The sequence below is a fragment of the Pristis pectinata genome, chromosome 5, assembly GCF_009764475.1.
Source record: "Pristis pectinata isolate sPriPec2 chromosome 5, sPriPec2.1.pri, whole genome shotgun sequence".
Classification (NCBI taxonomy): Eukaryota; Metazoa; Chordata; class Chondrichthyes; order Rhinopristiformes; family Pristidae; genus Pristis; species Pristis pectinata.
In genome coordinates, this window is record NC_067409.1 from 1,281,340 (window position 1) to 1,352,906 (window position 71,567).

The 71,567-nt window shown below is 50.4% G+C and overlaps 1 protein-coding gene across 2 annotated transcripts; it reads left to right on the forward strand.

Moving 5' to 3' along the window:
* Positions 1 to 7,672: 7,672 nt before the first annotated feature.
* fam83hb (family with sequence similarity 83 member Hb) lies at positions 7,673 to 58,824 on the forward strand. 2 transcript variants are annotated; one of them, XM_052016462.1, is made up of 5 exons: positions 7,673 to 7,830; positions 30,383 to 30,854; positions 35,399 to 35,563; positions 47,251 to 47,375; positions 51,409 to 58,824. In XM_052016462.1, exons 2-5 carry the CDS (start codon positions 30,408 to 30,410, stop codon positions 54,191 to 54,193), a joined length of 3,522 nt encoding a protein of 1,173 aa, XP_051872422.1. In that variant the 5' UTR covers positions 7,673 to 7,830; positions 30,383 to 30,407; the 3' UTR covers positions 54,194 to 58,824. The 2 variants fall into 2 exon arrangements, with proteins under 2 accessions (XP_051872422.1, XP_051872423.1); XM_052016463.1 differs by lacking the exon at positions 7,673 to 7,830 and adding an exon at positions 24,254 to 24,331.
* The last annotated feature ends 12,743 nt before the right edge of the window (positions 58,825 to 71,567 follow it).

The following is a 71,567-nucleotide window of genomic DNA, read 5'->3' on the forward strand; positions in this document are numbered from 1 at the left end:
CTTGGAAAGGAAAAGGCAAGGCTTAGAGGGATATTGGACTAAGGTGGGGATATGGGATTAGTGTAGATAGGTCCCATGGTCCACATGGATGAGGTGGTCCAAAGTGGCCAACTTCTGTACAATGTAATGATTCTATGAGGATTCTAGGAACGTGGGAGGTATGATTAGAAAGTTTGCAGATGAAACAAAAATTGGTGGTGTCATTGATAGTGAAACAGAGAGTCTGAGGTGACAGAACGATACTGATCAGTTGGTAATTTAGACAGAGCAATGGAAGATGGCAAATGTGAGATGATGCATTTTGTGAGGTTGAAAAAGGGTAGGACATGAATTGTGGACCTGAGTATTGGGGAACAGAGGGACGCTCGTGCGTATAAAAATCCGTGGATCACTGAAGATGGCAGTGCAGGTAGATAGGGTGGTGAAGAGGGCATATGGGATGTTTGCCTACATTCACTGGGTCACAATATAAGGGCAGGGAGGTTATGGTGAAACTTTATGAAACATTTGTTAGATCACACATAGAGTACTGTGTGCAGTTCTGGTCACCACACTGCAGGAAGGATGTGATTGCACTGGAGAGGGTGCAGAGGAGATTCGCCAGGATGTTTCCAGGGATGGAATGCAAGGCTGCATCCTCAGCCCTCTACTCTACTCCCTATACACTCATGACTGTGTGGCCAGATTCTGCTCTAACTCCATCTACAAGTTTGCAGATGATACCACCGTTGTAGGCCGTATCTCAAACAGCGATGAGTCGGAGTACAGGAAGGAGATAGAGAGCTTAGTGGTATGGTGTCATGACAACAACCTTTCCCTCAATGTCAACAAAACAAAAGAGCTGGTCATTGACTTCAGGAAAGGGGGCGGTGTACATACACCTGTCTACATCAATGGTGCTGAGGTCGAGAGGGTTGACAGCTTCAAGTTCCTGGGAGTGAACATCACCAACAACCTGTCCTGGACAAACCACGTGGATGCCATGGCCAAGAAAGCTCACCAACGCCTCTACTTCCTCAGGAGGCTAAAGAAATTTGGTTTATCCCCTTTGACTCTCACCAACTTTTACCAATGCACCATAGAAAGCATCCTATCTGGATGTATCACGGCTTGGTACAGCAACTGCTCTGCCTAGGACCGCAAGAATCTTCAGAGAGTTGTGGACACAGCCCAACGCATTACGGACACCAGCCTCCCCTCCTTGGACTCTGTCTTTACCTCTCGTTGTCTTGGTGAAGCAGCCAGCATAATCAAAGACCCCACCCACCCGGGACATTCTCTCTTCTCTCCTCTTCCATCGGGGTAGAAGATACAGGAGCCTGAGGGCACGTACCACCAGACTGAAGGACAGCTTCTACCCCACTGTGATAAGACTATTAAATGGTTCCCTTATACAATGAGATGGACCATGATCTACCTTGCTGTGACCTTGCACCTTATTGCACTGCACTTTCTCTGTAGCTGTGACACTTTACTCTGTACTGTTATTGTTTTTACCTGTACTACATCAATGCACTCTGTACTAACTCAATGTAACTGCACTGTGTAATGAATTGACCTGTACGATTGGTTTGTAAGACAAGCTTTCCACTGTACCTCGGTACAAGTGACAATAATAAACCAATACCAATACCAAGACTGCAGAGGATGGGCTTGTTTTCCTTGGAGTGGAGGAAGCTGAGGGGGATCTAATAGAGGTATTCAAAATTATGAGGGGCATAGACCATAGTGAGAAACATTACTCAGTAACAGAGATGTTTAAAACCAGAGGGCATAGTTTCAGGTGAGGGGTAAGAGGGGATCTCTTACCACAGAGGGCTGTGGATGCCAAGTCATTGGGTGTATTTCAGGCAGAGATTGATAGGTTCTTGATTGGTAAGGAGTTTAAGGGTTCAGGGGAAGGGAGAGAGAGGGAAAGAGGAAGAGGGAGGGAGGAAGAGACGGAGAAAGGGAGGAAGGGAGAGAGGTGAATGGAGAGAGAGGAATAGTGAAAAATCAGACATATAGCACAGAAACAGGCCCTTCAGCCCATAATGTCCATGCTGACCATCAAGTACCCATCTGTACTAACTTCATTTCCCAGCACTTGATTCATAGCCTTCTCTGCCTTGGTTAAATGTTGTAAGAATCCCTGCCTCCAGCACCCTTTCATAATACCATCTTCTCTTCCTGGTTGAATTAAGGCTAGAAATTTAACTGTGTGTTGCCAAAACAAAGCTGCAATTTTGCAAATTGTTTCATCACAAAGTACTTTGGCAGATGTTCCTGGATGTCTTAGAGCAAACCATCAGTTTCCTGGTGCTGTTTCCCTGGCATCGAATTCACCCTGGTAACGCCAACAGTACTCAAAATACAGTACTTGTCCTTGGCAAGATCAACACCCAGATAGGTTGCTGGGTGTAAATCCTGGGATCCCCACTCACTATAACCCTGGGAGAACTGTAGTGGTCTAAGGTGGCTCACCACAACCTTATAGAGGGCAGTTAACGAAGGGGGGGGGGGGGTAAACGCTACCCTTGAATAATTGGTATTGGTATTGGTTTATTATTGTCACGTACTGAGGTACAGGGCAAAACTTGTCTTGCATCCCGATCATACAGGTCAATTCATTACACAGTGCAGTTACATTGAGTCAGTACAGAGTGCATTGATGTAGTACAGGTAAAAACAATAACAGTACAGAATAAAGTGTCACAGCTACAGAGAAAGTGCAGTGCAATAAAGTGCAAGGTCACAACAAGGTCGATCGTGAAGTCATCGTCCATCTCATTGTATAAGGGAACCATTCAATAGTCTTATCACAGTGGGGTAGAAGCTGTCCTTAAGTCTGGTGCCCTCAGGCTCCTGTATCTTCTACCCGATTGCAACAAACATGCAAATGAAAAGTGTTGAAATAATGAAGGAAACTCAACTCATCTTTGAAGTACTGCTGGAAATCTGGAATAAAAGCAGAGAGTGCTGGAAACAATCAGGCAGCGTCTGTGGAGAGAGAGAGAGACAGAGTCAATGTTTCAGATGCAGACAATTCGCCGGCAGCAGTTGTCCGCCACCCTGCACCCCTCCCTGTGTCCCAGTGTCCTGTCCCTGTTTGTAATCCGTGTTCTCTCCCTGTGTCCTGGTGTAATCCCTGCCCTGTCTGTATCAGGAGATCTCTCCACCCCCCTCGCACTCTGTATGTTTACACAATACACGTCCCTTTTATCGGTGGTGTTAGGCTCCGCCTCCGTTGCTATGGGGCTGCAGAAATACTTGATAAGGATTAGCCCTGAGGCTTTGGGACATTTAAACACCCTCCTGTCCCGCAGCAGGCAGTCAGCCTGATTCCCCTTGAGCACAGGAACCAACTTGTACCCACTGTCCCTCCCAGGGTCACCCTCCCCCCTGATGAAAAACACGATGATGCTGGAGGCACTCAACAGGCCAGGCAGCATCCGTGGAGAAAAGCAGCGGTCAACGTTTCGGGTCAGGACCCTTCTTCAGGACTGAAGATAGGAAAAGGGGAAGCCCAATATATAGGAGGGAAAAGCAGAGCAGTGATAGGTGGACAAAAGAGGGGAGGCGGGGTGGGCACAAGGTGGTGATAGGTAGATGCAGGTAAGAGATAGTGATGGGCAGGTGTGGGGGAGGAGGGAAGAGCAGATCCACCGGGGGATGGGTCAAAGGTAAGGAGAGAGAGGGAAAAAAGGGGTATAAAAAAGAGAGAGCAGGGGAGCACCACCACTGCAGCTTCCCCTCCTAGACACACACCATCCTGTCTTAGAAATACATTGCCCATATCCTGGAATCTGAGAGGAATGGGTCATCCCATGTGAGGATTGGTGTCTGCTTTTACCCAAATACTCTAGGGGTGTCACCAGCGTTGATTGACCATCCCTAACTGCCCCTGGGGTGTGAGCCACCTTCTTGGACCACTGCAGTCCTCCTGGTGAAGGTGCCCCCACAGGGCTGGTGGGGGAGGGAGTTCCAGGAATTAGACCCAGTGATGATGACGGGACAGTGAGAGATTTCCAGGTGAATGGGTCGCTGATGGTTGGCACGGACATGATGGGCCGAAGGGCCTGTTTGTGTGCTGCCTGAGTCTGACAATTCCAAATCTGGAGGGGAACCTGCAGGTGGTGGTGCTCCCATGCACCATCTTCCCTTGTCCTTGGTGGGAGAGGTTAGTCTGGGTGGGCGATGGCACAGAAAGATTGGTGAGGTTCCACCTTGTATCTTCGCACTGCCCCATAGTGGGACAGGGTGTGGAGTGAGCAGGCTGGTGTCGAGATGCCTTAGTGTTACTGGAACTGCATTCATTCAGGCAAACAGAGTGTTCCACGTGCTGCTGATTTGTGCCTTGTCGAGGGTGCAAAGGCCACACTGCCGAACCTGGCCTCTGAACTGCTCTGCTCAGCATCCGGGCCAGAATCTCCACTTCTCATTGGACACCATTGGGGGGGGGGGGGGGGGGGGATGGAATGGTGGGGATGGCAGGAGGGGAGAGAGAGAGAGAGATCATGCATTTCAGTAAGGGGGATCTTCAGGCAGATAATTATCAAAATACAGAAAGACTGCGGATGAAAGTGCACAAATAGTCATAAGGTATGGGATCCATGGAAAATTGCCTGTGTGGATTCAAAATTGGCTTGCCAGAGGGTGGTTGTAGAAGGGAAGTATTCGACCTGGAGGTCATTGACTAGTGGTGTTCTGCATCTATTCTAGGACCCCTGCTCTTTGTGATTTTTATGAATGATTTAGATGAGGAAGTGGAAGGATGGGTTGGTAAGTTTGCTGATGACATGAAGGTTGGTGGTAGAGTAGAGAGTGAAGAAGGTTGTCGTAGGTTGCAACGGGATTTAGACAGGATGTAGAGCTGAGCTGAGAAGTGGCAGATGGAGTTCAAACCAGATAAGTGCGAAGTGATACACTTTGGAAGAACGAAGGCAGAGTAAAAGGTTAATGGCAGGATTCTTAGCAGTGTGGAGGAACAGAGATCTTGGTGTCCATGTCCAGAGATCCCTCAAAGTTGCCTCAGAAGTGGATCACAAGATAAGGGAGCAGAAGCAGGCCATTCGGCCCATCGAGTCTGCTCCAAGGAAAAGGAAAAAAAGAAACGAGAAATGGGGAATGGGGGGGGAACAAAACAAAAAAAAGAAAAAAAAACAAAAAAAACCTATTCTAATCCCAATTTCCGGCCTTATCCCCATATCCCTTGATACCCTGACTATTTAGATATCTATCTATCTCCTCCTTGAACGCCCCCACTGATCTGGCCTCCACTGCTGTACGTGGCAAGGAGTTCCACAAATTCACCACCCTCTGGCTAAAGAAATTTCTCCTCATCTCTGTTTTGAAACTGTACCCTCTAATTCTAAGATTGTGCCCTCTGGTCCTGGACTCACCCACCAAGGGAAACAGCCTAGCCACATCTACTCTGTCCTTTCCTATCAACATTTTAAATGTCACTATGAGGTCCCCTCTCGTTCTTCTGTACTCCAGTGAGCAGTTAAGGCAGCATATGGTGTATTGGCTTTCATTAGTCGGGGGATTGAGTTCAAGAGCCACAAGGTAATGTTGCAGCTCTGTAAGACTCTGGTTAGACCACACTTGGAATATTGTGTTCAGTTCTGGACACCACATTATAGGAAAGATGTGGAAGCTTTGGAGAGGATGCAGAGGAGATTTACAAGGATGCTACCTGGGCTGGAGAGCATGTCTTGTGAGGAGAGGCTGAGCGAGTTAGGGCTTTTCTCTTTGGAGTGACGGAGGATGAGAGGAGACTTGATAGAGGTGTACAAGGTTATGAGAAGCACAGAGTGGACAGCCAGCATCTTTTCTCCAGGGTAGCAATGGCCAATACTAGAGGTCACCCATTTAAGGTGCGTGGAGGAAAGTTCAGGGGAGATATCAGTAGGTTATTTTTTACACAGAGAGTGGTGGGTGCCTGGAACTGACTGTAGGGGGTGTGGGGGAGTGGGGGGGGGGGAGCCGACACGATAGGGTCATTTAAGAGACTATTAGATAGGTGCATGGATGAAAGAAAAATAGAGGGTTATAGGAGGTGAAGTAGAGAGGGGGATAGATTGAATGGGGATACAGTTTATATAGGTCAGCACAACATTGTGGGCCGAAGGGCCTGTAATGTGCTGTACTGTTCTATGTTCTATGTTTAATAGTCTTATAACAGCAGGATAGAAGCTGTCCTTGAGCCTAGTGGTACATGTTTTCGGGCTTTTGTATCTTCTGCCCGATGGGAGGGGGGAAGAAGAGAGAATGTCCAGAGTGGTGGATGCATGGAACAAGGTGCCAGAGGAAGTCGTAGAGCTGGGTACAATTATAATGTTTAAAAGACATTTGGACAGGTACTTAGGTAGGAAAGGTTTAGAGGGATATGGGACAAATGCAGGCAAATGGGACTGGCTCATGAAGGCACCTTGGTCAGCATGGATGAATTGGGCCAAAGGGCCTGTTTCCCTGCGGTATAACTCTATGGTTCTGTGACCTCTACCACTGGGAAAAGTTTCTTACCATCCACCCCACCTATTCCTTTCATAATTTCATACACCTCAGCCTTCTCCGCTGAGGGAGAACAGACCCAGCCTCTCCAGTCTCTCCTCGTGACTGAAATGCTTTGTCTCAGGCAACACCCTGGGGAATCTCCTCTGCACCCTCTCCAGTGCAGTTACGTCCTTTCTGTAGTGTGGTGACCAGAACTGCACACAGTGCTCCAGCTGTGGTCTGAAAAATGTTTTATAAAGTTGTACCAAGTCCCGCCTGCTTTTATACGCTCTGCCTTGGCTGATGAAAGCAGCTTTGCAAGTTCAAGTTTCAGTTTATTGTTAGAGACATATACACCCAGGTTATAAATGCCATGGAATTTAGCTTTTCGTAGCATCAGCACAGTACATTACAGACATGAGAATACACGTTAACCATTCACCCTCTCCACCTCGCAGTGCCCGCACCACCCCCTCCACTGCCCGCATTCCTCGCCCTCTGTGCTTCACCAGGTGGCACCAGAATACCCTCGGCCTTCATCCTGACACGGACATTCCTGTCCCCATCTTGTTTACCCCCTTTCCCAATCTTTGACCGGAGCGGTCAGTTGTTTCTCTCTCCACAGACACTGCCTGAAGTGTGAACCATCCATGGCACAGCATGAGGCCATTCAGCTCATCCACTGGTTGGTGGACCCACCCCCACCCGGGTTTGGGCGCCCGCCAACAGCCCACCGCCCAGACTGAGGTGAACGTGAAGCCTCCCACAGTCAAACAACCGCGGTCACTGAGTGCGTGTCGGGAGCCGCAGGCGGACGGCGGTACGAGGCTGGGACCGAGCCAGTGACGGCTGCCACTGGAATGCGGCCTCAGGTGAGGGCCGGGGGCGGAGCGGGGCCGTGCGTGTCCGAGAGCCCGGGACTGCCTCCCGGCCCGGGACACACCCGCCGGCGCTCGGGATCCCGCACCTGGGCGCCCCGCCGTGGATCAAAGTGCGCGGAAAGTTTCCTGAAGTTGCCCCTGGGACCCCGGGAGGGGGAGTGGGTGCCCGGGGAGGCCGGGATGGGACCCCGGGAGCGGGTGCCGGGGGAGGTCGGGATGGGACCCCGGGAGCGGGTGCCAGCGGAGGCCGGGCCAGGGGCGGGGCCGAGCGGCGCCCACAGGGAGTCTGTTGCCACACCCTCCCCAGGCGCGGCTCTCGCCGGATGTGTGGCCGCTTCCCGGCTCCGGTGCGCACTTCTCCCCGCAGCGTGGCCCCAGCCACTCCGGCTGTCCCAGGGGACGGAGGAGGGGCAGCACCGCGCCCGATCGGCCGAGCGGCCCGCGACCAGAGGCCGGACTCCCGAGGATCCAGGTGAGTGCGCGCCGCGCCGGGCCGGGCGGCGGGGGGAGGCGGAGGCGCTGCCCAGGACGGCCCCACAGTGGAAGCGCCCCGTGTGTCACAGGTACAGGTGAGCGCCGGCGGTCCCGGGGCCGGTGGGTGGCGGTCGGTGGGCGTCCCGGGACGGGATATTGCCGCCCGCCCGCCGCCTCGGGACTCGCTCTCTCATGAGCACGGAAATAGGCCCTTCGGCCCAACCCGTCCATGCCGGCCAAGGTGCCTAGCTGAGCCAGTCCCATTTGCCCGTGTTTGGGCCATATCCCTCGAAACCTTTCCCATCCACAGACCTGTCCAAACGTCCATTGAATGTTGTAATTGTACTCGCCAGTTACACTGGCAGTTCATTCCACATACCCACCACCCTCTTGTCTCTCAGTCCTCTCTAAATTAGCATTGGTTTATTGTTGTCACTTGTACCCAGGTACAATGAAGAACTTGTCTTGCATACCATTTGTACAGATCAATTCATTACACAGTGCAATTGAGGTTGTACAGGGTAAAAACAATAACAGAATACAAAGTGTCAGCTGCAGAGCAAGTGCATTGCAGGTAGACGATGAGGTGCAACGTCACAACAAGGTAGATTGTGAGGTCTAGAGTCCATCTCATTGTATAAGGGAACTGTTCAATAGTCTTATAACAGTGGGATAGAAGCTATCCTTGAGCCTAGTGGTATGTGCCCTCAGGCTCCTGTATCTTCTGCCTGATGGGAGGGGGGAGAAGAGAAAATGACTGGGTGGGTGGGGTCTTTGATTATGCTGGCTGCTACACCAAGGCAGCGAGAGGTATAGACAGAGACCATGGAGGGGAGGCTGGTGTCTGTGATGTGCTGAGCTGTGTCCACAACTCTTTGCAGTTTCTCACGGTCCCAGGCAGAGCAGTTGCTGTACCAAGCCGTGATGCATCCAGACAGGATGCTTTCTATGGTGCATCGATAAAAGGTAGTGAGTGTCAGAGGACATGTTGAATTTCTTTAGCCTCCTTAGGAAGTAGAGGCACCGGTGAGCTTTCTTGGCCGTGGCATCTACGTGGTTGGACCAGCACAGGCTGTTGGTGATGTTCACTCCTGGGAACTTGAAGCTCTCAACCCTCTCGACCTCAGCACCATTGATATAGATGGGTGCATGATCAATACTCCCCTTCCTGAAGTCAATGACCAGTTCTTTTGTTTTGCTGACATTGAGGGAAAGGTTGTTGTCATGACACCATGTCACTAAGCTCTCTACCTCCTTCCTCTACTCTGACTCATCGTTATTTGAGATATGGCCCACTACGGTGGTATCATCTGCAAACTTGTAGATGGAGTTAGAGCAGAATCTGGCCACACAGTCGTGAGTGTATAGAGAGTAGAGGGCTGAGGATGCAGCCCTGTGGGACACCAGTGTTGAGAATAATCGTGCTGGAGGTATTGCTGCCTATCCTCACTGATTTGTGGTCTGTTGGTCAGAAAGTGGTGTTGAATCCCAAGTCTTGGAGTTTGGTGATGAGTTTGCTTGGAATTATAGTATTGAAGGCAGAGCTGTAGTCAATAAACAATAGTCTAACGTAGGTGTCTTTACTGTCCAGATGCTCCAAAGACCAGTGTAGGGCCAGGGAAATGGCATCCACGGTAGACCTGTTTCAGCAGTAGGTAAATTACAGTGGGTTGAGATTGTCTGGGAGGCTGGAGTTGATGCGTGCCATGACCAGCCTCTCGAAGCACTTCATGATGGTGATGTCAGAGCCACTGGTCGGTAGTCATTGAGGCATGTTACCTTGTTTTTCTTAGGTATCGGGGTGATAGTGGTCTTCTTAAAACAGGTGGGAACCTCAGATTGAAGCAGGGAGAGGTTAAGTATTTCTGCAAATACCCCCACCAGCTGATCAGCACAATATCTGAGCACACGACTAGGGACACTATCTGGGCCAGATGCTTTCCTCGAGTTCACGCTCCAGAAGACTGATCTTACGTCCTCGATGGTGATCACGGGTTCAGTTGTATTGGAGGCTATAAGGGTGGGTGGAGACAATATGCTCCCCTTCTGTTCAAAACGCGCGTAGAATGCGTTAAGCTCATCAGGAAGGGCAGTGCTGTTGTTGACTGTGCTGTCCGACTTTGTTTTGTGGCCTGTTACAGCATGTAAGCCCTGCCACAATTGACGGCGGGTCTGGGACTCTGTTTTGAACCAGTATTGTCTCTTGGCATCTCTGATGGTTTTACCGAGGTCGTATCTCGATTTCTTGTAAAGGTCAGGGTCACCTGATTGGAATGCAGCAGTCCTTGACTTCAGTAGGGAGTGGACCTCCTGGTTCATCCATGGTTTCTGGTTTGGGAACACCCGTATTGTCCTCTTTGGTACATAGAGGACAAGTCTTTTCCCTTTCACCTTAAGCCAATGCCCTGTACTTTTGGACTCCCCTACCCTGGGGAAAAAAAGGACTGCAGTTATAATGGAACAGTACAGCACAGGAACAGGCCCTTCAGCCCACAGTGTCTGTGCCAACCGTGTGCCAAGTTAAACTAATCCCATCTGTCTGCACATGATCCGTATCCCTCCACTCCCTGCATACTCATGTGCCTGTCTAAATGCCCCTTATATACCCTACTGTGCCTGCTTCTACTACCTCCCCTGGCAGCAAATTCCAGACACCTACCAGTCTCTTTAATAAAAACCATAGCCAGCATATTTCCTTTAAATTTTCCCCCTCTCACTTCAACGCTATGTTCTCTAGTATCTGACATTTTCATCCTGGAAAAATGACTGACTATCTACCCTATCTATGCCCCTCATAATTTTATAACCCTCTATTATGTCACCTCTCCGACATACCAGGGAAACAGTTGCAGCCTATCCAGTCTTTCCTTGTAACTCAAGTCCACCAGTTCAGGTAACATGCCCGTGAATCTTTTCTGCGCCCTCTCTCGCTTAATCACGTGTTTCCAAGAGTGTTGTGACCAGAAATGCACACAATAATCCAAATGCAGCCGAACTAAAAATTTGTACAACGGTAACATAATGTCCCAACGCCTACACTCAATGCTTCGGCTGATGGAGGCAAGTTTATCATAGGTCTCTCCGTTCCAAAACCTTCCCTAGGACCCTGTCATTTACTGTGACCAACAACAGTAGACCCAGCACCAATCCTTGCAGCACACCACTGGTCACAGGCCTCCATTATGAAACATAACCCTACACTACTGCCCTCTGATTCCTGCCACCAAGCCAATTTTGTATGCACTTGGCTGGTTTGCCCTGGACTGCATGTGATCGAACCTCAATTCCAGTTCTTGGAGAGATCCCATCAGTCTCATCCCCATTCTCATTATTTCCCAGTAACCTGTACTCTTCCCACATTCCTGCAAACTCCCCCCACATTTCTACCCCTCACCCACACACGAGGGGCAATTTACAGTTACTAATGAACCTACTGACCTGCACACGTTATGGATGTGGGGGGAACCATGCGGTTAGAGGGAGAACGTACAAACTCCACATGGACAGTGTCCGAGGTCAGAATGGAACTGGGATGGCAGGAGCTGTGAGGCAGCAGCACTGCTGTGCTGTCCTGTACCTGATGTGTGTAAGGACTGTGGTTGTGGTGATGATGCTGAGATGGTCAGAGGGTAGGTTGGTGGTCCTGGGTTGCAGGAGGATATCAGTGGACAGGTATGTCTCCATTAGACGTCTGCTCCTTGATCCCAACCAGAGGGTCTACTACAGAAGCAGCCTCCGTGAAGACTGGTGTGATGTGAGGCTGTGTCACTGCCCCAACACTTCTCACCATCTCCCCCTCTTCACCTCCAACAAACCTCCCTGGGAGTGGAGATGATCTCAGCACTGGTGGGAAACTGCTCAACCTGTGGCAGTGACACTCTAGAACCAAGGGTGCCCAAACCTCAGTAACTAAGCTGCAGTAATCGCGCTTGTGTTTGCACACACTTGGGTTGAGCTCCAGGCCATCGCCGATGCTCCCATTGAAACGTAGGAGAGGATGGGTCTTGCACTCACTATCCACAACATTAAGGCCCACTCCCAACCTGCCCATGCATCCCATTTGCCCACGAATAATAAAGGTTCATGGCGAGCCACACCACCCCCCCCCCCCCCCCCCCCCCCCCAGAAGACATGGCCACCCCATACGTCGGGGGCGTCCTGTTGGTGAAGGTGGGCATCGACGAGGAAATTCACCACTTTCTTCAATGCACCAGCACAGCCTTTGGTTGATTGAGGAAAACATGCTTGAAGATGAGGACCTCAGACCCAGACTGGGCAGCAGTGACCCCTGCCCTCCAGTTCGCCTCTGAGACCAGGACAGCAGGTACCTCACGGTACTGGAGAGATCCCACCAGCACCGTCCAGAAGGATGAGGGGGGATCTCATTGAAACCTACTGGATACTGAAAGGCCTGGATAGAGTGGACGTGGGGAGGACGTTTCCAGCAGTGAGAGAGTCTGGGATCCGAGGACACAGCCTCAGAATAAATGGATGTCCCTTTAGAACTGAGATGAGGAGGAATTTCTTCAGCCAGAGGGTGGTGAATCTGTGGAATTCATTGCCACAGGCGGCTGTGGAGGCCAAGTCATTGGATGTATTTAAGGCAGAGATTGACAGGTTGTTGATCAGTTAAGGGTTATGGGAAGAAGGCAGGAGAATGGGGTTGAATGGACAGACTCAATGGGCTGAATGGCCTGATTCTGCTCCTATATCTTATGGTTTCCACAAAATCCTCCAGATTAACCCGAAGGACAAGCAAACCAACATCAGCATTCTCTCCCAGGCCGACATCCATGGCATCGAGGCCTCACTTACACTTAGGAAGCTCCTTTGGGCAGGACGTGGCACTCCCTCACCCAACGCCAGACTCCCGAAACAAACACAGTGTTCCGAGCCCTGTCACAGGAAGAGATTCCCAGGTGGACAGGGGGAAAGATTCCAGGATGTGCTCAAAGCTTCCATGAAGAAATGCACCATCCCCACTGACTCCTGGGAATCTCTGGCCCATGACTGCTCAAAGTGGAGAAGGAGCATTCAGGATGGGATTAAGAAGCTCGTCCATTCATTGGGAGGTCACAGAGGCCCGGTGTATGCGGGGGAAGGAGCACACCACCCCAACAGGGGAGGCTGGAGGGGAACATGGAAGGATGGCATGGACAGGTTGGGCCAAATGGCCTGCAGTTGTGTTATGGGAAATCACCCGGGTACTCCCTCTGAAGCGACATAGACATGGATTACCGTGTTCATTGTTATTGGGTCCAGATCCATTCCCACTGTGGGAGCACCTTCACCAGAAGGACTGCAGCAGGTTAAGGAGTCGGCTCATCCCCACCTTCTCAAGGGGCAATAAATACCTACAAATGCATGACTCAGGAGCAGGAGTTGGCCACTCAGCTCCCCGATCCTGCTCTGTCATTTCGTAGCATTGTGACTGACATTGTAAATTCATCTCTGCATTCCCAACTTCCACAGTGACCTTTCACTCCTTCATGTAGAACATACAACAGTACAACACAGCAACAGGCCCTTCCGCCCATGATGTGTGCAGAACGAATTAATCTAATGACGGCTAATCCCTTCTGCCTACCCAGTCCATGTCCCTCTGTTCTCTGCACATTCATGTGCCTATCTAAGAGCCTCTTGAATGCGTCTATCATATCTGCCTCCAACCCCACCCCTGGCGGCACATTCCAGGCACCCACCACTGTGTAAAAAAAACTTGCCCCACACATCTCCTTTGAACTTTAACTTTCTCACCTTAGTAAGAACTTATCTACATCTGCCTTTAAAAAAAATTCAAGGGCTCTGCTTCCTCCTGGCCTTTGAGGAGGAAACTTCCGAAGACTTAAATGGGCGACCCTCGGGTGTAGATTCTTTCACGTGGAAACATCCTCTCCACGTCCACCCTGTCAGGGCCCTTCTGGATCTTGTACACTTACATCAAGTTCCCTCCCACTCTCTAAATTCCGGCGGATAATTCGGCAATGGATAATAAATACCAACTGCGGTGTTGAGATAAAATCAGAAAATGCTGCAGGCGCTCAACTGGTCAGACAGCATCTGTACAGGGAGAAACAGTCAAGGTTTTGTGTCAAACATCCTCATTCAGAAATGGGAAAGAGAGAAAGCAAGTTAGTTTTCAGTAGCAGAGAGCGCGGGGGAGGATGGAAAGGGAGGGGGGAATGTCTCTGTCGGGTGAGGCCAGGGTTGTGTGAGGATCAGCTGTTGGTGAAGTCATTTGGTTCATGGGTTAATGAGGGGAAATCGGTGAGAACACAAAGGAATGTCAAAGTTGTAAAATGCAGGGCTGTGGAAAATGCCTGGCAGGTCAGGCTGCACTGATTCATAGATTTATAGTCATACAGCACGGAAACAGGCCCTTTGGCCCACTTGTTCGTGCCAACCAAGTGCCTATCTAGGCTAGTCCCATATGCCCACGTTTGGCCCACATCGCTCTAAACCTTTCCTGTCTCAGTGTCTTTTAAACTCAGTACCCAACTCTACAGCTTCCTCCAGCAGTTTGTTCCATATACCCCATGTGTGGAAAAACCTGCCCCTCAGGTCCCCTTTAAATCTTTCTCCTCTCATCTTAAACCTGTGCCCTCTAGTTTTAGACTCCTCTACCCTAGGGAAAAGACTGACTGTCCACCTTATCAATGCCCTCATGGTTTTATAAACCTCTGTAAGGTCACCCCTCTGCCTCCTTCGCTCCAGCCCGTCCATTCTCTCCTTGTAATCAAGCCCCCCAGTCCCAGCAAAGAGGAAGACTCTGCCTAAATGGTGATGGATGACTTACCACAGAGCTTGCCAGTTCTGTTACAGACCACAAGTTATTTAAAAGTTGGAGAATTTGATATTAGTTCTGCAGGCTGCAACGTGTCCAGATGAAATATGAGGTGTTGTTCTTCAAGCTTATGTTGGGTCTTGTTGTAACAGTGCAGGATGTGCCAGACAGGAAGGTCAGAGTGGGATGGAGAGTTAAAGTGGCAGGTATCAGAAACAGATTTATTATCACTGACCTGTAAGTCATGAAATGTATTGTTTTGCAGCAGCGGTGCAGTGCAAAGACATAAAAATTACTGTAAATTTCAAACATAAATAGTGCAAGAAAAGAAGGAATAATGAGCTTGGGTTCATGGACAGTTCAGAAATCCGATGGCGGAGGGGAAGAAGCTGTTCCTGAATCTTTGAGTGTGAACCTTCAGGTTCCTGTACCTCCTCCCTGATGGTAGTAACGAGGAGAGGGCATGGCCCGGGTGGTGAAGGTCCTTAATGATGGATGCTGCCTTCTTGAGGCACCACCCCTTGAGGATGTCCTCGATGGCGGGGAGGGTTGTGCCTGTGATGGAGCTGGCTGAGTCTACAACCCTCTGCAGCCTCTTGCGACCCTGTGCATTGGAGGCTCTGTACCAGGCGGTGATGCAACCAGTCAGAATAATCTCCACTGTACATCTATAGAAATTTGCAAGGGTCTTTGGTGACAGGCCAAATCTCCTCAAACTCCTAACGACGTAGAGCCGCTGGCAATTGCATCAATGTGTTGGGCCCAGGATACATCCTCTGGGTTTGGCTTCTTCTACATAGAGGAGACCATGTTGTGAACACCAAACACAGTATGGTCGTTTGGACGAAGTGCAAGTGAATCACTGCTTCACCTGGAAGGACTGTGTTGGTCCCTAGATGGTGGGAAGGGAAGAGATGAAAGGACAGGTTTTGCACCTGGTGTGGTGTGTTAGGTAAATGTCTGAACAGCACAAAAGTTTAGTCAATTGGTTTATTACTGTCGCATGTTCCAAGGCACAGTTAAAAACCTTTGTTTTCCATGCCATCCGCACAGATCATTTCATCGCACGAGTACATCGAGGTAGTACAAGGGAAAAGCAATAACAGATTGCAGAATAACGTGTTACAGTTACAGAGAAAGGCAGCAGAGAGGCCAAGATCAAGCACAAATAGGGCTCAGAGCAAAGTGATCGTGCAAGTATTTTTGGAGGAACGTGCTAGGAAGATGCAGTGAAAATAAGGAGAAATGTGTCCAAGAGAGGGAAGGAGAAATGTGTGGCTGTTGAAGCCCCAGCTCCTGATGTCTTGGTGAGCTCACACCAGGAGCAGGGAGCAGTGTGGGTCTTCCCTGTGCCACAGAGCCTCCTGCCCCGACAGCCCCGAAGCACGGACTAATGATCAAAGATAGAGTTTAAACCCATCACGGCCCTCATGGAATTTGTTAATTATCTGGAATTCGACGAAGCAGTAAGAACTCTTGGTGATGGAGACCAGGTTAAAACAGAAAATGAACTTGTGAGCGATGATGTGTGGTGAAGCCCAACTGGTCACTGATGTGGGGGGGTGGGATGGAGAAAGAGGTGAGGGGTGTCACTGGGGCAGATCGGGGTGAGGGGTGTCACTGGGGCAGATCGGGGTGAGGGGGTGCCAGTGAGGCAGATCAGGGAGGATGAGGGAGTGTCACTAGGGCAGATCGGGTAGGGAGGAGGGTGAAGGGGTGTCACTGGGGCAGATTGGGGATGAGGAGGTGAGGGGGTGTCACTGGGATGGATCGGGGAACGGGTGAGGGGTGAGGTGGAGGATGAGGGGCAGGGTGGAGGGTGAGGGGTGGATCAGGGGTGGGGAGGAGGGCGGGGGTGGATCGGGGTGGCGAGGAGGGCGGGGGGTGGATCAGGGGTGGGGAGGAGGGCGGGGGGTGGATCGGGGTGGGGAGGAGGGCGGGGGGTGGATCGGGGTGGGGAGGAGGACGAAGGGTGTCACTGGGGCAGTCCAACACGCAGGATAGGGCACAGGTCAGCAGGTAGTGCTGCTGCCTCACAGTCCTGACCTCTGATGCTGTCTGCCATGGAGTGGTACAGCATGGAACCAGGCCATTTGGCCCACCGTTCACACCACCAGTGGGTGCCCACCTCCATTAATCCCACCTTCCAGCACTTGGCTCCGAACCTTCTATACCCGGGCAATTCAAGGACTTGTCCAGACATTTCTGAATCGCTGTCAGTGGTTCTGCTTCCACCGCTCTCAGGCAATGTGTTCCAGGTCCTCACCACTCTCTGTGTGAGACAGGTCCCCCTCTGAAACCATTTTATTAGTGTAATTAGTGTAATTATGTGTAATTTACTAGTGTTAGTTTGTTGTTTTAAGGTGCTTTTAGTAGGGTTGTAAAAGTTTTTAAGTGCTTGAGTGGCGGGGCTGGATTGCGCAGGCGCGGGGCGGGCAGCTTAAAAGGCAAAGAGCCTCTAGAGGGGGCAGCGTCGGGGCGGGCAGCGGAGTGAGAGGGAAGCAGAGTGGTCGGGCTTTGGCACAAGGGGCTTCGGCGCACAGGGACTTCGCTAAGAGGAAGCTGGTAAGCCTGAGGACGTGCTGCTGAGATATAAGGTAAGGTCTGGTGGGTACTTTTTATCTTGATTTGTTGTAACTAATCTGGGAGCAGGATATGGGGGAGACAGTTAGAGCAGTGTTGTGCTCCGTATGCGGTATGTGGGAGGTCACGGTCAGCACAGTTGTTCCTGATGACCACACCTGCAAAAGGTGCATCCAGCTGCAGCTCCTAGTAGACCGAGTTAGGGAATTGGAGCAGCAGCTGGACGAACTACGGATCATTCGGGAGGCAGAGGCAGAGATAGATAAGAGTTATCGGGAGATAGACACACCGATAAGACAGGAGGAGAGTAACTGGGTAACTGTCAGGAGAGGGAAGGGGAGCAGGCAGAGAGAGCAGAGCACCCCTGTGGCTGTCCCCATCAATAATAGGTATACCGCTTTGGATACTGTTGGTGGGGATGACCTACCAGGAACTAGTTGCGGAGGTCTGGTCTCTGGCACCGAGAGTGGACCCTCAACTCAGAAGGGGAAGAAGGAAGTGAGGAGAGCGGTAGTGATAGGGGATTCTATAGTCAGGGGGATAGATGGGATATTCTGTGGGGATGATCGGGAATTCCGGATGCTCTGTTGCCTCCCTGGTGCCAGGGTCCGGGATATCTCCTATCGGGTTCAGGTTATTCTCAGGAGGGAGGGCGTGAACCCAGATGTTGTGATCCATGTAGGGACTAACGACGTGGGCAGGAAAAGAGAGGAGGTCCTGCGTAAGGAGTTCAGGGAGTTAGGTGCTAAATTGAGGGGCAGGACATCCAGGGTAACAATCTCAGGATTGCTGCCTGTGCCACATGCGAGTGAGGAGAGGAATAGGAAGATTAGGCAGATTAATACATGCCTGAGGGGATGGTGCGAGAGGGAGGGCTTCAGGTTTATGGATAATTGGGATTTGTTCCAGGGAAGATGGGATCTGTTCCAACGGGACAGTTTACACCTGAACTGGAGGGGTACTGACGTTCTTGCAGGAAGGTTTGCTAATGCTGCTCGGGGGGGTTTAAACTAAATTTGCAGGGGGAGGGGATCCAGAATGAGAGAGAGGATAGCGAGGTGGAGGGTAGAGGACAGGTAGGAACTACGCAATTTCGGAACATTAATACGATTGGAGAGAAATGGGTTAAAAATCCTGTATCTGAATGCACGGAGTGTCAGGAATAAGGTAGGCGAGCTTGAAGCTCAGATACGAGTGGGTAAGTATGATGTTGTTAGGATAACGGAGACATGGCTGCAGGGAGATCAGACCTAGGAAATGAATTTTCAAGGGTATACATGCTATCGTAAGGACAGGAAGGTGGGCAGAGGGGGTGGGGTGGCCCTGTTGGTGAGGAATGAGATTCAGTCCCTTGCAAGGGGGACATTGAATTAGGAGAAGTAGAGTCAGTGTGGATAGAACTGAGGAACTGTAAGGGCAAAAAGACCCTAATGGGTGTTATCTACAGGCCTCTGAATGGTGGCATGGATATTGGGTGCAAGCTGAATAGTGAGTTAATGTTGGCATGTGGCAAGGGTAATGTCACAGTAGTTATGGGGGATTTCAATATGCAAGTGGACTGGGAAAATCAGGCTGGTACTGGACCCCAGGAAAGGGAGTGCCTCTGGGATGCATTCTTGGAGCAGCTGGTACGAGAGCCGACCAGGGAGAGGGCTATTCTGGATTTAGTGCTGTGTAATGAGCAGGATTTGATAAGAGAACTCGAAGTAAAGGAGCCATTGGGAGGTAGTGACCATAACATGATAAGTTTTTATCTGCAATTGGAGAGGGAAAAGGGCAAATCAGAAGGGTCAATTTTACAGTTGAACAAAGGAGACTATGGAGCCATGAGGGAGGAGCTGGCTAAAGTTGACTGGGCGGGCATCCTAGCAGAATTGTCAGTGGACCAGCAATGGCAGGTATTCTTGGGAATAATGCACAAGGTGCAGGATCAGTTCATTCCCCAGAGAAGGAAAGACTCAAAGAGGGGAAAGGGGCCACCGTGGCTGACAAAGGAAGTCAGAGATAGCATTGTGTTAAAAAGGAAGAAGTATGGCAGAGCCAAGCTGAGTGGGAAGATAGAAGATTGGGAAATTTTTAAGGTGCAGCAGAATTTAACTAAAAAGGTAATTCGGGAAGAAAAAATGAGGTACGAAGGCAAGCTAGCCAGGAATATTAAGGAGGATAGCAAAAGCTTTTTTAGGTATGTGAAGGGAAAGAAGTTAGTTAGGAACAACGTTGGGCCCTTGAAGACCGAATCGGGTGAAATTATTACGGGAAACAGGGAGATGGCAGTCGAATTTAATAAGTACTTTGGATCTGTCTTCACCGGGGAAGACGTAAGAAATCTCCCAGAGGTAAGGATGGACAAAAGGCAGAGGGTGACAGAGGAACTGAAGTGGATTGACATTAGGAAAGAAATGGTGATGGGTAGACTAATGGGGCTGAAGACTGACAAATCCCCAGGTCCAGATGGTCTGCATCCCAGGGTACTAAAGGAGGTGGCTCTAGAAATTGTGGATGCATTGGTGATCATTTTCCGATGTTCCTTAGATTCGGGGACAGTTTCTGAGGATTGGAGAATGGCTAATGTTATCCCACTTTTTAAGAAAGGAGGGAGGGAGAAAACGGGGAACTATCGTCCAGTTAGCCTAACATCTATGGTGGGGAAGATGCTAGAGTCCATTATTAAGGATGAAATATGAGCATATTTGGATAGCAATGATAGGATTGGGTCGAGTCAACATGGATTTACCAAGGGCAAATCATGCTTGACTAATCTACTGGAGTTTTTTGAGGATGTAACCAGGAAATTAGACGAGGGAGATTCAGTGGATGTTGTATACCTTGACTTTCAGAAGGCATTTGATAAAGTGCCGCACAGGAGATTGGTGGGTAAAATTAGGGCTCATGGAATTGGGGGGCGGGTATTGACATGGATAGAAAACTGGTTGGCGGATAGGAAACAAAGGGTAGGGGTGAATGGATGTTTCTCAGAATGGCAGGCCGTGACTAGTGGGGTGCCACAGGGCTCGGTGCTGGGACCGCAGCTGTTTACGATCTATGTTGATGATTTAGATGAAGGCATTGTGAATAACATTAGCAAGTTTGCTGATGATACAAAGTTGGGTGGCAGTGCGACATGTGTAGAGGAAGTTAGGAGAATTCAAGGTGATTTGGATAGGTTGGGTAAGTGGGCAGATACTTGGCAGATGAAGTTTAATGTGGATAAGTGTGAGGTTATCCACTTTGGGAGCAGGAACAGGAAGGCAGATTATTATCTGAATGGTGTGGAGTTAGGTAAGGGGGAAATACAAAGGGATCTTGGAGTCCTTGTTCATCAGTCACTGAAAGTGAATGAGCAAGTGCAGCAGGCAGTGATGAAGGCTAATGGAATGTTGGCCTGTATTACAAGGGGAATTGAGTACAAAAGCAAAGAGATTCTTTAGCATTTGTACAGGGCCCTGGTGAGACCACTCCTGGAGTATTGTGTACAGTTTTGGTCTCCAGGGTTAAGGAAGGATATCCTGGCTATAGAGGGCGTGCAGCATAGGTTTACGAGGTTAATTCCGGGGATGTCGGGACTGTCTTAGCTGAGAGGTTGGAGAGACTGGGATTGTACACGCTGGAATTGAGAAGATTGAGAGGGGATCTGATTGAAAGATACAGGATTATTAAGGGATTGGACAAGATAGAGACAGGAAATATGTTCCAGATGTTGGGGAAGTCCAGGACCAGGGGGCATGATTTAAGAATAAGGGCTAGGCCATTTAGGACAGAGGTGAGGAAAAACTTCTTCTCCCGGAGGGTTGTGAATTTGTGGAATGCACTGCCTCAGAGGGCAGTGGAGGCCAATTCTCTGGGTATTTTCAAGAAGGAGCTAGATAGGTTTCTTATTGGGAGGGGAATCAAGGGATATGGGGACAAGGCAGGAACAGGATATTGATTGTTGAGGATCAGCCATGATCTCAAAATGGTAGTGCAGACTCGAAGGGCCGAATGGTCTACTTCTGCTCCTGTTGTCTATTGTCATTCAAATCTCTCCCCCACTGCCCTAAATCTATGTCCTCTTGTTTTATTCACCTGCAAGGGGAAAGTTTCCTACTGTCTACCCTATCTATGCCCCATATAATTTTGCATCCCTCCATCAGGCTCCCCTACCCTCACCACCACTGCCACCCCCCCCCCCCCAACTTCAAGGGAAACAAACCCAGACTGGAGTCTCTCCTCATTACGTCCTGCTGAGTCCCCACTGCACCCTCTCCAGTGCAGCCATGTCCTTCCTACCAGAGAAACAAAGGACTGCAGATGCTGGAATCTAGATGAAAAACACGACGATCCTGGAGGAGCTCAGCAGGCCAGGCAGCATCCGTGGAGAAAAACAGGCGGTCACCATTTCAGGTCAGGACCCTTCTTCAGGGCTGAAGATAGGAAAAGGGGAAGCCTGATATATAGGAGGGAAAAGCAGAGCAGTGATAGGTGGACAAAGAAGGGGAGGCGGGGTGGGCACAGGGTGGTGATAGGTAGATGCAGGTAAGAGATAGTGATGGACAGGTGTGGGGGAGGGGAGAGCAGATCCACCGGGGGACGGGTCAAAGGTAAGGAGAGAAAGGAAAAAAAGGGACTGCAAAAGATGGAAGATGAGGAGCTGTTCCTCCAGTTTATGCTTGGAATTCTCCCGGCAGTGGAGGAGGCCGAGGACTGACATATCAGTGATAGTGTGGGAGGGGGAGTTGAATTGACCGGCAACGGGGAGATGCAGATCGCGGTTATGGATGGAGCCCAGGTGTTCTGCGAAATAGTCACCTAGTCTGCGTTTGGTCTCAGCAATGTAGAGGAGGCCACACGTGGAGCACCAAATGCAGTCGATGATATTAAGGGAGGTGCAGGTGAGTCCCTGTCTCACCTGAAAGGACTGTTTGGGTCCCTGGATGGAGGTGGTATAGGGAAAGGTGTTGCAGCCATGGTGGGGGCAGTTCCCGGGGTGGGAGTGGGATGGGTGGGGGGGGAGGAGTGAACTCGGGATTTGCGGAGAGAGTGATCCCTGCAAAAGGCACAAAGGAGTGGGGATTACAGCCTTGATTAACCTCAATTACAGCTCCCACTGACACCCACAGTTGCCTCGATTACAGCTCCTCCCACCCTGTCTCCTGCAAAGATGCTGCCCTTTTTTCTCAATTTCTCTGCCTCCGCTGCATCTGCTCCCATGATGAGGCTTTCCACTCCAGGACATCCGAGATGTCCAACTTCTTTTCTAACAAGGCTTCCCCCGACTGTGGTCGAGAGAGCTTGCACCCGTATCTCTGCCATTTCCCACACCTCTGCTCTCACCCCCACCCCTCCCAGACCCAACAGGGATAGGGACCCCCTTGTCCTCACATTTCACCGCACCAGCCTACGTATCCAACACGTCATTCTCCGCCACTTCCGCCATCCCCAACGGGACCCCAGCACCAAGCATATCTTCCCCTCCCCACCCCTTTCTGCCTTTTGCAGGGACTGCTCTCTCCGTGACTCCCAAATTCACTCCTTTTTCCCCCTCCACCCATCCCACTCCCACCCCAGGGACTTTCCACTGCCCCCGCCATAGGTGCAACACCTGCCCCTACACCACCTCCATCCAGGGACCCAAACAGTCCTTTCAGGTGAGACAGAGATTCACCTCCACCTCCCTTAATATCATCTACTGCATTCGGTTCTCCAAGTGTGGCCTCCTCTACACTGGTGAGACCAAACGCAGACTAGGTGACCGTTTTGCAGAACACCTGCACTCCGTCAGTAACCGCGATCTGCATTTTCTGTTTTGGAACCTTGCAGCCTAATAGCATGAACGTTGAATTCTCCCAGTTTAAGTAATCCCCACCCCCCCTTCCCCACCCCCCCTACCCCACACCCCCTACCCCACACCCCCTACCCCCTCCCATGCTTCGCTTCCTTCCCTTTCCCCGCCCTCTCTCTCCTTACCTCTGACCCATCCCCCAGTGATCTCCTCTCCCCTCCTCCCCCACACCTGCCCATCACCATCTCTTACCTGCATCTACCTATCACCACCCTGTGCCCACCCCGCCTCCCCTCTTTTGTCCACCTATCACTGCTCTGCTTTTCCCTCCTATATATTGGGCTTCCCCTTTCCCTATCTTCAGTCCTGAAGAAGGGTCCGACCCGAAACGTTGACCGCCTGCTTTTCTCCACGGGTGCTGCCTGGCCTGCTGAGTTCCTCCAGCATCATCATGTTTTTCATGACCTTTCTCCAATGGATTTCCCACAAGCAGCTCTGTCCTGACTGCCCCTGATCAGTCCCCACATTTTCAAGTGCAGATTCATTCTGCTGCTCAGGATTCTTACCGATACCTTTCCCACCACTGATGATAGACTCGGAGCCCTGCAATTACCTGGCCTATCCCAGCTGCAGTTCTTGAATAAAAGTACCACATCTGCTCTCCTCCAGTCGTCCGACTCCTCACCTGTGGCCAAGCCAAGAAAGGTTTAAAAATCTTTGTCAGGGCCCCATCTTGCCTCCTGTAGGAGCCTGGGATGTATTTTACCAGGCCCTGGGCAATTATCCTCCTTTAGGCCTGCTGAGGTATTGAATATCTCCTCTTTAATCTTAACATGGTCTAGAATTTCATGCTGCCCCTCCCTGAATTCTCCAACGACAATGGGTTTGTCCTTGGTGATTGCAGCTGCAAAGTACTAACCAAGACCTCACCTACATCCCCCTGCCCTACAAACAGGTTGCCTGTTTGGTCCCTAATCAGCCCCACTCTTTCCCTGGTTACACTTCTGCTGTTAATATATTTAAAATACCTTGGGATTTTCCTTGATCTTAAGACAGTGATATTTCATAGCTCAGCTCATTTCTTTTTTAAGTACCTCCTACTCCATAAGGGACTCCCACAGCTTCTTTCCCACTTGTTCCTTTCTTTATCAAACCCTTCACATCCTTTGAGGTCTGGTGTTTCAGGACTTGCTGTCCTTATATCTGTGGGAACACATTGGCCGTCAGCTCTCACTGTTTATACTGTTAAAGGACTTCCTGTGTAAATTTACTTGCAAGTCTCTGCTCCCAGTTGATGTTTTGCCAGGTCCTGTGTAATGATGTTGAAGTTGGCGTATTGAATTGATACTGTTCCAGTTTCCTCCCACATCCCAGGTTGGTAGGTTGATTGGCTGCTGTTCATTGCCCCCTGGTGTGCTGTGGGTGGGTCTGAGGCTCTGGTGAAGTTGGTGGGGGACTGGGATAGATGGGATTATTTGGAGAGCTGGCATAGGCACAATGCACAGATCAGCCTCTGAAGCTGGGAAACAGTCCAAGGTGATCAGGGGCTGGAACGTGAGGCTTGAGGAAGGGTCTCCTTGTGCATACGAGAGTGCTGGGACAGGGGTAGGGAGGAATGGAACCAGGGGAGAACCCAACTGCTCCGGCACTATTAGAGACCGCATGGAAACTACCATTACGTCTCAGAGTGATAGGATGCAGAAACAGGCCTTTCGGCCCACTCTGCCCATGCTGGCAATCAAGCACCCACCTACACTAACCCCATTTACCAGCATTTGCTCTGCACACATCTTATCGCTCATTCGGATACTACTAAAGTGCTGTGAGAGTCTCTGCCTCCACTACGTCCTCAGGCAGTGCGTTCTCGGTTCCACCTACTCTCTGGGTGAAAACAAAATCCCTGTCAGATCTGCTCTCAACTCCTCACCCAAAATCTATGTCTTCTAGTGTTTGACACTATTATGGGGAAAATTTCATACTCTCTATTCAACTTATGCACCTCATAATGATGGATACCCCTATCAGGTCTCCCTCGGCCTCCTCTGTCCAACAAAACTACCCAGTCTCTCCTCGTAATTGGAATGTTCCATCCCAGGCAACGTCCTGGTGAATCTCCTCTGCAGCCTCTCCAGTGCAATCATGGGGAGTGTTGTGGAACCGAGGGACGTAAGACGTAGTACAAGGACGTAGTTCACTGAAAGCCACACCACAGGTAGACGGAGGTGAAGGAGGCATTTGGCGCACTGGCCTTCATCAGTAAGGCATTGAGTATAGGAGCTGGGATGTTATGTTGCAGTTGTACAGGATGTTGGTGAGACTGTACTTGGAGTGTGGAGTACAGTTATAAGAAACACATAATTAAATTGGAAAGAGTGCAGAGAAAATTTACAAGGATGCTGCCAGGACTTGAGGGCCTGAGTTATAGGAAGAATTTGGACAGGTTAGGACTTTAATCCTTGGAGCGTAAGAGATTGAAGGGTGATCTTATACAGGTGTATAAAATCATGAAGGGCATAGATTGGGTGAATGCACATAGTCTTTTTCCCAGGGCTGGGGAATCAAGAACTAGTGGGAACAGGTTTGAAAGGGGAGAGATTTAATAGGAACCTGAGGAACAATCTTTTTACACAGAGGGTGGTGGATATATGGAACTAGCTGCCAGAGGAAGTGGTTGAGGCAGGTACAATAATAACATTTATCTTTGATAAGTACATGGATAGGAGGGGTTTAGAGGGATATGGGCCAAATGCGGGCAAATGGCACTAGCTTGGTGGGCACCATGGTCAGCATGGACCAGTTGGGTGGAAAGGCCTGTTTTCGTGCTGTATAATTCCATGACTCTGTCCTTCCAATGATGTGGTGACCAGGACTGCATACAATACTCCAGCTGTGGCCTAATTAATTTTTTATACAGTTGTATCCCTGCTTTTATACGCCATGCCCCAGCTATGACTGCCAGCATCTATTTTATTGCAAAGAGTCCAGCTGGTAAGGTAGATGAGCTCAAGCCTTTAATTAACACGTGGAACTGTGATATTTTTCCTATCACTGAGACTTGGTTGAATGGTGGACAGGACTGGCAACTCGTTATTCCAGGGTGAAGAATTTTCACGTGAGACGGTGGGTATATAAGAAGAGGTGGTGTTGCACTGTTAGTCAAGAAATGCATTACTTCAGTACTGAGGGAGGATATTCAAGAAGGTTCCCTAAATGAGGCCACATGGGTAGAGATAAGGAACAAAAGATGGTGTCACTTTGCTGGGGGTGTATTACAGACCTCCCAACAGTTACCAGGAGGTGGAAGACAGATATGTTGGCAGATATCAGAGAGGTGCAACAAGAATTGGATTCCAGTCTGAGGGGATTTCAATCTCCAAGATATTAACTGGGATTGCCTCAGTGTAAAAAAAGCTCAGAGGGGCTGTAACTTTTGAGGTGTGTCCAGCAGAGGTTTTGTTGGCACAGTGTAGACAGATGAACAAGGGAAGGGGCGTTATGGGCCTTACCTTGGGGAATGTATCGTCAGGTGAGGGGAGGATCAGTGGGTGAGCATTTTGGAGACAGGAGACCATAACTCTGTATGTTTCAAAGTGACTATGAAAAAAGAATAGGGATGGACTAGGAATAAAGGTCTTAAATTGGAGGAAGGCCAATTTCATTAGAATAAGGGAGGACTGGCAAAGGTAGAATGGTTACAGATCAGTCTACATTGGCACAACGGGAAGCATTCAAAGGAAAAGCAGCAAGAGTTCAGTACCAACATGTCCCTGTCAGGGTGAAAGGCAGAGGGAACAAGTACAGGGAACCCTGGATGTTGAGGGATATCGGTGGTTGGATAAAGAGGAAAAGGGAAACATAGGACAGGTTCAGGGAACTAATGACGGGTAGTGCCAGATGTTTGGAGGGTGGCAAATGTTTTTCCTTTGTCCCTATTCCATTTCTTGAGCAACGCTGGGAATTACAGGCCAGTGAATCTTACTGCAGTGGTGGGCAAATTACTGGAGACGATTCATAGAGACAGGATTTCTGGGCATTTATAGAAGCATAGGCTGATTAGCGACAGTCAGCACGGCTTTGTGAGGGGCAGGTCGTGCCTCATAGCCTATTTGAATTCTTTGAGGATGTGACAAAGCACATTGATGAAGGTAGAGCAGTGGATGTGGTGTACATGGATTTTAGTAAGGTGTTTGATAAGATTCCTCATGGAAGGTTCATTCAGAAAGTCAGGAGCCATGGGATCCAGGGAAACTTGGCTGTGTAGATTCAGAATTGGCTCACCCATAGAAGACAGGGTGGTTGTAGATGGAGCGTATTCTGCCTGGAGGTCAGTAGCCAGCAGTGTTCCGCAGGGATCTGTTCTGGGACCCCTGCTCTTTGTGATTTTTCTAAATGACTTGGGTGAGGATATGGAAGGGTGGGTTAGTAAGTTTGCAGATGACACGAAGGTTGGTGGTGGTGTGGATAGTGTAGAAGGTTGCTGTAGGTTAGAACAGGGCATTGATAGGATGCAGAGCTGGGCTGAGAAGTGGCAGATGGAGTTCAATCCGGATAAGTGTGAAGTGATACACTTCAGGAGATTGAATTTGAAGGCAGAATACAAGGTTAATGACAGGACTCTTAGCAGTGTGGAGGAACAGAGGGATCTTGGGGTCCACATCCATAGATCCCTCAAGGTTGTTGCGCAGGTCGATAGGGTTGTTAAGAAGGCGTATGGTGCGTTGGCCTTCATTAGTTGGGGTACTGAGTTCAAGAGCCGCGAGGTAATGTTGCAGCTCTATAGAACTCTGCTTAGACCACACTTGGAGTATTGTGTTCAGTTCTGGTTGCCCCATTATAGGAAGGATGTGGAAGCTTTAGAGAGGGTGCAGAGGAGATTTACCAGGATGCTGCCTGGATTGGAGAGCATGTCTTATGAGGATAGGTTGAGTGAGCTGGGGCTCTTCTCTTTGGAGCAAAGGAGGATGAGAGGTGACTTGATAGAGGTGTACAAGATGATAAGAGGCATAGATTGAGTGGACAGAGACTTTTTCCCAGGGCGACAATGGCTAGCACAAGGGGGCATAATTTTAAGGTGATTGGAGGAAGTTACAGGGGGGATGTCTGGGGTAAGTTTTTTTTTCCACAGAGAGTGGTGGGTGTGTAGAACATACTGCCAGCTGAGGTTGGGGGGGCAGATACATTAGGGACATTTAAGAATGATTGAAAAATGGAGAGCTATGTGGGAGGGAAGGGTTAGATAGATCTTAGAGCAGGATAAAATGTCGGCACAACATTGTGGGCCGATGGGCCTGTACTGTGCTGTAATGTTCTAGGTTCACTTTCATATGTTCCAAGGAATAAAGACCTAGCCTGGCCAACCTCTCCCTATAACTCAGGCCTTCAATCCTGGCAACATCCTTTGGAGTATTGTGTGCAGTTCTGGTCCCCCACCTGTAGGATGGTTGTTCATCAACTGGGAAGGGTGCGGAAAATATTCACAAAGATTTTGTTGGAACTGGAGGGCTTGAGTTATAAGGAGAGATCGGATAGGCTGGGACTGTTTTCCCAGGAGTGAAGGAGGCTGAGTCATGAGGAGCATGGATAAGGTGAATGATCACTGTCTTTTTCATGGGGTCGAGTTGACTAAAACTAGGGGGTATTGGTTTCAGGGGAGAGGGGAAAGATTTAAAGGGGACCTGAGGGGCAAATTTTTCACATAGAGGGTGATGGGTGTATGGAACAAGCTGTCCGAGGAAGTGTTAGGGGTGAGTACAATTACAACACTTAAATGACATTCAGGTATAGGAAAGGAAGGGTTAAGAGGGATATGGCCCAATGCAGACAAATGGGATTTGCTCATTGCTGATTTTGTTGGCATGGACGATTTGAGGTGAAGGATTTCGTGCTGCGTGACTGTGTCCCAGTGAGGTAGAAGATAACAAATGTGGTCACCCTTTTCAAGATGGACAGCAAGAAAAATGCATGTAATTATAGACCTGTGAGCCTGGAGTCAGTGGTAGGAAGTTATTGGAGAAAGTTCTGAGGGACGGGATTAATGATCACTTGGAAGGGCAGGGATGAATCAGAGACAGCCAGCATGGCTTTGTCAAGGGAGGGTCCTGTCTGACCAATTTACATCTTTTTTGAAGAGGTAACAAAATGTATCAGTGAGAACAATACAGTAGATGTGGTTCACGTAGACTTCAGTGAGGCCTTTTGAGGTTCCACATGGGAGACTGGTCCAAAAGGTTAAGGCCCATGGGATCCAGGGCAAGTTGGTGAACTGGATCCAAAACTGGATTGACAATAGGGGACAGGGGTCATGGGGAAGGGGCATTTCTGTCCACAGGAATCAGTGCTGGGATCCATGCAGTTTGTGATATGTGAATGATTTGAATGTGGGTGTAGGGGGCATGATCCATAAATTGGCAGATAACGGGTGGAGTTGCTGGCAGCATGGCATATAGTCTGAGGGCACAGGGTGATCTCGATGTATTGGTAAAATGGCAGATGGAGTTTAATCCATGTAAGTGTGATGTGATGCATTTTGGGAGCACTAGTGAGGTGAGGACATACACCATGAATGGTCGGGTCCTAAGGAGTATCGATGAACAGAGGGACCTTGGTGCAAAGATCCTTGAAGGTGGTAGCACAGGTAGATGACATGGGTGAAAAGGCATGTGGGGTGGTGACCTTCATTAGCCAGGGTATTGAATACAAGAGCAGGGAGGTTATGCTCCAACTTGATAAAACCATGGTCAGACCACATCTGGAGTACTGCATGCAGTTCTGGTCACCACACTGCAGGAAGGATGTGACAGTGCTGGAGATGGTGCAGAGGAGGTTCACCAGGATGTTGCCTGGGATGGAGTGTTTCAGTTAAGAGGAGAGACTGGGTCTGTTCTCCCTGGAGTGGAGAAGGTGAAGTGGGGATGTGATTGAGTGAATCTTGTCCTGGTCATTACCAAGGCTATGTGTGGGCTTGGGGATGTGGTGTGTTGGGGTTGTCAGAATATCATGTCCTGTCATTACGGGTTTTGTGTGTGTTGTTTGGGGAGATGGTGTGTTGGTTTGGGTTTGTTGGTGTCTGGTGTCCTGGTCACTATTGGGTGTGGGTCAGTTTTGAGGGGTGTAGTGTGCCTGGTTTGGTGTGGGGGGGGGAGTGCGGTGTGTGTGGGACAGTGTGTCGGTTTGGGGGGGGGGGTGGGATTGTCCCTGAGTTTGGAGTTGTAGCCTGGTTTGGCGGGGGGGGGGGGGTGGTGGTGTGGAGGGGTGTCAGTTCGGGGGTTTGTCCCTGAGTTTGGGGGGTGTAGTGTGCCTGGTTTGGTGGGGGGAGGGGAGAGTGTGTCGGTTCGAGGGGTTGTCCCTGATTTTGGGGGTGTAGTGTGCCTGAGTTCAGGGGTATCCATGCCTAATCTCCTGACGTCACTCTCTCTGTGTTCACAGGGCCATCTCCGCTGCCGACTGAACCATGGCTCATCGCTCACAATGCTCGTCCTTCGGCGATGTGGACCGGGACCCCGGGCATGTCCCGCCCCACTACAAGGAGTACTACCGAATCGCCATCGATATCCTGGCGGAGGAGGGCATCGATGCCTACTACCAGTTCCTGGCTGCCGAGCAGGAGGTAGATTTCCTCAGCAGCACTGAGATCGAGCACATCAACAAGCACCTGAAGAAGCCCACCGTCCCCCTCGACAGCCTGGACTACACCCCGGCCACCTACGAGGACTCGGATTCCTCGGGCACATACTGGCCCGTGCACACGGACATCGCCGCCCCCGTTCTGGATCTGGGCTGGCCCAGCACCCACACCTTCAGGGGGCCGTCTGATGTCACCATCTTCGTTCACCCTCCCGCCCCCGACACCCTCAGCATCAAGGAGGAGGTGCGCCGTCTGATCCGCTCCGCCACACAGGTGAGGAGGTGCCTGCACTGACCCATCCTGGGACAGGGGAGCCCTGTCAAAGTTGAGTTTATTGTCATATGCATGGGTGCAATGAAAAACTTACCCGCAGCAGCATCACAGGCACAGAGCATCAGATAAGCAGCATTCACAAGAAAAACATAAATTATACACAACTTTTACAAGAAAGAACACAATTAGAACAAAAAAAAGGCCATTTTAGTGCAAAGTCGCATTACAGGAAGGATGTGGAGGCGTTGGAGAGGGTGCAGAGGAGATTTACCAGGATGCTGCCTGGATTAGAGCGTATTGAATATGAGGAAAGGCTTAAGGTGCTAGGGCTTTATTCACTGGAAAGGAGGAGGATGAGAGGAGACATGATAGAGGTATATAAAATATTGAGAGGAATAGATAGAGTAGACAGCCTGCGCCTCCTTCCCAGGGCACCAATGCTCAAGACGAGAGGTCATGGCTTTAAGGTTATGGGTGGGAGGTTCAGGGGAGATGTCAGGGGGAGGTTTTTCACCCAGAGTGTGGTTGGTGCATGGAATGCACTACCTGGGGTGGTGGTGGAGGCAGATACATTGGACAGGTTCAAGAGTTTGTTGGATAGGCACATGGAGGAGTGTGAGGTAGAGGGATATGCGGGAGGAAAGGGTTAGATAGTGTGAGGGTGGTTTGATGGATGGCACAACATGGTGGGCCGAAGGGCCTGTTTTGTGCTATATGGTTCTATGGTCCTAGTGTTGCTAAACTGTAGTGGTGATTAGGGTTGTGCCGCTTGGTTCAAGAACCGAATGGTTGAAGGGAAGTAGCTGTTCCTGAACCTGGTGGTGTGGGGCTTCAGGCTTCTGTACCTCCTGCCTGATGGGAGCTGTGAGAAGATGGCACGGCCCGGACGGTGGGGATCTTTGGTGATGGATGTTGCCTTCTTGATAAGCAGCTATTACCGTTCATAGATACCACCGATGGTGGGGAGGGACGTGCCCGTGATGTATCGGGCTGAATCCACTACTCTCTGCAGCTTCTTACATTCCTGCACATTGGAATTACTGTACCAGACCCTGATGCAACCAGTCAGGATACTTTCAACAGTACATCTGTAGAAGTTTGTCAGAGTGTTCGGTGACGTCGACCCTCCCTCTGACCTACACCCTGATGGCTAATGGAACCTCGACATCCTGACCCCTGACCTTCCACTTCAGGGCAAGTGACAGGGAATCCTCCATCCTTGTCTCTCCACCCACCACCCCCCCCCCCCCCCACCACCATCTTCCTGACATCTGTCCCATCCTGTAAAATTGGTAAATTAGATTGGGTAATTGGTTTATTATTGTCACGTGATGAAATGATCTGTATGCATGCCATCCATCCAGGCAGTACAAGGGAAAACAATAACAGGATGCAGAATAAAGTGTCACAGTTACAGAGAAAGTGCAGTGCAGGCCGACAATAAGGTGCAAGGGCCATAGAATCCTACAGCATGGGAACAGGCCCTTTGGCTCAAGTGGTCCCTGCCCACCATGATTCCCATCCAAGCCAGTCCCCTCTGCCCGCGTTTGGCCGATATCCTTCTAAACCATTCCTATCCATGAACCTGTCCCAGTACCTTTTAAATGTTGTTAATGTACCTACCTCACCACTTCCTCTGGCAGCTCGTTCCATGTATTGGCCACCCTCTGGATGACAAAGTTGCCCCTCATTTCCTATTAAATCTCACCTTAAACCTATGCCCTCTAGTTCTTGATTCCCCAACCCTGGGGAAAAAAGACATGTGCTTTAACCCTATCTCTGCCCGTCGTGATTTTATACACCTCTATAAGATCACCCCTCATTCTCCTATGCTCCATTGAATAGAGTTCCATTCTGCTCAATCTCTCTCCATAACCAGTCCCTCGAGTCCCCGGCAACATCCTCCTAAATCTCCTCTGCACTTTTTCCAGCTTAATGGCATCTTTCCTGCAGAAGGGTGACCAAAACTGAACACAATATTCCAAATGTGGCTTCACCAACATCTTGTACAACTGTAACATAACATCCCAGAGTCTATACTCAATGCCCTGACTGATGAAGGCCAGCGTACTAAAAGCAGCCTTTACCACCCTGTTTGCCATAATTTTTTAAAAATTTTATTTACGGCGTGGTAACAGGCCCTTCTGGCCCTATGAGTCTGCGCCGCCCATTTTAAACCCAAATTAACCTACCCGTACGTCTTTGCAATGTGGGGGGAAACTGGAGCACCCAGAGGAAACCCATGTAGACACAGGGAGAACGTACAAACTCCTTACAGACAGCGACGGGAATCGAACCCCAATCACTGGCGCTGTAATAGTGTCGCACTAACCGCTACGCTATTGTGCCATGAGGTAGATTGTGAGGTCAAGAGTCCATCTTGTCGTGCAGGAGGTTTTATACAGTGGGAGCTGTCCTTGAGCCTGGTGGTACGTGCTTTTAGGTGCTTGTATATTCTACCCAATGGGAGGGGGGAGAAGAGACAATGTCCAGGTGGGAGGGATCTTTGATTATGTTGGCTGCCTCACTGAAGCAGCGAGAAGGTCTGACTGAACCTCGAGCCTCAGTGACGTGCTCTCTCCCTACTCTGAGCTCAACCTTTCCATCCTTGTTTTCAAAGGGCTCTGTTTTTTGCTCTGCCTGTGCCCTGGGAATATCCCATGGCCCTCTGGCCCTGGCCGATTTTAATCTCCCCAATGGGGGTCATGGTTTATTATTGTCACTTGTACTGAGATACAGTGAAAAGCTTTGCAGACAGATCATTCCCTACATAAGTACATCGAACTGGTGCAAAAAGGAAAACAATGCAGAATGTAGTGTTGCAGTTATAGAGAAAGTGCAGTCCAGGCAGACAAAGGCTATGCCTTCAGCTCCTGGGCCCCAAGCTCAAAGTTGTGTCATGAACCAATGGCCCAGACTTTGCCCCTCTCCATTCGAGACTTCACATCCTGAGAAGCAGCTTGTTTGGGGCAGGGAGGTGCATTTTCCTTTTGAAGTTGGTCTGTTCTCCGTCTCCCCACCATGTCCAATAAGGAGAAGTTGGACAAGTTGTTTTCTCTGGAGCAGTGGAGGATGAGGGGGAAGCTGATGGAAGTTTACAAGACTATGAGAAGCGTAGATAGAGTGGACAGCCGGCATCTTTTCATCAGGGTGGAAATGTCTAATAGAGGACAAGCATTTAAGTTAAGGGGAAAGTTCAAAGGAGATGTGTGGGGCAAGTTTTTGTTTTACACAGAGTGTAGTGGGTGCCTGGAGTGTGCTGCCAGGGGTAGTGCTGGAGGCAAATGTGATAGGCATATGAATGTGCAGAGAATGGAGGGATATGGACCATATGCAGCCAGAAGGGAACAGGTCTCATTAGGTTAATTAGTTTGGCATCACGGAAACCAGCGTCCCCTCCATGGACTCTGTCGACACTTCTTGCTGCCTCAGTGAAGCAGCCGACATAATCAAAGACCCCACCCACCCCGGACATTCTCTCTTCTCCCCTCTCCCATCAGGCGGAAGATACAAAAGCCTGAAAGCACGTACCACCAGGCTCAAGGACAGCTTCTATCCTGCTGTTCTATGACTATTGAACAGTTCCCTCGTACAATATGATGGATTCTTGACCTTACAATCTACCTCGTTATGACCTTGAACCTCACTGTCTACCTGCACTGCACTTCCTCTGTAGCTGTGACACTTTATTCTGTTATTGTTTTACCTTGTACTACCTCAATGCACTGTGTAATGAATTGATCCGTACGAACGGTATGCAGGACAAGTTTTTCACTGCACCTCAGTACCAGTGATAATAATAAACCAATTCCAATTCCAACATCCGAAGGCCCACTTCGTGTGTTGTACTGTTCTGTGTTCTAACCCGGCACTGGCATTCGTAATTGTCCAGTCACTGGTGAACTGATGTAGACTCCTTCGGGAGGGGCAGTGTGTACAGGCCTGGTACACGGACTCTGGGGGAGGGGCAGTGTACACGGGCCAGTTACACGGACCCTGAAGGAGGGGCAGTGTCTGCAGGCCTGGTACATGGGCTGTTCGGGAGGGACAGTGTCTGCAGGCCTGGTACATGGGCTGTTCGGGAGGGACAGTGTACACGGGCTTGGTACACAGACCCTGGGGGAGGGGCAATGTACTCACGTCTGGTATATGGACCCTGGAGGAGGGGCAGTGTGTGCAGGCCTGGTACCCGAACCCTGAAGGAGGGGCAGTGTGTGCAGGCCTGGTACATGGGCTGTTCGGGAGGGACAGTGTACACGGGCTTGGTACACGGACCCTGAAGGAGGGGCAGTGTGTGCAGGCCTGGTACATGGACGCTGGGGGAGGGGCAGTGTGTGCAGGCCTGGTACATGGACCCTGAAGGAGGGGCAGTGTGTGCAGGCCTGGTACATGGACCCTGGGGGAGGGGCAGTGTGTGCAGGCCTGGTACACGGACCCCTCGAGAGGTGTTCTGGCTCTGTGTTATGGTACACCATCCGCGTTAACCCTTCAGTGCTGCTCCCACTGAGGCCCTGATGCATTGCTCTGCACGTTTGTCCCTGCAGGTTATTGCGATTGTGATGGACATTTTCACCGACATCGACCTGTTTGATGAGGTGTTGGAGGCTGCCAGCCGTGGGATCCCTGTCTACCTCCTCCTGGATGAAATGTTCTCTCACCACTTCCTCGACATGGTCAAGAAGTGCCAAGTGAACCTGGGTCATGTGCACGTAAGATCCACTGTCCTTCTGTTCATGGCTGGGCTCGCGAGGCGATCCTTCCCAGGGTCGGCCCGGTGACCAGGGTGTCAGCTGGTTCCTGTGGAGTCTCTGGGGGCAGGGCTGGTGACCCATCTCCATACCTCTACCCCTCTACTGATCCAGTGATGGGGCAGTGTTCCATCAGTGCCTTGCACTAGGGTCATAGAGTTAGCCAGCACAGAAAGAGGCCAACTCGTCCATTCTGACCAAGGTGCCTCTCTACGCTAATCCAATTTGCCTGCATTTGGCCCATATCCCTCTAAACCGTTCCTATCCATGTACCTGTCCAAATATCATTAAATATTGTCATTGTAGCCCCCTCTGCCACTTCCTCTGGCAGCTCGTTCCATGTACCCACCACCCTCTGTGTGGGGGGAAAAAAGTTGCCCCTCGGGTCTCTTTTAAATCTGTCCCCTCTCACCTTAACCCTCTGCCCTTCAGTTTTATACACCCCTACCCTGGGAAAAGACTAGCCGTTCACCTCATCTATCTCTTGTGATTTACTATTGATCGACACTGGATTCCGGTTTTTAATTACTTGCTCTCTGGGATCTTGACGGGGCCAGCATTTATTGCCCCTGAGAGCATGGGGATGAGCTGCCTTTAATTCTGATTCATCTGGGCTTACTGAACCACCTCAGAGGGCAGTACTGGCTGAGCCAATAGCACATTGGGTCTGGAGTCACATGTAGTCCAGGCTGGGTAAGTAGGGCAGACTCCCAGCCCCCTGGGCCATGTACGAAAGGTTCATAGTTGCCATTACCAACCTCAGAGTTCTCTGTAAACGTTACAGATAACGTAATTAAATACAAGTCCACAGCTGTCGTGGAGGGATGGCACACTGGGTACAGGCACTGCCTCACAGCTCCAGTGACCCGGGACATTGTCTGCAAGGCCTTTGACAAGGTCCAGCGTGGTAGGCGGGTCCGGAAGGTTAGAGCACATGGGATCCTGGGTGAACCAGGTATTGCACAGTAAAGAGCAAGGCCCTAAGGAGTGTTGTAGAACAGAGAGACCAAGGGGTACAGGTACATAGTTCCCTGAAAGTGGCGACACAGGGTGGTGAAAAAGGCACTTGGCGTGCTTGCCTTCTGCTGAGGCATTTGGTGTGAGAGTTGGAATGTAACGTTACAGCTGTACAAGATGTTAGTGAAACTGAACTTGGGGAATTGTTGCGGTTCTGGTTGCCAACAACAAGAAGGGTGTGATTAAGCTAGAGAGGGTGCAGAAAAAGGTTTACAGGAACGTTGCATCGACTGGAAGCCTTGAGTTACGAGGAGAGATTGGATGGGCTGGATTCGCCAGAAGATTGGATTCACCACCATCCAGGCCCCTAAACAGTCCTTCCAGGTGAGGCAGTTCTTCACCTGTGAATCCGTTGGTGTCATTTATTGTATCTGGTGCTCCTGGTGCAGCCTCCTCTACATCAGTGAGACCCGACGCAGATTGGGGGGTTGCTTCATCGAGCATCTTCCCTCCATCTGCTGGAGCAGCCAGGATCTCCTGGTAGCCAGCCATTTTAATTCCACTTACTATTCCCACACTAGCAGGTCTGTCCATGGCCTCCTCCATTGCCAAGTTCAGACTAGACGCAGATTAGAAGAACAGCACCTCGTATTCCGCCTTGGTAGTCTCCAACCTGATGGCCTCGACGTTGATTTCTCTAACTTGCGGTAACTACTACCCTCTGTCTATTTTTATCCCACTGGCCCCATCATCCCTCCTCTGTCCCCTTCCCCACCCTCTTGACCTGCTCATCACCCACACATCCCTCCCTCCAGTTCCCCTCCTCACCACCTTCCCTTTATTCCACGGTCCACTCTCCTCTCCTATCAGATTCCATCATCTTCTGTCCATTGTCACTTCCAGATATCACCTCCTAGCTTCTTGCATCATTCCCACTCTCCCCCCCCCCTCCCTCGTCTGCCTGTCACAACCCCCCCCCCAACTTGGATCCACCTATCACCTGCCAACTCTTGCTTCATACCCCCACTTTTTATACTGGCTTCTGCCCTCTTTCTATCCAGTCCAGATGAAGGGTCTTCACCTGAAACGTCAACTGTCCATTTCCCTCCACAGATGCAGCCTGACCTGCTGAGTTCCTCCAGCTCCTATGTGTGTTGCTTTGGATAGGCTGGGACTTTTCCCTGGAGCGTAGGAGGCTGAGGGGTGACTTGACAGAGGTTTATAAATCATGAGGGCTGTGGATAGGGTAGATAGTCTTTTTCCCTGGGTAGGGAGTCTAAAACAAGGGCTTAGGTTTAAGGGGAAAGGGGAGAGATTTCAAGGGGATCTGAGGGGAAAGTTTTTCCACACAGAGGCTAGTGGGGGATATGGAACGAGGTGGCAGAGGAAGCGGTAGAGGCGGGTACAGTTACAATGTTCATAAGACACTTGGACAGGTTCATGGCTAGGGAAGGTTTAGAGGGATATGGGCCAAACTCGGGCAGATGGGACTGGCTTAGATAGGTATCTTGGTTGGCATGGATGGGTGGGGCCGAAGGGCCTGTTTCTGTTCTGTGTAACTTGAATTGATTCTGACCTCGGGTCCTGTCTGTGTGGAGTTTGCATGTTCTCCCTGCGACTGCATGGGTTTCCCCCGGGTGCTCCAGTTTCCTCTCATATCCCAAACATGTGCAGGTTGATGGGTTAATTGGCTGCTGTAAATTGTCCCCCTAGTGTGTGGAGGCAGTTGATGGGAATGTGGGGAGAATAAAAAGGTGAGATTAATGTAGGATCCACGGGTTGGCAGAGACTTGGTGTATAGAATGGCCCGTCTGTGACCAGGCAGTGGGAAACAACTGTAGTCTGCCGAGTGATCAGGAATGCTGACATGCCCAGGAAGCATATACAAGAGGCCTTTCAGCCCATAGTGTCGATGTCAGCCCTTTGTAAGTGGTTTCACTCGGTTGCCCTTTGACCAACTCTACAAACCTGTCACCTTCACACCTGTGGCTTCTCCCTGGACCACCCTTCCTGTGCCATGGGAAACGATCCATCTCTCTGTCATATTACAGCTGTATAAAACTTTGGTCAGGCCACACATGGAACATTATGGGTAATTCAGGTCACTCCATTAGATATCTTTATTAGTCACATGTACATCGAAACACACAGTGAAATGCATCTTTTGCGTACAGTGTTTGGGGAGTAGCTCTAAGTGTCGCCACACTTCTGGCGCCAACATAGAATGCCCACAACTTCCTAACCCATACGTCTTTCAGAATGTGGGAGGAAACCGGAGCACCCGGAGGAAACCCACGCAGACACGGGGAGAACGTACAAACTCCTTACAGACAGTGGCCAGAATTGAACCTGGGTCACTGGCGCTGTAAAAGCGTTATGTTAACTGCTAAACTACCAAGGATGTGGAGGCTTTGGAGAGGGTGTAGAAGAGGTTCACCAGGATGTTGCCTGGATTAGAGGGTATGAGCTATAAGGAGAGGTTGGACAAACTTGGGTTGTTTTCTCTGGAGTGGTGGAGGCTGAGGGGAGACCTGATAGAGGTTTATGTGGTTATGAGGCATAGATAAGGTAGAGAGAGTCTCTTTCGCAGGTTAGAAATGTCAAATACTAGAGGGCATGCCTTTAAGTTGACAGGAGGAAAGGTTTTTACACAGAGTGGTAGGTTCCGGAATGCGCTGCCAGGGGTGGTGGTGAACGCTGATACAATAAGTGGCATTTAAGAGGGCTGAAGGCCCTGTCCCTGTGCCGTGCTGTTCTATGTTCTAAGAGGCATTTAGACAGACACATGAACTTGCAAGGAATGGATCATGTGTGGATCATGTGCAGGAAAGTTGTGGGCGCCGGAAATGTGGCGACACTTGCGGGCTGCCCCCAGAACACTCTACGCAAAAAGATGCATCTCACTGTGTGTTTCGATGTACGTGTGACTAATAAAGATACCTTATCTTAGATGGGATTAGTTTCATTTGGCATTATGGTGGGCACAAACACTGTGGGCTGAAGGGCCTGTGCCTGTGCCGTACTGTTCTATGTTCTGTCAATACCCCCAGTAATTTTGAACCCCTTTACACTGAAGCGGCGACCCCAATCTTTGGCAGTCTGCACCCTGCACCGTACCACTGCAGTCCTTGTTCCCCTGGAGGGGGCCTGTGATTCTTCACACCCCTCACAAGGCTCTACTTCCCTTCCTAAGGCAGAGTCCAGCTGCAGTTGGGCACGGTTCTCCTGTGTGTGAAGCCTAGGAAGCTGCTTGCCTATAAACATCTTCAGTAACCTGCCCTGCAGCTTTCAATGATGTGTACGTACACTCGCCCTGTTGTCTGTCTCCCTGCACCTGACGAAACTGCAAGCACTCATTGTATTTCCTTCCCTCACGCTTCCCAGTAATGTGACAGAAACACTGGCGTTGTGATCTTGAAACTGGGCTGGAAGCCCCTGAGCGAAACTGTGTGAGATTGAAATAGTTTGGACGGGCCAGGGAGGAGTGGGGAGCTGATCCATGATACTGCAGAGGGAGTGTCGCTGAGGGACAGGCATTCCGTAACAATGGGGCCAGTGTAAGGGTGAGGGAGGGAGCTGTACATAATGGCTAAAGGGTGTGAGGTGAGAGCTACAGAGAGATTAAACCAGGCAGAGAACTTCCCCCGATTCATTGCTGAAGTTAGCTGGGCTTTTGATTAGTTTCTTCAGCTCCCACGGGTAACCAATGGGAAGCCCAGCTGTGTCAGGTGGGAGAGGGTGACCCTGTACGGCAGCTGCTGCTGTAGTGGGATGGGCTAGGTCCAGGGGAGGGGGCTGCTGAACTGTGGCTGTCAGCAGAGGGGAGGAGAGCCTGTGTGAGGCAGCTCCATGTCACAGGTGGAGGGCGAAGGGACAGGTGGGTGCTGCAAGCTGCAGGGACACAGACAGCAGCCCCACCCCTGGGGCAGTTCCCACAGGTCAGGTGTCTGGAACAGCCCGAACCAGTCAACAAGCACCAGGGAGATTACGTGGCGAGGGAACATTGGTTCATCCTGAGGCCAACACGGCTCGCCAACGAGGACAGAGCGCAGCACCGGGGGTGTAGTTCAAAGGGTGCGGTGTCAATGGGGCATCGTCAGGGGCCCCAGGAAATGGAGGCTCTCCCCTGGGGAGAGGGTTTGGATCATCTTCCCACGCTGAGATGCTGGTTATGACATCACCACAGTTGGACCCATATTTGGCAGGAAGACTGCCCTCTGACAGCCAGCTGTGGGGGTCAGACAGCCACCACCACCATTCACTGGCAGTCTGAACTCACCAACAGCCCAGGGCTGGTTCACAGTACCAGCTGAGTGATCTGCCACCTTGTGTTTCCCCAGCTGCTAACGGTGCCAGTGATTGGATCCTTAAAGGGACCAGGACTGGCAGCATCTGGTGATGGCGTGTGTCAATCACGGGGCGTGTAGTGAAGGAATACTCTGAGCTGGTCACATCTGGAGAAGAATCTGGGGTTACCTCAGTCTCTCCTCCCCCTACCAACGTCAACAGAAGGGAGGGATATGGACTGTGTGCAGGCAGAAGGGATTGGTTTAATTTGGCATCGTGGTTGGCACAGACATTATGGACCGAAGGGCCTGTTCCTGTGCTGTTCTGTGACACAGTGTCATTCACTCCCCCTGTCTGACTGCTGAGCTGCTGTGGGTGGGGCAGTGCAGGTGTGTGTTGTGTGGGGGCAGGTGCAGATGTGTGCGGGGCAGTTGCAGATGCACAGGGCAGTTGTAGGCTGGGTGGTACAATCATTGTCGCTGTATTTTCCAGAGGGAGGTGGTGATTGGTTGAAGGGCAGCCAATGGGTAACGTGAGTGGTTATGTCTGGCCGTCGGCTGTGATTGGATGGCGTTGGATGGAGAAGGATGTGCGATCCCACGCAGCTGGGCACAGGAGGGATTTGAGGGAGTGGAATCGCTGCCCGAGGAGGGGGTGAGGGGTGTGAGAAGGGTGAGGAAGTGCTTCTGGGTCAGGCTGTGCTGGGCAGTCACTCCTCACCCACCTCTGGACCTTCAGCTGGGCACCCTTGAGAATGAGGAGTCAGTCGCTCAGCAGAATTGTCTTCACCCAGAGGGTGGGAATCTCTGGAATTTCTCCCTCCTCACCCCTTTCCCCTCACCCTCCTCTCGCCCCTTGCCCCCCTTCAGTGGGGTACCAGCTCTCCCGACCTCTGAGCTGCCTGGGACACTGCTCCAGGGCGTGAGGCTGTCTGCTGCCGGTGCAGGGAGTTTGCTGCTGTTTGCAGACCATTCCTGGGAGTGAGTCATCCCTACTGACATTCCACAGGGAGTCTGCAAATATTAACAGGCATTTCCATGATTGTGGAGACATTTCCGGCACTCCCCAGGGATTCTTCTGCAGAACCCTCGGGCAGAATTTCCACGAGCACCAGAGTTGCACGGTCCCAGAACCAGGCCCTTGGCCCACAGTGCCCCTGCTGCCCACACTTGGCAGGGGAATGGGAGGGCTTGGTGTTGGGAACCTGTGGAGACTTTGCCCCAGGTGCCTGCAGCCTCCCACAGTGAGATCAGCAGGAACTGTGTAAACACCGACACTTCTACCCCACCCCAGGGTTTGCGTGTGGAATCAGTCCGCCTGACTCGGTGTGAGCACAGAACAGGCCTTGCAGGGGTTGGAGTGAACCACAGACCCCACCGTCAGACCGTGCCACTGTCAAGCCTTGCTGACATTATTGGTATTAACAATGCGTTACTGCGGTCAGAATTCCCACCAGTCGGAGTTCCCGCTGGCTCCAGTCAATGCTGATCGGAGCTCCCCCCAGGCAGAGACTCGCACTTGGAGTATTGTGTACGTTTTAGTCACCCTGTTATAGGAAAGATGTTATTAAACTAGAAAGTGTGCAGAAAAGATTTCCCAGGATGTTGCCGGGACTCGGCGGCCTGAGTTACAGGGAGAGGTTGTGAGGACTGGGACTTTATTCCCTGGAATGTAGGAGATTGAGAGGTAACCTGATAGAGGTGTGTAAGATCAGGAGGAGCTTAGTCAGGGTGAAAGCACATTGTCTTTTTCCCAGGGAGGGGGTACTAAAAACAAGAGGGCATAGGTTTAAGATCAGAGGCGAGAGATTTAAAAGGGACATCAGGGGCAGCTTCTTCACACAGAGGGTGGTGAGTATTTGGAACGAGCTGCCAGAAACAGTGGTTGAGGTGGGAACATTAGCAATGTTTAAAAGCCATCCAGATAAGTCTATGAATAGGAGGGGTTTAGAGAGCTATGGGCCAAACGCGTGCAGATGGGACAAGCTTGCTGGACCACATTGTCGGCATGGACGAGTTGGGCCGAGGGGCCTGTTTCCGTGCTGTATGACTCTATGAATCTGCAGTGTTTCAGTAATTGGAAACCCAGGAGCAGGAGCTGGCCATTCGGCCCCTCAAATCTGCTGTCCTATTCAGTCCCCACAGCGGGCATTCTCCTACCGCCTCGTTCCTGATCTCCCCATGCCCCTGGATGCCGATCCCATCCGTGTGGTGGATGCACAGCCGGGACCCAGCCCGTGCCTGGGGTTCCCACTGGTCCCTGCCTGTCACTCCGAGCATGACCCGTGAATTCCCACCCTCCAGAATGGGACAGAAATGGAGGGAGGTGGACAACACTGAGAATTGAGTGGGAGAGGGGAGGAGGATTGAGTGGGAGAGGGGAGGAGGGAAGGGGGGAGGTGCTCATCATCCCACACTGTGGGAAGGAGTTACAATTGAAGTGTGTGTCAGCAGAGGGGGGCTGCCCAGCCGCTCACCTTCACCACGTGATCGGTTACAGTTGAGTCATGGGCTGGTTAGAATGTATGACACCGGAGGCCATTTGGCCCCTTTTTCCTGCTCCCTCATTCGGTAGGTCATGGCTGACCTCAGCACCCCATATCCCCTGACTCCCTACATATCCATCAGCCCAGGTACAGTTCATAATGTTTAAAAGCTGTCTGGATAAGTACGTGGAAGGGTTTTGAGGGATTTGGGTCAAACACGGACAGATGGGATTGGCTTGGTGGGCACTGTGGTTGGGATGGACAAGTTGGGCGGAAGGGCCTGTTTCCCTGCTGCATTAACTCTGCCCCCATCTGTGGAGGAGGAAAGCCTCCCACTCCGACAGCATCACGGCCCAGGATGGAAGGGCTGGTTGGGTTGTCACCTGAAGGGACCCATGATGAGGATGAGTGACGATTCCAAAAACTCAGAATGTGAATGGGGCAAAGTGATTTAGAGCCATAGAGAGGCCCTGGGCAGAACCAGACCCTTTAGCCATGTCCATGCTGACCACCATGTACCTACATACAGCACTGGACAGGCCATTCGGCCCACAATGTTGTGCCAATCTTGATGCCAATTTATACTAAATGTCCTCCTGTGTATCATTCACATCCCTCCGCTCCCTTCATATTCATGTGTCTATCTAAAAGCTTCTTAAACTCCACCAAACTGTCTGCTTCCACTGCTACCCCTGGTGACTCATTCCAGGCACCCACCACTCTCTGCATAAAAAAAAATGCTCTTCACATCGCCTTTAAACTCCCCCAGCCCCCAACCTTAAAAGCGTGTCCTCTGGTGTTTGCCATTGCTACCCTGGGGAACAGATTCTGACCGTCTACACTATCTGTGCCTTACATAATTTTCAAAAATCTCTATCAGGTCTCACCTCAGCCTCCGACACTTTACGGAGAACAACCCAAGTTTGTCCAACCTTATAGCTCATACCCTCTAATCCAGGCAGCATCCTGGTGAACCTCTTCTGCACCCTCCCCACCCTTCTGTGATGGGGCGACCAGAACTGCACACGATACTCCAGGTGCGGTTTGACTAAAGTTTGATGCAGCTGCAGCATGACTTCCTGAACACCCTACCAATGAAGGCAAGCATGCCATATGCCTTCTTTACCACCTCATCCACCAGCATAGCCACTCTCAGTGAACTATGGACCTGCACCCCAAGATCCTTTTGTACCTCAATGCTATTAAGGGGCCTACCATTAACTGTGTACGTTCTTCTTTCATTTGACCTCCATACTAATCCACACTAATCCCATTTACCAGCATTTTATCTGCAACCTACTGTACCGTGGTGATTCAAGTTCACCACTGATCACAGGCTTCCAATCACAAAAACAACCCTCAATCCCACCTTCTGTTACTAACCCAATTTTGGATCCAATTTGCCAATTTACCGTGGATGCTGTGGGCCATTGCACCAGTGTTCCAGATGGGACCTTGTCAAAGGCCTTACTGAAGTCCATGTGAACCACATCTACCCCACTGCCCTCATCAGTAGATCTAATTTCCTCTTCAAATAAAACTCAGTTAAACAGACAGGATCTTTATTAATGACTTGGATGATGTGATTTTTATTAATGACTTGGATGAGGGGATAGAAGGGTGGGTTGGCAAGTTTGCAGATGACACAAAGGTTGGTGGTGTTGTGGATAGTGTAGAGGATTGTCGAAGATTGCAGAGGGACATTGATAGGATGCAGAGCTGGGCTGAGAAGTGGCAGATGGAGTTCAATCCGGAGAAGTGTGAGGTGGTACACTTTGGAAGGACACACTCCAAGGCAGAGTACAAAGTTAGTGGCAGGATTCTTGGTAGTGTGGAGGAGCAGAGGGATCTGGGGGTCCATATTCACAAATCCCTGAAAGTTGCCTCACAGGTGGATAGGGTAGTTAAGAAAGCTTATGGGGTGTTGGCTTTTACAAGTTGAGGGATCGAGTTTAAGAGCTGCGAGGTAATGATGCAGCTCTATAAAACTCCGGTTAGACCACACTTAGAGTACTGTGTCCAGTTCTGGTCGCCTCATTATAGGAGGGATGTGGAGGCGTTGGAAAGGGTGCAGAGGAGACTTACCAGGATGCTGCTTGGTTTAGAGAGTATGCATTATGAGGAGAGACTAAGGGAGCTCGGGCTTTACTCTTTGGAGAGAAGGAGGATGAGAGGAGACATGATAGAGGTGTACAAAATATTAAGAGGAATAGATAGAGTGGACAACCAGCGCCTCTTTCCCAGGGCACCAATGCTCAATACAAGAGGGCATGGCTTTAAAGTAATGGGTGGGAAGTTCAGGGGAGATATCAGAGGGAGGTTTTTCACTCAGAGAGTGGTTGGTGCATGGAATGCACTGTCTGGGTGGTGGTGGAGGCAGGTATATTGGTCAAATTCAAAAGATTGTTAGATGGGCATATGGAGGAATTTAAAATAGAGGGATATTTGGGAGGAAGGGGTTAGATAGTCTTAGGCGAGGTTTAAAGGTTGGCACAAAATTGTGGGCTGAAGAGCCTGTATTGTGCTGTACTGTTCTATGATCTCCCATTAACAAATCCATGCTGACTTTCCTCGATCAATCCCCACCTTTACAGGTGCAAGTTAATCCTGTCCTTGAGATTTATTTCCAATAACTTTCCTACTGCTGATGTTGGACTCACTGACCTGTAATTACCTGGCTTATCCCTGCCTCCCTTATCGAATAAAGGTACCACACATGTCCTCCAGTCATCTGGCACCTCCCCTGTGGCCAGTGGAGACTTAAAAATCTCCATCAGGGTGGCTTCTGCACTGACCTGGTTTTTGACTAAACCTCCAGCCCCAACTGTATACCTACTCTGGGTCCGATCCCCCTGCCGGCTTAGTTTAAACCCTCCCCAACAGCACATACAAACTTCCCAGCAAGGACAATGCAACCTGTCTGACTTCCAGATAGCCGAGCAACAAAGAATCTGCTGGAGGAACTCAGCCAGTCGAGCAGCATCTGTGGGAGGAAAGGAATTATCAACGTTTCAGGTCAAAACCCTGCACTGCAGATGCTGCTCGGCCCGCTGAGTTCCTCCAGCAGATTCTTTGTTGCTCCAGAGTCAGCATCTGCAGCCTCCTGTGTTATACGTATCCCGCCTGCCCCAGAAAATGTCCCAGTGATCCAGAAATCTAAAGCCCTCCCTCTACACCATCCCCTTAGCCACTCTGACCTATCCTCACTACCACATGCAATGAAATAATCCAGAGATTACAACTTCGAGGTCCTGTTCTTTAATCCATGGCCTACCTCTCTGTGGGACCTTATTCCTCTTTTTTTCTGATATTGCTGCCAGCATCAACCATGACCTCCCCTTTCAGAATGTCCTGCAGCCGCTCTATGACGTCCCTGACCCTGGCTCCAGGGAGGTGACGGAAACGCTATCTGTTCCCCTCTCTCTCCATTCCCCTATCACTGGAGCTCTGCTTGTCTTCCCTCCCGTGCTGTGCAGCAGAACCAACTGCAGTGCCACAACTTGGCCATTGTTACATTCCCCAGAGGCCGACAACAGCATCCAAAGTGGTACAGCTGGTTGGGAAGGGGATGGCCACGGAATCCTGCACCTCCTGCCTGTGCCGAAGGTACTACCCGTGGTCACCCACCACTCCTTCGCCTGTACCACAGCGAATCTGCTGTCCACCGTACTCCCAGCATTGTGGGCAAACGCTAGTGTTGACCTGCAGCTCCAGCCATGCAGTACTGCAGCTGGACATCCTCCTGCACTGCAGTGTTGGAGTGTCTGTGTATCATGTATAGGAAGGTCAGCATATCCATACCGTGTATGGTGGCGGTGGGTTCCGCGCGCCCGGTGGGAGGTTCTGCATGCCCGTTGCGAGTTGCATTGCGCACTGTGTAGCCGGTGCGACCACTGCTTGACTGCTTCTTCTTGTGCAGTTCCTGCGGGTACGGACGTTGGTCGGATCCACCTACTACTGTCGCTCTGGGATGTCCTTCACCGGCAACCTGATCGAGCGCTTCCTGCTGGTGGACAGTAATGCCGTTCTCTGCGGTTCCTACAGGTCAGTCACCAACCCTGCCCACTGTTGGGTACAGAGTGGCACAGCGGTACAGCACGGAAACAGGCCGCCCACACATCTACACTAACGCCACACTGATCACATTCCATCCCCCACACACTCCCACCAACTCAAGGTTCTACCCCTCACCCACACATTGGGGGGACAATTTACTGCGGCCAATTAACCCACTGACCCCACACACCTTTGGGATGTGGGAGGAAACCGGGAGGACAGGCAGAACGTGCAAACTCCACACAGACAGCACCAGAGGTCAGGATCAAACCTGGGTGTATGGAGCTTTTTTTGAATTTCAAAAAGAAACTTTATTCATAATAATAAAAAAAAACAAAAGAATAAACCCTGCAAAACATTGTACATTCATGGCCAATACATTCTCTGTGTAAATATTTGTTAAGCCGAGCCTCAACACCTTTGAAGCTTTATTGCCACTGTGTCCCCACTGGGGTGATACACCATTTCAATGTTGGAGGGGCTTTCCCACTTGGACCCAGCCCCTCAGTGTCCAGTAGCGAAGGAGCCCAGACTGTGGACCTTCCCCGCAGAGCCTTAGCATTGGCTGCACCGAGCTTCTGTACGTCCCTCAGCACGGACTCCAGCCGGGACTGTGCTAGTTGGCAGCATTCCCTTATGGACATCTCGCTGTGCTGGGAGACCAACACGTTTCGGGCAGACCAAAGGGTGTCTTTCACCGAGTTGATGACCTTCCAGCAGCACGATGTCTGTCTCGGTGTGTCCCTGGGAACAGCCCATAGACCAGAGAGTCCTCTGTTACCCAAAACATGGTGGGGTGTGCAGATCCCACACCAGCCTTGCTAACGACCTCAGAATCCACTGAGATAAAATGGAAGCAAGTCACCCTCAACCCCAAGGGACTGCCGAAAAAGCTGTGAGGCAGCAGCACTACCCGCTGTGTCACAGGCCCGACACTGACCACACTACCCTGGCTGGGTCCGTAGTTATCCGGGTGCTCCTCAGGGTCAGTGTGAGCACAGGGGTGGGTGTGGGTGTGGGTACAGGTGGGGATGAATGCCTGACTGGTGTTAACAAGCCACTGTCACCTTCACTGAGAAGTTGGCCATTCCCCTGGTAACAGGAAAAACCTGCTGCTGGTGCAGGCAGGCTGCCTGATGACTCTCGTTGCCAGCCAGCCAGCTAGCCCGCCGCTCCACGCTGCTCACTGTTGCTAGGTGTCAGCCATTTACTGAGTGAGACATAACAGGGAATCGATTCCCGCTGCCCAGACTTCACCACCAGCCTTCCAGGAACTGCACCACGGAATCCTCCAATCATTTCCGCAGGGAGCAACGCTATTTGGCCCATCGAGCCCCCCTGGCTCTTCCGGCACCATACGGTGTTTCCCTGGGATATAGAATGGGCCCTTTGGCCCACCATGTCTCTGCTGAACACAATGTCAAAATACACTAAATCTCTTCTGCCTGCCCATATCCCTCCATATCTGACAGCCTCTTAAACACCACTCTTGTCTGCTTCCAACACTGCCCCCGGCAGCCCATTCCAGGCACCCGCCACTCGTGTGTGTGTGTGTGTGTGTGTGGGGCGGGGGTGGGAATCTTTCCCCACACATCTCCTTTGAACTTTCCCCCTCTCACCTTAAATGCACGTCCTCTAGTATTTGACATTTCTACCCTGGGGATAAAGATTTTGGCTGTCTACCCAATCTATGCCCCTCACCTCTATCAGGTCTCCCCTCAGCCTCTGAAATTCCAGAGCAAACCACCCAAGTTTGTCCAACCTCTCCTTATAGCTCATGCCCTCTAATCCAGGCAGCGTCCTGGTGAACCTCTTCTGCACCCTCTCCAGACCCTCCACGTCCTTCCTGTAATGGGGCAACCAGAATCGCGCACTACTCCAAGTGCAGCCTAAGCAAAGTTTTACATTGACTCCCTGACTCTTAATGCCCCACCAGTGAATGCTAGCATGCCGTACGCCTTCTTTACCACCTTATCTACCTGTGTGGCCACGTTCCCTTGAAAGCAGGAGCGAGACCCAATCCCCAGTTCCCTTGGGAAAGTTGGGATTGGGTCTTCCTCAAGCTCCCTGTATCGGCCAGTCCTCCAGTCTCCATTGCTGGCTTCTCACACCCTCCAGCAGTGGAGTCCCCCTTTGTGATCAGGCACCCCCCCCCCCCATCCCCCCCTCCAAGAACCACATCTGTGAGTGGAGCCCCCTCCTTCCCTCGGTTGTCCTCTCTGGCCGTGACTGACAGCATGTTGCTGGGTGCAGACAGCTGTGGTGTTACTGCCTATGCCCGCAGCTGCCTCTCTCTCCCGTGGTCTGTGCTGCCTGTGTCCACCCCCACCTCTCCCCACCCAACCAGCAGGAGCCCTCACTGGGCAGTAACTGGGGGAGAACGCACCAGCCAGACTGGATACCAACGGGAGACTCCCTCCTGTGGGGACGGTGTCTGGACATCTGACACATACCTCCACTGAGACAGGTCCCCAGCTGCCCTGGTGGGGTTTGAACTCCCGGTTCCTGATCAGACATTGAGGACCTGTGCTGCCAGTGTGTTGGGCCTGGGAGCAGAAACACAAGACAGTAGGAGGAGGCCACTCGGCCCCTCTAACCTGCCCTGCCGATCAATATGATCATGGCTGATCTCTGCTGGACTCAACCCCTCTCCGTTCTCCATAACACTCAATCCCTCGATCTGTTGGGTAATTGCCTCCCCCTTTCCCACTGATCCAGCCTCCACACCCCTGGGTACAGACCACAAGAAACTACAGAGAGTTGTGGACACAGCCCAGTCCATCACACAAACCAGCCTCCCCTCCATGGACTCTGTCTACACTTCCTGCAGCCAGTATAATCCAGGACCCCTTCCACGCCGGGTACTCTCTCTCCTCCCCCTCCCGTCGGCCAGAGGATACGAAAAGCTTGAGAACGTGTACCACCAGGCTCAGGGACAGCTCCTATCCCACTGTTGTACAACTCTTGCGCAGACCTCTTGTGTGATAGAAGATAGAACAATACAGTGCAAGAACAACCTTCAGCCCACGATGTTCTGCTGAACGAATTAAGTTAATTAAACTCATCCCTTCTGCCCGCACATGGTCCGTGTCCCCCACTGTCTACAGATTACACACGACAACCACTGCACCGGTGGTTGAGGGAGGGAGTTGAGTGGGGTGGATGGGGTGCTCATCGAGTGGGCTGCCTTGTCCTGGATGGTGTTGAGCTTCTTGAGAGTTGTTGGGCCCAGACTCGCCCAGGCGAGTGGAGAGTGTGCATCACACTCCTGGCTCATGCCTTGTAGATGGCGGACAGGCCTTGAGGTGTCAAGAGATGTCATTTATCAGCCTTGTAGCCACTGGGACTGGGCTGCCAGGTTTGATGCTGTAGCGTGCACCCAGCTCCCTGCCCAACGTGAATAGCTTTGCTGTGGTGTGCGCCTGTTTTGACCATAAGATATAGGAGTAGAATTAGGCCATTCAGCCCATCGAGTCTGCTCCACCATGTAATCAAGGCTGATTTTGTTTTTAACCCCCATTCTCCTGCCTTCTCCCTGTAACCCTTAACCCCCTCGCCGATCAATCTTTGCCTTAAATATACCCAATGACTTGGCCACCACACCCTTCTGTGGCAACGAATTCCACAGATTCACCGCCCTCTGGCTGAAGAAATTCCTCCTCATCTCAGTTCTAAAGGGACATCCCTTTATTCTGAGGCCGTGCCCTCTGGTCCGAGACTCTCCCACTGATGGAAACATCCTCTCCGCGTCTGCTCTATCCAGGCCTTTCAGTATCTGGGAGGTTTCAATGAGATCCCACTTCATCCTTCTAACCTCCATCAAGTACAGGCCCAGAGCCATCAAATGCTCCTCATATGTTAACCCTTTCATTCCTGGGATCATTCTTGTGAACCTCCTCTGGAGCCTCTCCAGAGCCAGCATATCCTTCCTTAGATACGGCCCCAAATTTGCTCACAATACTTTGGGGATGGTGCACTGACTGTGTTCACTGATGCTGCCTGTAACGGTTCTGTCCTGCAGTTTCATGTGGTCCTTTGAGAAGATCCATCGCAGCATCGTGCAGCGGTTTCAGGGAGAGCTGGTGGCGATCTTTGATGAGGAATTTCGGATTCTGTACGCCCAGTCACGCCCGCTGGCCGGCCTGGAAAACGTGGAGCCAGCCATGGACAACTACTACAGCATGACCCCGTATCCGCGCATCAGCAGGAGCGGGGCCAAGCCTGGCCCCGTCCACCGGTACCAGGAGGACATCCTCTCCCAACATTCCGGCCACTCCTGGGCTGAATCCGACCCTGAGCACTTCCCCCGAATTTTCAGGCAGGACGGCGAGGAGAGGCGAGTCACAGAGGGAGTGGGTGTCAGAGGCTATGGCAAGCAGTTCTCCCACTTCCAGCAGGATAGGATCCAGTTTGACCCCACATCCAACACCATTCTCCGGGCAAAGCGGATGGAGATGAACTCGTACAAGCGGAGAAGTTACACGGAGGACATGATGGAAAGCTCCGATTATCAGCATGGCCGAATCACTGAGCACTATGACGGGTTGGATGTCAGGTCGGAGCACTTGTTCAGGGAGAAACTGGTTCCCCTGGAGCCTGGTCTGATGAGGGAGAGGTTCAACTCCTTCAACAGCAGGCACCGGCTGCTCGACCGCCTCAGGCATAGTAGAGAGGAATTGCATCTGGTTGACAATTCGGTGCAACATGGACGACACGGTTATGAGCAAAGGAATTATGAGGAGGCCTTCCTGTCCGGTTACCCATTGCAACCTCCGCTGGTGAACTATGAACCATCCAACTCCTCCAAGGAAGTCCGGTATGGCTCCAGTGAGCTGGAGCAGGATAGTGAAGGGAGACTGGGTCTCAAAGTTCAGAAGCGGCCCAACATTGGCCAGTCGTACTCCTGCCAGAAATCTCCCACTCAGAAGCAAGTTCTGGACCCCAAGATGGTTTTCCAGGAGTCGAGCCTGGGGCGCAAGTCTGATGACCAGCCGACCAAACTTGGGCTGAGGAGATGGAGACTGGGCTCCTACCTCGGCGAACACTCAGGCCTGCCCGAGGACACCTCGGCTGCTGATCGGCCTCCTACCAGTGACAAGCCTGATGGTTCAAGTAAGGAAGGGGATCAGTGTGAGAGCACCTTGATCAGGGACCCTCCACAGTTTACAAGTTACAAGCGCTTTGACCTGTATAGCAAGCTGCAGAAGGTGGACGTAGCTGATGGTCAATCCTCGGATCAGGGAGATGGCGAGCAGACGACGAAGCTCGCGAAGCATGCGTCTCTGCGCAGTAAGCTGAACCCACTGCAGCAGAGGGGCTCCAGGCTAAGGTCATCGCTGATCTTCAGTTCCTCAAAACTCGAGCAGCACATCTCACAGAAGGGGCGGAAGGTGCTGAGCATCCGGGAGCAGATCCAGAACGAGGTGAAGGAATCCGAGGAGCAGGAGCCTCCCGCGGCCGGGGAGACGGCGGGGACGAACGCTGAGGATCAGGCCAGTCAGAGCCACCAGCTGGCGGCTGCCCAGAGCTCGCCAGGTGAGCCCGCTGCTTCCTCGCAGGCAAATCCAGGTGCGCTGCTTGAAGCGAGCTCGGCACTGGAGCCGGAGCAGCAGCCGGAAAGTTCCGGACCGGTTGTTTGTCCCAACCCCCAACAGAAGTTGTCAAAAGTAGACCTCCAGCTCAGCAAAAAGGTTCAAGATGCCCTGAACAAGATGGTCCAGCACACACCGACCTCCAAAGAGGTGAAACCACCACCGCCCGACAAGGCCCAGGAGCGGCCGTCGGACAGGTCCTCGGCTGCGCAGCCGTGTGCTGATCTGCCCCCAAAGCCCAGTCCCCAACCCTCCGAGCTGGAGACCAAACCTCACCCAACAGGACCCCAGCCTTCTCAAAACGTGAGCGCCCCCAGAGAGACCCAGGCCCACACCTCGGCGACCACCCAAGGTCAGAAGAGCCCCTCCTCCACCTCCACCTCCACCCTGGAGGAGGTCAGCGGCAGCAGCGCGGCCAAGGTTAAGCTGCACTCTTCTGCCGTGTGTCCGAACGCAGTGGAGAATGGGGAAGGGGCAGAAGGGGGACCGCCCAATCCCCAAACCGTGCCGAAGGCATCGCCCAAACAGAGGGGGTTCCTCAACCTCCCCGCAGACGGGAAGTCGAAAGAATCGCCCATCAGCCCGATCCCGGGGCAGACCGCTGCTGCCGAGGGTGAGAAGGGTCCCGAGAAAGCTCCAAAAAATAACCACGCTGAAGCCTCAGAGAAAGAGGACAAGCTGCACCGGTCTCCCACTCACCCCACCGCAGCCAAAGTGACCCCATTGGCCCAGGGCAGCCGGTATTCCAGCACGACGTCCAACATCCTGTACAGCAGCAACCTGCGTGATGACACCAAGGTCATCCTGGAGCAGATCTCGGCCAACAGCCAGAAGAACCGAGCCGAGAGCACCAAGGCGCAGCTTCCCCCGGTCAACGAGGCGGATGGCTCCACGAGCGCAGCCCCAGCCAAGGCCGCCGCCAGCGATGCCGAGAAAACGGACGCCGATAAGAAGCTGAGTGTCGAGAGCCTGACCAAACACAAAGGCAGGGTGCCGAGCGCTCCTGACCACATGGACCCTCTGATTAAGAGGATGGACAGCTTCCGGAAGGAGAGACGGGTGTACAGCCGCTTCGAGGTCTTCTACAAGAAGGACGAGCCTCTGAAAACCAAAGGGGACTCGGGGCAGCAAGACCCCATGGATGTGGATGGAACCGAGAGGAAGAAAGTGACCAAATTCATACCCAAGATCTTCGGGACGTTCCGGAGGTTCTAACACTGCCTCCACTGAAGCATTGAAGATGTCCCGTCTCCTGGACTGCAGACTGCTGGGTGTGACTTTTAGGAAACGGAACCAGGGTCCGGGCCGCAGCTGACCAAATGAAAGCCGCTTTCCGTCTGGGAGCACAGGGCAGTGGGACTTTCAGGGGAACTGGTGCGGTCTCCGGAGAACCGGGGCCAACCTAGAGAAGGCCCCACAATGACCAGAGGTGTTACTGCCACCTCGTACTCTGTGGCAGAACCGCAGCAGCTGGCTGAGGTTAACGAGGCAGGGTACCACCGCACTGATCTTCACAGCGGCGAGAGAGCAGAGACTGGGCAGGCCAGGTGGGGGGGTGGGAAACTGCTGTTGTACAATGAGCGCTCACTGCCTCTAGGAGGCAGCACTTCCGCCAAAGTTGCAGCCAACTGGGTGAGGTTGAGTTTATAAAGGGGGTGGGACACTGATTTTGTCCCACTTTTAATTACCTGCCACCAGTTTTTGTTTGTATTGCTTGCTGATGTCTGCCCTGCAGATTAGGAGCTCCGGGGCCAATTTTTTGATAGCCACGTGCTTTTTATTTCATACATTGGTGTCTACTTAAGGAGTGGCAGCCAGGGCAATAAACACTGGTCTTCCAGCCAAGCCCACGTCCTGGAACATGCACAGAATCTAAGAGAACCCTCCAGTTTTACCTCGGGTCGCCCATAGTAGCTGCCCACTTTCTCACTGGAGCACAGCGCAGCTCAGCTCAAACCCTGCCATGGGACATAGAGCAGTGGAGCGCAAGACAGGCCCTTTGGCTCACAATGTCTGTGCCAAGCATGATGCCAAACTAAACTGCATATCTGCCTGCAAATGGTCCATATCTCTCCATTCCCTCCATGGTCCATATCTCTCCATTCCCTCCATGGTCCATTCCCTCCATGGTCCATATCTCTCCATTCCCTCCATGGTCCATATCTCTCCATTCCCTCCATGGTCCATATCTCTCCATTCCCTCCATGGTCCATATCTCTCCATTCCCTCCATGGTCCATATCTCTCCATTCCCTCCATGGTCCATATCTCTCCATTCCCTCCATGGTCCATATCTCTCCATTCCCTCCATGGTCCATATCTCTCCATTCCCTCCATGGTCCATTCCCTCCATGGTCCATATCTCTCCATTCCCTCCATGGTCCATATCTCTCCATTCCCTCCATGGTCCATATCTCTCCATTCTCTCAATGGTCCATTCCCTCCATGGTCCATATCTCTCCATTCTCTCAATGGTCCATTCCCTCCATGGTCCATATCTCTCCATTCTCTCAATGGTCCATTCCCTCCATGGTCCATATCTCCCCATTCTCTCAATGGTCCATTCCCTCCATGGTCCATATCTCTCCATTCCCTCCATGGTCCATATCCCCCCATTCCCTGCCTGTCTGAATGTCTCTTCCATGTTGCTATCGTACCTGCTTCCACTACCTCCTCTGCAGTGTGTTCCAGGCACCCACCACTCTCTGTGTAAACAAAATCTTGCTTCACAGATTGTCTTTCTCTGATATCTGACATTTCCATCCTAGGAAAAAAGACTACCTACCCAATCTATTTCCTCTTGTAATTTTATGAACTTCTATCAGGTCTCCCCTCAGCCTCTGCCACACCAGAGAAAACAACCCAAGTTTATCCAAAGTTTCCTTATAGCTCATACTGTCTCATCCAGGCAGCAACCTGGTGAACCTCTTCTGTACCCTTTCCGAAGTTTCCACATTCTTCCTGTAATGGGGCGACCAGAACTGCACACAATGCTGTCCAAAGCTTCATAAAACTGCAAACTGACCTCCTGACTTTTATATTCAATGCTGCAGCTGATGGAGGTTAGCATGCCCTATGCCTTACCACACCAACTGCTTGTGTTGACACTTTCGACTTGCACCCCAAGATCCCCCTGTACATCAATGCCATTAACAGTTCTGCCATTCACTGTATGCTGTTCCCTTGCATTTGACCTCCCAAAGTGCGACATCTCACACTTGTCTGGATTAAACTCCACTGCCATATTCCCAACTGCTGCTGTATCCTCTGACAACCTTTCTCACTATCCAGAACTCCACCAATTATCGTGTCCTCTGTAAGCTTACTGATCAGCCCGCCTGAGTGAGTGCTTCTGTGAGTACAGGAGCTCCTGCTGGACACGTGGCTCCACTCAGAAGTCCGAGTGTGTGTCCCAGGCCAAACCGAGCCTGCTTCACGGTGACGTCACCCCGTTCACATTTTCTAATGAGCCGCTGCATATAGCAGCCTGGTGTACAGAATATACCCGTGCCCATTGATAATGGGAGGGGAGGTGCAGTCAGCTGGCATGCTGACCCTCCTTGCATTGGTGGCTGGGAATGCATTTCAGCCTCTGGCAGTTAGAGGGATGAACAAACGAAAGGTTTGTCTGAGGGGTGGGAGTGGGTGCGATGGGGTTGCTTTGAATCCTTTCTTATTAGTAAGGACAGTACCATAACAACATTTAAAAGACATTTGGACAGGTACGTGGACAGGAAAGGTTTTGAGGGATAGGGGCCAAATGTGGGTAAATGGGACTGGCTTAAGAGGGCAACTTGGTCGGCATTGATGATTTGGACTGAAGGGCCTGTTTCCGTGCTGCATTATTTCTCTGACTCCAGTGGAGTCCTTTTCACCTGCAAACACTGAGAATTAGTGGGAGCACCGAGTCTTGTAACAGTGGTTGGGTGAGAACTGAGGCTCAGCCCTTGATCAGTATACGGATGCTGGCCGGGAACCTGCAGTGAGAAGTAACAGAACTTGTGATGACTGTTGTACTGGAGGAAATCATTCAGTAATAAGCAGAGAAAACACTGGGAACATTCAGCAGGTTGGGCAGCATCTGTGGAGAGAGAAAGAGTCACAGAGTGGTACAGCACAGAAACAGGCCCTTCAGCCCACCACATCCATGCCGACCTTTCTACCCATCTGCACTCTTCCTATTTGTCCGCATTAGGACCATATCCCTCCATGCCTGTTTGCTGAGCCTTTGCTCACTGAACAGGTGAGGGTCATGTCTATTTCAGTGTCTGTGTAAATGCCTCTTAAAAGTAGTAATTGTATCTGATTCCACGCCTCCTCTGGCTGTGCGTTCCGGATGTCAACTACTGTGTGTTTAAAACAAAAAGAAAAGAAATTTGCCCCTCAAATTCCTTTTAAAATTTTTCCTCTCACCTTAAACCTATACCATCTTGAGTTTGGTATCCCTGCTCTGCCATATCAATGCCCCCACATGATCTTCTGTCAGGTCACCATTCCGTCTCCTCCACTCCAGGGAAAACAGGTGCACCCTATCCAATGTCTCCAATCCAGGCAATATCCTGGTGTATCTCCTCTACACTCTTTCCAGCATCGTCACATCCTTCCTAGAGCAAGGAGTCACATTTAACTCAGCTCGATGTTGAATTCAACCAAAACTACCCACAATACTCCAAGTGAGGAGAGGGAGAGAACGAGTCAGTTTTATGTTGCAATGGGGCAGGGCATGGGTGGATGGGACTGAGGGAATATCGCTGATGAAATGAGGCCAGGGTTGCTGAGGTGATTCATCTGTTTACTGAGCCTCTGCTCACTGAACAGGTGAGGGTCAGGAAGGGAGAAAACAAGCAAAGTGTTAAAGCTGTGAAATGGAAGATGCTAAAAACTGAAAACAAAAGGAGATGCTGAAAATATGCAGCAGATCGGGCAGTGTCTTTGGAGAGAGTGGACCAGTTCTGAGACAGACAGAAAAGCACATTATCTGAAGTCAATGTTGAGCCCTAAAGGATGCAGTGCCATTTAACTTCGCCACCCCACTCCCACACTGACCTCTCTGTCAGTGACCTGCTACGTCACAACGAGGCCAATGCCAGCCCGATGAACAACACCCTGTCTTCCACTTGGACACATTACAGGCAGCAGGACTCGATAATGAATTCAATAATTTTAAGCAATTTGATGTCTTTGTTTGTATCAGATGTAGCCAATTCCGCCCAAGGTCATCCTTTTGTATATTAACAGTGTTTCTCTGCTTTGAGCCACATTTCACAGCTTTAACATGCCTTTGTTTTTCCCTCGCCATAACTGCCATCATTAATCTATCAACCCTCCACCTCCGTAAACAGTCAGCAGCCCTGGCCTCACCCCCTCTGCCTTATCTGTCACTCCAAACTAGCACCAACTTGTTCCCTCCCTGACCCAGTTGAGGTGAAGGGTCGCAGACCTGTTCCTCTTCTCTCACAGATGCTGCCTCACCTACAGAGTGTTCCTCAATTTTCTAATCTGACAGCAGTTTCTGGAATGAGCATGTGTTAAGTTAAATGCGATTCCTTGATCTGTCAATGGAGAGCAGGGTTTTACAGATTATGAACTGGTGATAACTTCAGGTATTTATAAATGCTTCTTGTCATCTGAGAATGTTACCAATTGTTGCATGAGCAAACTGTTTTTAAAGTGTATAGCTGTAATTAGTACAAACCAACCTCTTTACAAAGAATTAGGGTATCATTCCCTGAATTATTTTATAATACTCTGATTTTAGAATTAAGCTTTTTTTGACATTTCCGCTTTCTCTTTAATCATATTCAGATGTTTATTTTGGGCTCTGTAACATGTTGAAAGTGTTGGGTAATAAACAAAGGGGTTTTTACATCCTGGTCTGATGTTTGATAATCCTGCAATGTGATTGGCTGCTCAGTCTCTATGGCATCACAGTTGCTCGGCTCAGGGATGGGAGAAGAGGGTCTGAGAGCAGTTGGTGTTGGACAGGGGGAGCCCACATCACAGTCCTACAACCACCACAACCTCTGGGCCACCACACACAAGGCACATGTATTTAACGTGTTCCTGACCGGATTCTCCCACTGCGTGTCCTCCTCCGTACCCGTGGAAGTCCACTGTCAGGGAGGAACGGCTGCAATGTTCCCGTGAGCCTGACTGTCACCACCACCTGTCCTGGTGTGTGCACAATGCAAATGGTATTGACGTTGGTCTGTGCTGTAAGGTCATTCACCAAAGCGTTTTATTGTGCATTGGATAAGGGGAAAGCTTCCTATAATGCTAAAATCTGTCTCACTCTGTGTATAATCCATGCTGTCCAAGCCCTGGGAGTGTGTGATGGGGCAGTGTGGAGGGAACTTTGTGTATCCCTGTTCTGGGGGTCTGTGACCGGGCAGCATAGAAGGAGCTTCACTCTGTTCAACTCATGCCCTGGGAGCACGTGATGGCACGGTGTGGAGGAATTTTTCACCAAGGAGGAGGACACAGAGGATAGTGAGATCAGGAAGGAGTGTGCTGATATTCTGGGGCATGTTGATATCAAGGAGGAGGTGTGTTGTCCCCATGGCCTGATGGGATTTATCTCAGGTTAGTTAGTGAGAGACTAGAGGAGATTGCTGGGGTGTTGACAAAGATCTTTGAATCCTCTCTAGCCACAGGCGAGGTTCTAGAGGACTGGAGAATAGCCAGTGTTGGCTCGTCTGTTGAAAATGGGCAGTAGAGACAAACCAGGAAATTGTAGGCTGGTGAGCCTTACGTCAGAGGTAGGGAAATTATTTGGAGCAGATTCTTAGGGATAGGATCTACTTGCATCTGGAAAAACAGATTTATTATTGAAGATAGCATGGCTTGGGCAGGATAGGTCATGGTTTTGAGGAGGTGAGGAAGATGATTGATTGATGGCAGGGCAGTGGATGTTGTCTACATGGACTTCAGTAAAGCTTTTCACAAGATCACAAGATAAGGGAGCAGAAGCAGGCCATTCGGCCCATCGAGTCTGCTCCAAGGAAAAAGGGAAAAAGAAATGGGTGTGGGAAAAAAAGAAGGAAAAAGAAAACTATTCTAATCCCATTTGCCAGCCTTATCCCCATATCCCTTGATACCCTGACTATTTAGATATCTGTCTATCTCCTCCTTGAATACCCCCACTGATCTGGCCTCCACTGCTGTGCGTGGCAAGGAGTTCCACAATTTCACCACCCTCTGGGTAAAGAAACTTCTCCTCATCTCTGTCTTGAAACTGTACCCTCTAATTCTAAAGATTGTGCCCTCTGGTCCTGGACACGCCCACCAAGGTAAACAGCCTAGCCACATCTACTCTATCCTTACCTGTCAACATTTTAAATGTCGCTACGAGGGTCCCCTCTCATCCTTCTGTACTCCAGCGAGTACAGTCCAAGAGCCGACAAACGCTCATCATACTTAAGCCCTTTCATTCCTGGAATCATTCTCGTAAATCTCCTCTGAACCCTCTCCAACGTCAGCACATCCTTCCTAAGATGTGGGGCCCAAAACTGCGCACATGGTAGACTGATGCAGAAGGTTAAGGCACACGGGGCCCACGGTGATTTGGTGGACTGGATTCAAAATTGGCTTGGTCATGGAAGACAGAGGGTAGTGGTGGAGGGGGGTTATTCTGGCTGGAGGATATGACCAGCGGGTTCAGTGCTGGGACCACTGTTGTTTATGGTAGATATAGATGACTTGGGTGAAAATGTAGATGGGTTATTAAGTTTGGAGACAATGTAGTTTCTTTGCTGTGACAGGAGGAGAGGGGCTAAGAACTTGTGGAGGGAAAGCCACGGTTCTGCAAGAAGGAAGACATTTCAGAGGGGAGTGCCTCATTATTGGAGCAAAGTCAAAGTCGAGTTTATTGTCACATGCACAAGTCCATGTGTACACAGGTGCAATGAAAAACTTATCTGCAGCATTGCAGGCACACAGCATCAGATAAGCAGCATTCACAAGAGAAACCTAAATTATACCCAATTTTTACAAGAAACAGAGGAAATGTGAAAATGGAATGGAGTCCTTGCGAGAGACGGTGGGAGGGACCTACAGTCAAGGGTAGCTGTGTGAGTCGGAGGGTTAGGCGTGGATGTTGGGGACTAGCATTGCCCTGAGCTACAGACACATCCAGATAGGGAAGGAAGAATCACAGATGGACTGTGTGAAGGTGAGGGCAGGTTGACATTCTCGAGTTCTGCACAAACACAGGAAGCAGCACTAATGCAGCTCTTGTCCCGGAGAAAGAGTTGGGGGAGTGGGCCCAGCTGTTCCATGTATCCCACTGAAAGTCAGGCCTAGCCTGAGCACACAGGTGTGCTGATAGGGACACCTTTGTTCTTTTTCAATCTTTTTATTAGTTTTCAAATTAATACAGATGAATATATAAATGTTTGTACATGTAATACACAGAGATCAGGAGAACAATCATGACATGGATAATCATAAAGAACAATAGAGTATAAAAAATAATCTGTAGATCCAACAATCTGTTAGTGAATGAATACAATATAAAAGAAAAAGATTTATTATAAAATATAAAAGAGAGAAAAAAAATCCCCAAAACAATAAGAAAAATTAGAAACAATATATCAAACCAAACTAATCTGAAGAAAAAAAATTCAAAAAAAACCAAAAAAAAACTGGACTAAAGTTTCTCAGTTGAAACAGCGCAATATTATGTCATCAACTCCGTTCCTCTAAGTTTGAAAAGGTTATTTTAAGGCGATAGGGACACCTTAATGTGGAGGAAGTGAGTGGAGTTGGAGAAATTGTCCAATGTGAGGACGGTGGGGGTTAGGCTGGGAGCTCTTTACCAAAACAATGGACTGAATGGCCTCGTGTGTTGTAGGGTTTAGGACATCGAATGCTACAGCACAAATACAGTATGGATCCCTCGGCCCATGATGTTGTGCTGAACTGTATGAACACCTCCTCCATGATCAATCTACCCCTTCCCTCCTGCACAGCCCATAACCCTCCATTTTTCTTACATCCATGTGCCTATCCAAGAGCCTTTAAATCTCCCTAATGTATCAGCCTCTACCACCCCTGGTAGTGTTTTCCAGGCACCCACCACTCTCTGTGTAAAGAACCTACCTCTGACATCTTCCCCTAAACTCCCTCCTCTGACCTTAAACTGATGTCCTCTGGTATTGGCCATTGCCATCCTGGGGAAAAGTGCTGGCTGTCCACTCTATCCATGCCCCTCATAATCTTATACACCTCTATCAATTCGCCTCTCATCCTGCGTGGTTCCAAAGAGAAAATCCCTAGCTCAGGATGGAAGGTTCGGTTATAAGGAGAGACTGGAGGAGGACTGCCTGGGAGACTGGTTGAAGGCAGAGTCTCCCGCATTTATGATGCTTCAGGACATGAACAAATCTCCAGCGCAGACCAAGTGTTGGTAAATGGGGTTAGTAGATATAGGTACTGGATGGCCGGCAGGGACAGGGTGGGCCGAAGGACCTGTTTCCGGGCTGTGCCACTCCATGAGATCACGCTTCTGTGTGTTAAGCCAGCCAATCATTTCTGCCCCATCTGTTGTCACCTGCAGCAGAAATCTATGAAACTCAGTTTGCAATTCTCAGCTGGGACTGGGTTGCCGGCATTTCATTTCAGGAGAGGACATGGGGAGGTCCACTGGTGCTGTGGACAGGCAGTACTGACAGTGGCTGTCCAGCTGAGGAGGAAATGTGCTCAACAGCAACTGGGAAGACACAGCTGGGTTCCAACAGAGCAGAGAGGACAGAACTTTAGACCCGAGAGCTTGGGTGAAGTGTTTTGCAATGGAGGCTTGTTAATGAGCAACTAATTCCTTTGCACGGGAACGGCAACCTTTGTCTTTGGTTGGTCTAAACTCTGACCAGGTCCCAACTCCCACCTCAATCCATCCTACTCCCTCAGTCAGGTCAGACCTTAATCCTTTGTACACAAAGGTCTAAACCATGTAAATAGTCCCCGTAATAAGATTCATTTCACGCAGGTGTTGTTCTGGGGAACTTGAACTGTGACAAGGTCCAAAATAATCGGTTAATCAAAAAAGTTTGGATGCACGGGGCCACTGGAGAATTGGCTGTGTGGATCCAGAACTGGCTTGCCTGTAGAAGACAGAGGTGGCAGTTGAAGGGACTTACTCGGGTGGAGGCCTGTGAGTAGTGGTGTTGTGCAGGGATCTGTGCTAGGACCTCTGCTGTTTGTGATGTACATAAATGACCTGGATGAGTATGTTAATGGTGGGTTAGTAAGTTTGCAGACGATTGGTGGAGTTGTGAATAGTGGTAGAAGACTGGGCAACGGATATAGTGTGATATAGATCAACTGCAGATGTGGGCAGGAGAAATGGCAGGTGGAGTTTAACCCGGATAAATGTGAGTGTTGCACCTTGGTAGGACTAATGTCAAGAGGCAGTACACTCTGAAGGGCAAGACCCTTAACAGTGTTGAAGAGCAGAGAGACCTTGGGGTGCAAGTCCATGACTCATTGAAAGTGGCTACACAGGTAGACAGGATGTTAAGAAGGCTTATGGAATGATTGCACTTATTAATCAGGGTATTGAGTACAGGAGTCAAGAAGTTATTATGCATCTCTATAGAACTCTGGTTAGGTCACATTTAGAGAATTGTGTACAATTCTGGTCACCTCACTATAGGAAGGATGTCGAGGCTTTAGAGAGGGTGCAGAGGAGGTTTCCCAGGATGCTGCCTGGATTAGAGGGCATGTGCTATCAGGAGAGGCTGGACAAACTTGGGCTCTTTTCTCTGGAGCGGCGGAGGCTGAGGGGTGATCTGTTGGAGGTGTATAAAATTATGAGGGGCATAGATAGGGTGGACAAGCAATATCTTTTTCCCATTACTGAGAGATCCAATACCAGAGGGCATGCATTTAAGGTGAGAGGGGTAGGTTCAGAACAGACATGAAGGGTACTTTTTTTACTGAGAGAGTGGTGGATGCCTGAAATGTATTGCCTGATAGGGTGGGGGAGGCAAATTCATTGGGGGCTTTTAAGAGGGGCTTGGATGGGCACATGAATGAGAGGAGAATAGAGGGATATGGGCACTCTGTAGGTAGGAGGGATTAGCTATGTCGGCACAACATTGTGGGCTGAAGGGCCTGTTCTGTGCTGTACTGTTCTATGTTCCAAACCCAACACCCCGTGTCCTACATAGGAACTCCTTGTCCTTATCCAACCATGCCCGTATGTGACTCCTTACCGAGCCACGGTGGCAGACCCCTCACAGATTGTGAATTCAGTGACAGTGGTTGGAACACTCAGGCAACGAAGCCCTCTGTGGGAACTGTGGATGCACTGGATGTGGATGGCTATCTCATGAGAGCGGCTGACAGACCCAGAGAGTGTCAGAGGTGGGACCTGAGAAGGCAAGGAAAGATTTGGAATTGGCATTGAAAGTGATGACACGTCCAAGTGTAAGAAGCAGCACCAATGTAACGGCCAATCCACTGGGAGGTGAATGAAAGTCATTCCCAGCCAAGGAAACTTGCAAATTTCTCCTCAGCAACATCTGGGGACGGGTGTCTGGACCGGCAGACTTGTGCTGCAGACTGGCAGGGCAATAGGCAGCAGGGCAGCTGGCTCAGCACAAGGACAATTGGACGTGGGCATAAAATCTGGCCTTGTTGGCAATGCTCAGATCTTGGAGCGTGAATAAAGACATAAAAAAATGTTATCGACTCAGATAGTTGTACAGTGCAGAATGGGCCCTTCGGCCCAGCTCGTCCATGCCGACCAATTTGCCCATCTACTCTAATCCCATTTGCCTGCATTAGGTCCGTATCCTGCTGTTCCTTGTAACCTGGTGACTGCACCTGCTTCCTCCACCTCCTCCAGCAGCGCGTTCCAGATATTAACCCCTCTCTGTGTGGTAAACGTAACCTTCAGATCCCCTTTAAACTGCTTCCTCTCGTCCTAAACCTGCGCCCGTTTGTTTCTGATACGTCTGCCCTGGGAGACACAGCAGTCTGTCTTTCTCTAGATTTCATTCAATGAGAGAGAGGGGCGGGTAAAGCCTGGGGGGAGAGGGGGAGGGGGAGGAGGGAGGCAAGGGGAGAAGAGTGATAGGGAGAGGGAGGGGGCGGGGAGAGGGGGAGGGAGGGAGTTGATGCCTGTGACACGGAGCTTGTGATAGTCATATCATCTAGGTGAGGCTGTGGTGACTCACCCTGATAAGCAGGGAGGGTGGAGGGGGGACGAGGTGCCGACGCTGTGAGCCAATGAGCCAAGAACCCTTGGACACGGGCGGGATACGATGGAGTAATTTTATGGGGGTGAAATAGACCACGTCGACTCATTCAAGTCGAGAGACGGGCACAACTTAAATCAGGATGCAGAATGCTCAGGCCGTGACTGATTTGGTGCCCCGCCCCACCTGCTCCCCGGACCCTTGGCCCGTCTGGGTCTGGGGGCTCAACTGCCAGCGTGCCCCAGGGCGGCGATCCAAGGCGCCCTGTGCTGCACGCCAGCCCGCTGTGGAAGGCACACAGATCCCGTGGGGAGGGAGGGAACGGAGGGCGGGGGCTGAGCTGGCTGGGGCGGGGTCGGAGTTGGTTCAGGGCGGAGACGTTCCCTGCTCCGTGGGCAGAAAGGCCACTGCTCGCTCGGGCAGCGGTCCTCACACCCACTGCTGCTGGGCACTAGGGCTGAAAGGCCAACGGCCGCACCGGCGGACAGCAGGCGGGCGACATTAAACTCGGCCGCCGTCCACGTCCTCAGTGGTGCCGGGACTTTAACAGTTTACAACGCTCCGAGCATGGTAACCGCAGAGGGAGAGGCCATTCACACCGTCTATTCCGTGCCAGAGCGCCCCAGCCAGTCCCCTCCCCCGAAGAGGGTCTCATAGTTGCAAGAGAAGGGGGCGTTCATTGAAAACTGAGGTGTGTAGGAACCTCTCCTCTCAGTGGTGGGGAAATCCTGGGACCCGCTACGCTGGGGGTGGGGAATCCCTCGGACGCGCTCCCCTGGGGGTGGGAAATCCCTGGGGGACCCACTACACTGGGGGTGGGGAATCCCTGGGACCCGCTACCCGGGGGTGGGGAATCTCTGGAACTCACTACCCCGGGGTGGGGAATTCCTGGGACCCGCTACCCCGGGGCGGGGAATTCCTGGGACCCGCTACCCCAGGGGTGGGGAATCCCTGGGACCCACTACTCCAGGGGTGGGGAATCCCTGGAACTCACTACCCTGGGGATGGGGAATCCCTGGGACCCACTACCCCAGGGGTCAGGAATCTCTGGAACTCACTACCCCGGGGTGGGGAATTCCTGGGACCCGCTCCCCTGGGGTGGGGAATTCCTGGGACCCGCTACCCCAGGGGTGGGAAATCCCTGGGATCTGCTACCCAGGGGTGGTGGATACTGGATCACTGGGGGAAATAAATGATTGATGCTAAATGATGAATCAGACCAATGGGGAACTGGACAGAGAAGGTGAGGCCTGGGGTACATCGATTTGACGGGCCGAGTGGACTACCCCTGCTCTTATTTCCAATGTTTCTAAGTCTGGAAACAAAGAATCTCAAGGGTGAGGGTCCTTAGTGATGGAAGCGTTTCTATAGCTGTGTTTCTGTCCATTCTCCAGCCCAACTCATCTTTTCTATTTTTTTTCTCCCAAATTTACCTTCCTAGCTTCCCCTCATCCTAACTCTTAGCTGCTAGGTTACAATTTCCAATATCTGTGGCTTTTTTGGGTTAAGTTTACAGTAATCCAGTTGAAAGCGGTTAAAAAACTGAGTGCAATTTGACTTTGTTTTCCTTTGATCTTGAGGAATGGAAAAGATTACTGACCAATGCGTTCATGATTGGCATTTTAAATTGAAAGGTGCATGGGGGAAGGTTTACAGCTAGGTATAAAGGAAATGTTCAAGGAGAGGACAGAGGCACCTTGTGCTGCAAAGTCCTATGTGGCTGCTTCCTACAAATAATCCAACTAGTGACCCTGGAAATTGTCATAAATAGCACAATAACATGTTTAGTGCACAGTCTGTCAAAGCATGGTAACTCAATCAACTTACCTCCTGGTAAGTGGAAAGAAAAATCCCAGTCTGTTGTAATATCTTCAGAACATTACAGCTGTGAACTGTTTTCATGCTGTTGTACTACATGGTAGAGTACTTGTCCTGGAGTTATTTTCAGACAATTTAAACTAAATTTAATATTTGATTCTGTTACAGTTACTCAAATCAACATTTAAGTAAAATCTGAACTCTTTGCTGTTTAAAATAATTTCTCAAATTTTGATTGTGGGTGTAAAACATAAGTCGTGTTTAGTAGAGACGGAAGAGACTGCAGACACTGGAATCTGAAGCAAAAACAAATTGCTGGAGGAACTCAGCGGGTCAGGCAGCATCTGTAGAGGCAAAGGGATAGCTGATGTTTGGGATTAAGATCCCTGCATCAGGACTGGGAGTGTGAAGGAGAGATATCCAGTATAAAGAGATGAGGGGGAGGGCTGAGGCAGGAGCTGGCAAGTATAGGTAGATCCAGGTGAGATGGAGCAAGGTGGGGGAGGGAAGCATGAAGACAGTGACAGAGGCTGGGAGGTGATGTGGAGACAACAAAGGGATGCAGATTGTGGAATCTGATAAGGAAGGAAGGTGAAGAGTGAGAACTAGATACAGGAGAGATGGTGGGCAGGTGGGAACAATAGGGGGAGGGGGTCGGTACGCGGTGGGTTGAGTGTGCGGGTGATGGGGAGAGAGATTGGGTGACGGGGTTATTTGGAAAGAAGGGGATGTGCAAGAGGACCTGGGTGGATCAGAAGGAGAGAGAAAGGAACAAAAGGGGTGCAGATTACCTGAAGTTGGAGAATTCAATGTTCATGCTGTTGGTTTGCAGAATACTCGGGCAGAATATGAGGTGCTGCTCATTTAGTTTGTGTTCAGCATAGCTGACCATTTTTAATGCTGTGGAAATGTTCCACTAACATGATAACGAGATGTATCTGAGTCATCATAAGCTCATTTCTTATCGGTACTTCTGTAATTTAAAATTCATAAGCATTTTGCCCAGGAAAAGCCTGAATTGTGGAATTGTTTTTAGGAATAACATAACTTTCTGTGTAAAACTGAAGAGATACAGAATCATATTTCACCATTCATTTCTTATGCCAACTTGAGCAATAATTAAAGTTGAAAGCGAAGGAGGTACTTCAAAAACACCCTGACATTTCTGCACAGAGAACTGACATAACTTCATGTCCATTATCTGTCCATATATGAAGATCTCTTGACCGTGTGATAGCATGTTACTTGCTCCAAAGTCTTCAGTGATGTCTCTGCTGAAGGCATGTCCGAACACTCCGGATGATTCAATCTCTTCACCTTTCTCTAGTTCCCATCCAGCTTCAGTTCTGCTGCGTATTCTGGTGATGTACCTATTACTTTTTGTTTCCATGGGACATGTAAAAGTGCTTCACATCCAATGTAGGCCTTATAAAGTGATGCAGCAGCCAGTGTGTGCATAATGAGATGACTCAAGCAGCAGTGACACACAAAATTGGTCTTCTGCTTTTGATGGTGGGGATTGAGGGATAAACGTTGCTCAGAACATTGGGTGATCGCCATATCTTTTGCTTGAAGCATGGGTTACCCCTTTTATGGCACTTTCTCAAAATGGTTACTTGGCCCTAATATGGGGGTTGAACCAATAACCTCAAGTCAAAGAAGTGTGAGTTCTTCCAATAGGAAGGTGCAACTGGAAGGAACAGTGGAAGGTCCCATCTAATATACAAGTGTCAACAACTGTAAAGTGGAAAGTATGGTTAATATGTATTCATTTTAACACCATGGTTAAAATGAGATATCTGGAGGTTTTAGAACGTACACATTCCTTGTACTCCATTTGAGATGCCATTTATCACATCAGCCTTCAACTGCATGCAGTTTGATTTCTCTTAATTCTAAAGTATTTCTCCTATTTTGCTGCTAGTTAGTACAGCTAACATCGTTGCATAATTTTGCATAGACACAGAACATACATTGTTTAATGTCATAAATTTCTGTTTAAATATTGACCATAAATATGTGGGGGCGGGGCATTAGGGACATTTAAGAGACTCTTAGATAGACACATGAATGACAGAGAAATGGAGGGTTATGTGGGAGGGAAGGGTTAGATGGATCTTGGAACAGGATAAAATGTCGGCACAACATTGTGGGCCAAAGGGCCTGCACTGTGCTGTAGTGTTCTATGTAAATATATGGTGCCACACTGCCGCTTGCAGGAAAGAGGCGACATTACATTGCTCATTCTGGGTTGTCCGTGCTGCGGCTGTTCTCAACGTGTGGCATGTTTAATCCCTGCTCTACACACAAGGTGCTGGAGGAACTCAGCAGGTCAGGCAGCATCTGTGGAGGGAAATAAAACAGTCGACGTTTGGGGTCGAGACCCTTTATCAGGACTGGTGAAGGGTCCCGACCCCAAATGTCGACTGTTTATTTCCCTCCTCAGATGCGGCCTGACCTGCTGAGTTCTCCAGCATCTTGTGTGTTGCTCCTGATTCCAACATCTGCAGAATCTGTTGTGCAATCTCTTCTGTAAATTAGACAAGCCAGTGAAGGTTTGCCTGTCAACCCTTCTCAGTCAGTCCCACGGGATCAACGGGGACTCGCTTCCACACTGGTCTAAGGTAAATGCCGAGGTAAATGTGGGACCCACAGACTCTGGTCCGGCCAATCTGGCCGGTAGACTGTGAGGTCCCCCAGTTACACTGGGACTCTGTGTGCTCCCTGTCCCCCAGGAATCTCTTCTGGTGTTAGCGATGTGAACAGAATGTCTGTTTCTGTTAAACATGTGAACACCATGGCACCCAATATTCAGGAACCATGAGCTTTAGCAAGGCCTTTGACAAGGTCCCACATGGTAGACTGGTCCCGAAGGTTAGATCCCATGGGATCCAGGGTGAGCTAGCCAAATGAACACAAAATTAGCTTGGTGGAAGGAGACGGGGGTCATTTCTTCAGATTGGAGATGTGTGGTGTGCCGCAAGGACCGGTGCTGAGTCCACTGTTGTTTGTCAACTTTATTAACAATCTCGATGAGAATGTAGTTGGTATGGTGAGTAAGTTTGTGAATGACACAAAACTTGATGGTGTGGTGGGCAGTGAAGAAGTTTGTCTAAGGTTACAGGAGGATCTAGATCAACTGGGGAAATGGGTCAAGGAACAGCAGCTGGAATTTGACTCAACAAGTGTGAAGTGATACATTTTGCTGAGTTACACTAGGACAGGACTTACACGGCAAATGGTTGAGCCAAGGGATTGTTGTAGAACAGAGAGACCAAGGGGTACAAGTAGTTAGTTCCCTGAAAGTGGCAGCACAGGTAGAAAAGGTGGTGAAGAAGGCGTATGGCAAACTTGCCTTCATTGGATGGGACATTACATACGAGAGTTGGGACATCATATTGCTGCTGTACGAGACATCGGTGAGATCGCACCTGGATTGTTGTGTGCAGTTCAGTCACCATACTACAGGAGGATGTGATTAAGCTACAGAGAGTGCAGAAAAGATCCACAAGGATGGTACTGGAACTGGATGGCTTGATTTATAAGGAGAGGCTGGACAGGCTTGGGCCTGTTTTCCCTGGAGTGAAGGAGGCTGAGGGTGACCTTGTAGAGGTGCACATAAAATTATGAGGGGCACAGATAAGCTAGTTGGCACAGTCTTTTTTCCAGGATAGAGGAATCTAAAATTAGAGTGAACAGAGGGGAGAGATTTAAAAGGGACCTGGGGGGCAGGTTTTTCACACAGAGAGTGGTGGGTGTGGAACAAGTTCTCAGAGGTGGTGGTAGAGGCGGGTAGAATTACAGAGTTTAAAAGCCATTAGGGCAGGTACGTACAGTATACGGGAGGATATAGGCCAAACATAACAAATGTTCAGGTAGATGTCTTGGTTGGCATGGATGAGTTGGGCCGAAGGACCTGTTTCTGTGCTGTATGACTATGACTCTCTGACTTTGTGACTCACTGGTGACGCATTTTGTGAAGATAAACCAGACCAACACATACACAGTGAATGACAGGGCCCTGGGGAATGTTGTTGAATGGACTCATGGAATCATAGAGCAGAAAATGCATCGTCAGTGATGGTGCCACACCCTGTACCCTCCAGTCCTTGGATATCTGTCCCCCCACTCTTCCTTTCCCATAAACTCTCCCTCTCCCATGGCTGGGATACATGGATAAATCCAAGAACCCAGGGACCCAATAGGGTGGGAGGGAAGGAGCAGGAGCAAGAGGCTTCCCTTCATCCATCACCTGCAGTGGCTTCAGGAAGGGGGGTCACCAACCTGAAGAGTTAACGCTGCTTCTCCCTCCATAGCCACTGCCCAACCTGCTGAGAATCTCCACCATTCTATTGATATTGATATTGGTTTATTATTGTCACTTGTACCGAGGCACAGTGAAAGACTTGTCTTGTATACTGTTCATACAGATCATTTCATTACACAGTGCACTGAGGTAGTACAGGGTAAAATAATTACAGAATACAGAGTAAAGTGTCACAGCAAAAGGGAAGTGCATTGCAGGTAGACAATAAGGTGCAAGGTCATAACAAGGTAGATTGTGAGGTCAAG

Excerpts from the sequence above, each read along its gene's own strand:
- fam83hb (XM_052016462.1), top strand. The coding sequence starts at position 30,408 with ATGGCTCATCGCTCACAATGCTCGTCCTTCGGCGATGTGGACCGGGAC. Across the intron at positions 35,564-47,250 it reads TGAACCTGGGTCATGTGCAC|TTCCTGCGGGTACGGACGTT; the intron begins GTAAGATCCACT and ends CTTCTTGTGCAG. Across the intron at positions 47,376-51,408 it reads GTTCTCTGCGGTTCCTACAG|TTTCATGTGGTCCTTTGAGA; the intron begins GTCAGTCACCAA and ends TCTGTCCTGCAG.